General features: G+C 34.5%; 1 pseudogene; it reads right to left on the bottom strand.

Moving 5' to 3' along the window:
• Positions 1–23,660: 23,660 nt before the first annotated feature.
• LOC119874261 lies at positions 23,661–30,419 on the bottom strand (annotated as a pseudogene).
• Between the last annotated feature and the right edge of the window lie 41,670 nt (positions 30,420–72,089).

The raw sequence follows: 72,089 nt of genomic DNA, 5'->3' as shown, positions 1-72,089 counted from the left end.
GTTAAATTTAATTCATACTACTCTTGTCCTAAAAGTTTATATTGTGCATTTTAGGTATCTTGTTTACATGTAAAATTCACTTAATTTAAGGGGAGAAGATAGTATGTTATATAAAACACATGGACTAGTCACTAATATCTACAAATACCCATGTTCAGTTCTAACAAACCGTTTGTCTTCAGTTTTTTCTTCTAAAGATGTTCTTTGTTGAGATATTATATCCAAAAGCAACATAACAAACATTTCTTAACAAATGTTACAGTCCATGGTTGTCCCTAAAAATGATTCTACTGAAATGAAGACGTAGCCATCTTATAAGTGGCCATCAATAAAGAATCTTCAGAATGACATTATTTACTATATATTTCCGAGTTGTCCTCAGATCTCATTTTAACTTATCTCTGTGTTCATTGAAAGAGGGACCAAAAAAACAAAAACAAAACAAAACAGACAAAAAAAAGGCTCTCTGTGTAAATCCACAAATAACCCAAAAACCCTTCACTATTCTCAAAGTCAAACCCCTTGGTGATTTTCTCTGAAGGCTGGATTCACACCACATGATATGCAAGTGCATTCATATTTCTAGTCATATTTCTTGACACATTCAGTAGTTATAGTAAATGTTTCTTTTGTTTATCCCAGAAAAAAAGAACCTTTTATATTTCAACCATTTTTTAAACTTTTGAATTTGAATCTTCACACTTCTTGCACTTGCTATTTTATTGTTTTAATGCACATTTTTCTAAATAGCCTGTTAAAATTGAATAGGTCAAATTGTTCAAGCATACTCTTATCACAGTTTTTTTTTTCTCCTTTGCATTTCCAGTATTTTTACATTCATGGGTGCAAACAATATTTGAATTTATTTTATTACAGAATTCAACTCAATTTAACTTTTTTGTAAGGATGGATGAACCCAGCCATCTCTTTGATTTGTCTGTCAAATGACTTGCACAATTTTTCAAAGAGTTTTGGTTCACTATAATACCATTTTCTTTTTCCCTGAACAAGTTGTACATAAGAAAATCCACATAGGAATAACTCTTCTTATTTTCATTCATTATTAACAAAAAATAGCATTTTCTTCATTATGGCAATACATAAATTTTTGGGTAAAACTATAAATGGATCATAACTGTAAATGGATACCATGTAAGTATTTGTGTATTAATTAAAACCTATAGTGAAACATATTTTGAGGGATCCCTGGGTGGCGCAGAGGTTTGGCACCTGCCTTTGGCCCAGGACACAATCCTGGAGACCCGGGATCGAGTCCTACGTCGGGCTCCCGGCACATGGAGCCTGCTTCTCCCTCTGCCTGTGTCTTTGCCTCTCTCTCTCTCTCTCTCTCTCTCTCTCTCTCTTTGTGACTATCATAAATAAATAAAATAAATAAAATAAAATAAAGAAATATATTTTGAAGCAAGAAAGTTTTTGTTGGTATCAAAAAAGCCTAAAAAAAACAAAACCAAAAAATAGCAAAAAGAGAGAGTATACGAAATTGAATTTATATTTGAACACGTTAGACCATTCTTTCTAATATGTCCTTAGAACATTGAGGTCAATAAATGTAGAACTCAAGTAGGCAAAAGTAAAAAATGTATGTATTCTTTGAAGTGGGAAACGAAAGCGGAAGAAAAATTATTAAATATCCTTACTATTCACAGCCCACTGACAAGTCCGTAAAACAAGCAGAGTGAAATTCCTCTAGGGACTCAGCTGCCTCGAAATTAACAATTTGCTAAGGGGAAAGGGCAATCCTAGCCCGACCTCCTTCACCCCTCCAGGATCCTGTAAGTCTGCTTTAATATATAAAAATTCCTTTAGAAATTTCCTTTATCTCTAAACACCCAAGATACTGTTGGCAATCATCCCCCAAGCATATGAACAACCGATATACATCTGAAGGGTCTCATGACTCAGGTTTTATTAGACAGTAATAAATGACCTTTTCTCAACAATAGCTAGCCCCCTCAAGGTCCTGGAAACCTTGCTTCCAAAATACTTTAGCGACCTACACTGTCCCTAACCCCCTCCCAACTTGAAAGTACATATTGGGCCACTCCTCATGACCCCAGTGCAGCTCTTTCTGCCTACAGGTTCTGTCCCTGTGCTTTAATAAAACAACCTTTTCCACCAAAGACATCTAGAGAATTCTTTCTAGGCCATTGGCTAATACCTTTCCTATACATTCTTTAATACTCCCTTTATAAACTTAGTTCCATATACTCAGAAATGAAAATATATATGGTACTTCTGGAAATATTTAGAATTGTTTTTTCAAACTTTAGGCAAGAATGTTTGAATTCAGAGAATAATATCCAAAATAACCAAATAGCACAAGCAGAGCTAAGAATTAAATACCCTACCATGAGATTAAACTGACATTAGAATCTATTAATATTTGCTCCACAAATCAACATACTGTTAGCACAAAGTTGTGAAAATAATTCACCACATCCAGTGAGCTTTGGATCATTCAGAAGGAATACCCATAAAGTTGGCACATATATATTCTGATATGGATGAGCATAGGTGTCAGTTGGTAAATGACTGCTCCAACACTTACCACATCAAGAAAATTACTTTAGGGGTGCCTGAGTGGCTCCGTCAGTTAAGCATCTGCCTTCACCTCAGGTCATGATCCTAGGATCATGCATCCCTGGGATCCAGCCTGGCATCAAGCTCACTGCTCAGTGGGGAATCTATTTCTCCTTCCCCCTCTGCCCCTCCCACTCTCTGTCTCTATCTCTCTCTCAAATAAATTAAATCTTAAAAAAAAAGAAAATTGCTTTAAAACTTGCTCTGACTTCCCATACAACAATAAAAATAAAGCAATAGTTATGATGGCACAATTATGCATGCTTCCCTTTAGTCTTCAAAATGGTATCTAATATGGTTTCGTCATCTAAGTTGATAATAATAAGGAATAATTGGGATGTTTGGTAATGAAGGAAGGAAGTCAGTGTTCAGTTACTTACTCACCTGAATTAGAGATATAAGAGATTGCACATCAGAGCTCCAAATCAGATCAGCTCTCCAACCACGAAGCAAAAAGTGAGCTAGACTCCTTCACATTCATTTACACCTCCTTCCAACCTCCAAACTTCCCCTATTCTACTTCCTCTTTTATCCTTCCAAAAATAAAAGAGCATATACTAACATTTTGAACAGGAATAACAACAGTACTGGCCAACATTTTCCTACATATATAATACTTCAGCTCCTCTCTAAGAGCATTACATGAAAAACTCTCTCTCAATCTCTGTCTAATAAATAAATACAATTTTTAAAAAAGAAAGAAAAAACCTCCTCTAGTCTTCACACTAAACCTAAGGGGCTGGTACTATATTCTTTTCTCCATTTTCAGATAAGGAAAACAGAGCAAAAAAATATAAGTAGCTTGCCTATGTTACCCATCTAGTTGGTGGAAAGGCCATTTGAACTCAGCTGATGTGGTTCCACAGTGCAAGCTTTAAGTCAGGATCCTGGTACTCCACAAATGCATCACCCTGGAACTTGTTGAAATGCAGACACTAATTGAATGGGTCAGGGTTGGAGGTAGAGATCATGCATTTTTTTAATCTTTTATTTTTTTAAGGCTTTATTATTTATTCATGAGAGACTGACAGAGAGAGGTAGAGACAGAGGCAGAGGAAGAAGCAGGCTCCTTGCAAGGAGCCCTACGCGGGACTCGATTCCAGATCCCAGGATCACACCCTGAGCCAAAGGCAGACGCTGAACTGCTGAGCCACCCAGGAGTCCTGAGATTGTGCATTTTTAATGAGATCCCAGGTGATGCTGCTGCTGCTGCTATGCAAACCAGATGTTGAATTGCAGAGCATTATATTGCGGCCTGTCCTGTGATAGGCAAGGATACAACAAACATGTAGTAGAATGTATCGCTTTTTATTATGCACTCTTTCTATCCCCTCAAGCTTTCCCCATGTAAATTGAGCAGAAAATCTGAGATATCTGGACCCTCTAAAACTTTAGGCAAGATATATCTGTACTCCCTGTACCTGCTGTGTCAGCTTCTTGTCCTATAATTAGTTCATATTAATTTTTGCGGTCAAAAAGTTCTCTTAAAATGAGCTAAGAGCATGATCCATGTTCATGTAAATTTGCTGTAGGACTAAACCTTTGGAAGGAGAAGTTGATGTTACTATCAACATAACCTTCAAAGCCAGCTGTGAGATTATAACAGATGTCTTGTGTCTTGTCTCTTTTGGGACCTGTTTTAAATAATTCAAGACTTTTCTAAAATGAACTTTTTATATTCTCCCTATAAATATGGAATTTTATTAAGGTCATTTGAAAATAGTAGAAATATCTTTTTCTGTAATTATTGGGAAAAATATAAATGATTGAGATCAAATTATTATACAATGCCTTTTAGTATGCATGAAACCATCGGAAAAGGACCTGGCTAAAATATTTATATCCCTTCCTTAAATATTGCTACAGTATAGAGTCAGTGATTGTTAGCCTTGTTTTACTCTAGACTTTAGGTTTCTGATAGTTTTTTTTACTGATTCCTTGGATCTTTTGACATTCTTTACAATCCTACTGAAGCTTTTCTCTTAGAGATTTACTATTTTGACATGTAATAAACAATTCTTGAATTTACCATATTTAAATTTCATGACCTTGGTTAGCACTGACATGTGTTTTTCTCCTTGACACATTAATATTTTTATCTTTGGGTTGTTTTTATATAATGCATATGCATAATCATGCCAGCAGCTTGTTCTGACTTCTAAGTAACAGGTACAGAAATAAAATATACTATTAAAAGAGTCTTTGGGAAAAGTAGTAAATTATTTGAAGCAAGTTTAAAAGGCAAATTTATTAAAAATTTAAATATTTCACTGAGTTTTTTCAGCTTTATTGAGATATAACTGACAATAAAATTGTAAGATATTTGAAGTACACATTATGGTGATTTGATATACATAAACATTGTGAAAGTATTCCACCCATGTAGTTAATGAACACATTCCTTACTTCACATATTTCTCTTTTTTTCTCTTGGTAAAAACATTGACGTTCTATTAGCAAATTTCTATTATACAATACAGCATTATCAGCTATAGTCATGATGTTTTACAATGAATATTTCCTTATTATGATCAATACCTAACTTAAGATTAATCGAGTATCTGTAAATATGTCACAGTTCATCTACATTTTCTTTTCCATGAGAAAAAGCTGTTCATTTCTTTGAGGATCTATTGCTTATAAGATGCACCTATACTCATTAATTTTAATGTGCGTGTTTAAGTTGTCAATTTGTTTTTCTTTTGATTGATTTGAAATTATTTCTAAGTTAACTATTCAAATCATTCAAAACAGGTGAATTAACTCCATTCAGAATATATTATTGTTTGCAAATTATTTTAAAAAAATATAAGAATACAATATGATACTCAAGTCTACATATATAAGCAACTGGTACCGTTAAGAAAAGTTACGTTCAGTTAAGAGGACTAGAATTGAGCTTTCTTGAGAAAGGCAACTCCTGTTGAGGTAGCAGCTGATTCCAAGGTTCACAAGAGTGGAGCTCCACAGCACAGAGAGGAAAGGACAGCCTGTAGGAGTTAGACAAAACAGCCTGACCAGAGAGAGAGAGGCAGGTCTCCCCAGTGAGGAAGCAGGACCACTCAGTACTGTGAGAGCTAAAATTGGGATTTTTAAATTGAAAAAATATAATATAAAATCAAAGGTGGTAATTTAGAGGTAAAATTTGTGATAAAAGTTATGACAGGAAAGAGCAGAAAGGCTGTAGCCTGGAAAAGAAAGGTAGTGACATTGTTTAAGAGAAACAAAATCATTACTAGTTTAATGAAACACCAACAAGTTTACAAGGACGTGATTTTAAAACACAGCCTACTCAACTATTGGTTATTACCAGGACATGGTAGATTCTAAAGTAACTTTAAGAATTTCTCTGGTTTGGGTTAGGAATTACTTTGTCAGTAAAGAAATTTGTAAAAGGTATTTACAGTATGAATAACTTGACATTTATAAAAATGCTTATATCACAAACAGGCAGAAGTATCAGAGCTTCCATTGTGAAGTTTGTGCATCTGAAATTTATCATATTCAACAGAAAGTGTCTGCAAGTATACTTTTTCAAATAAATGTCCTGAAATATCGGTCTTGTTATTTCTCAGAAAGGTGTGTAAACTCCAGTAAAACCTGTTTACCAGTTTAATACCTTTTTTATGATAGCATAACTATATGCAACTTTGATTTATGAAAAGGAAATCTCAAGTTCTTAACTTCTGAAATGAGTTTTCTTCACCAGCAAAAGTGCCTAAAGTGAAAGAAGTAAAAATATGGATTAATATGATATGAAAATTAGAATTTGAAATGAATATTTTAGGAGTAAAAGCTTCTCATTTTCTTATTTTTTATGTCACATGGAATGATTGCATATTTTTCTGTGAAAAGAGACTGGTTATTTCTCCCTATCCCCACCCTATATCATGCCCCTCCAACTTTGGTTATGTTGTTTTTGTTTTGTTTTGTTTTGCTTTGCTTTGTCAATGTACTGAACTCGTTTTTACAGCTATACTGATCTTGCTAATGACATTCAAAAACTAATAACACACATAGTGATGCTGGAAGCTCTAGGATGTCCAAATGACGAATATCTTAATTTTCTTATTTATAATCACGGCAACTTTTGGGGTCAGAAAATCAACACACCATTTTCCTATACATTGAGACTTGGAGTACAGATAATTGTTAGTTATTTGTTTAAACTGAATGATAGATACAGATTTCTAATTTATATTCTGGAATGTCTCATTTTTAGTAATACTAATTTTAATATATGAAAACAAAGAGGGGTAAAATATTTATTTCTACAGTCCATCTTGAACTTTGGTAAAATGGAATCTCCCTAGATACCAGGGACCCATGTAAATGCTGAAATAGGAACTTTCCTGGGGTCTTTCCAAAGCAATAACAAAAAGGTATTCCAGGATCAAGAGGGAAAACTGGGAAACATATTCCTTTCACATAGGCACATTGCAGAGTCCTATTCCCTTCTATATCCTCAACACATTCTTTACACCAGGCATACTTCATAAAGGCATATGTAGGCACCATTCAGTACTTATCTTTTATTCAAGTATTAACAAAAATTGGTTGTTATGCACCATTCAGTACTTATCTTTTATTCAAGTATTAACAAAAATTGGTTGTATCACATACACGTGTTCCAACCTGCTTCTGTTATGTGGAGAGGGGAAATGGGAAATAGAGTTTTATTTTGCTCTAATTTAAAGCAGATCAGAAAATATTATAGCATTCAAGCCTTCATTTTCAAATATCATCACTAATATTCAAAGTAACTAAAATGCCAAGTTAAAAAAATGTTTCACATACACCCATGCCATTTTCAATTATTGAATAAAATGCCCTTTGACTGTCATTTTAATAGGATGCCTTATGCAAATCCACAAAACTTATGAAACTATAGGAGAAAAATATATATGAGAACATTCCTGTAACCTTCCTGATGTAGAAAGTTTTGTTTTCAAAGGGTATCATTCCTATATTTTTACATAGCTCAGTTATAATTTGCAAATTTTTAAATCATATTGCTATAATAGCTAAGCTGCATTTAGTGCTTCTTCTATGCCAGGCACTATGCTGGCATTTTCATGGTTTCACTTATATAATGCTTATACAAGCTAGCCAAATTATTATCATCTATTACAGATGAAGAAACCGGGATGGGAAATTAAATAACCCGTCAAGGTTATATAGCTTATAAGTGATATCATCAGGAATAAAATCCAGGTCTGGCTGACTCAAATTCCAAGTTCTTAATCATTTTGCTCTTATAATGCAGTTCATAAGATATTTTATAAGTACTTCTTGAGTATCCTTTTGTAGTGTCAATTCAAACTAACATTCTTCCCACTTTGTAAAACTCAATGCTAAATTAACAATTTAGGGGCAAGTACAGATATGTGAGAGACAAAACATTAGTATCTATCCAACATATATTTATCTTTTCTTATTTATTGATATAACATGATTTCATTGAGGATGGCAATGTGCCTATGTGAAAGGAATACATTTCCCAGTTTTCCTTATGATTAGTTGTGGTTAATTTAGAAACAATTTTAAATCAAGAGATGTAAGTAGAAGTACTTAAATAGGATTCTAGAGTGGCTTTTTAAAGGGGATTATCTCATCTCACACACACTGTTTTAATCCTTGTCTCTTCTCCTTCATCTATCTTGAAACAAAGAAATGATTTTCAGATACCTGGCAGCCTTTTTGAGATAATGAGAATGAAAGTCAGACCATAAGTATGTAAGAGCTTAAAGAACTTGACTGTTTGTGGGTTTCTTTGTTTATAAGAAATAATAAACTTTTATTTTAACACACTTGAAGTTTCAGGTGTCTCTTAACAGTAACTGAATGGAATTCTTACCTGTATAGTATAAAAATTAGCTCTACAGAAAAATTGTTTTGCCTTATGTAAATCTGTTTCATCTTATTTTAATCCTTAGGCTCTTAGAAGGAAATTGTGTGGCCACAGATGTTACATTGTAAGTTAAGTGTTGTACTTATGCTGTATATGCCTAAAGACTCATTTGATCTCAAAGCAAAATAATGAAAAAAAATGGCTTTAAAAAGAGTATTTTGGGGCACCTGGGTGACTCAGTGCTTAAACATCTGCTTTTGGCTCAGGTTATGAGATCCAGTCCTGCATCAGGCTCCCTGCAGGGAGCCTACTCCTCCCTCTGCCTATGTCTCTGTCTTCCTCTTTGTGTCTCTCATGAATGAATAAATAAAATTTTAAAAAAGAAAAAAAGTGTATTTTGAAAATCAAACTGTTCTAATCTCATCAATGTTTCAATTATATAGTCATTTGAACTGATTCCAATATAATTTTTAAAATTTTACATTTCATAGCTCTAAAATAAAGGATGTATTTTTTGAATAAAATATTAAGCAACTCCAGGGTCCCTGGGTAGCTTAGTCAGTTGAATGTCCAACCCTTGGTTTGGGCTCATGTCACAATCTTGAGGTCCTGGGGTTGAGCCCTCCATGGGGCTCTGTGCCCAGTGTGGAGTCCACTTCAAATTCTTTCAACTTCTCCCTCTCCCTCCACCTCTGCCTCTCCTCACTCACACACACTCTCTGTCTATCTCTCTCTCTCAAATAAATAAATAAATAAAATCTTTAAAAGAAATCAAGCAACCCCAAAATCATATCCAAGTGATCAAATAAAAACATGGTAAAAGTTAATATTATGTATGAAAATGTTGAAGGAAGAAAGGAAGTGAAGAACAAAACCAAAAAAGAATACACAATTCACTGTACAAAAAATGAACTTTATTTCTTTCAATGGCAAAGATAAAACCAGCACCATGATATACTCAGTTTTAGTTCTATTAGTATATTTTATAATATTTGGAGAAATAAAATGAGATTGTCCTATTTCAATTTTTACTATTTTATTAAAAATATTCTATTTCTTGCACAAAACAGAGGCAAGGTGAGCTTTTGTACATTGAAATTAATTCTGAAAAGGGGTCACACAGTTTTGTATTTGTTCTTTTTTCATGATTTTCATAAAAACCTTTAAAAATCAAAGCTTTAAAAACAGGAAATGACTTTCACAAATATAAAAGAAAAATCTAATTGAAATATATATTCTAGAGAGCAAAACTTTTAAATCTATTTCCTTTTTCTCTTTTAAGTCTATTTTCTTTTTTTTTTTAATTTTATTTATTTATTCATGAGAGAGAGAGAGAGAGAGAGGCAGAGACACAGGCAGAGGGAGAAGCAGGCTCCATGCAGGGAACCTGACGTGGGACTCGATCCAGGATCTCCAGGATCAGGCCCTGGGCTGAAGGCGGCACTAAACCGCTCAGCCACCGGGGCTGCCCTAAATCTATTTTCTTATAAAAGAGAGTAAATATGTTGATGATTCTGTAAGATACATGTGTGTGAGCCTAAGGAGATATGGGGAGGGAGAAGAATATTTTAAAAATCTTGAAATGAGAGGAGTGAATATCAACCATTCTTATATAATACACTTACCAGTAGAAGAGTTTATCATCTACTCAGAGGTTCTCAGTTCTCATTTTCCCTGTGGTCTGATTGTCTTTTTTCTTTATCACCATCAAAGAATTAGATGCTTATCAACAATGAAGTTTCAGAAGGTGGCCCCCCATGGACATCCAATTACTTTCTTCTTCTGTAGTCAGCTCCTGGGAGATGGAAAATGATTGACAGATGACTCTAGGGTATAATCCTCTAGGCCCAGTGGTGTGCATCCAGATTGAATCTCAATGTTGAGACTTCTCCAAGACTCTTCCAAGGACACCCTGGGGGACCCTAATTGAACTCCAGGGGACTGAACTTAATTCATTTTCAATCCTTAATCACTCACAGCCTAGTGAAACCTCTTTGTGCCCAGAAACAGCTTGAAGTTGTAGAAAGAATGAACAGGAGCCAAGCTAGAAGATCTAGGCTCCTAGTGTATCTAACCATATCTGTTTTTCTAGGCACATAAGAGCTTCATGCTTTTGACATGAAGTGGATGGTGCCACTGCCTCTGCCTGGAGTGTTCTTCCTTTCCTAATTTTATTTCTCTATAAAATTCTGCATTCCTTTGAAATCTAATTCTAAAGTCTCCTTTCTTAAAAAAAAAAAAAAAAATCTTTCCTAGTCTCTCACATCATCCTCTGAATTCTGCACCACTTGGTTGGCCTCTCCCATTGGCAATTATATTAGTTTTTTATAGTAGGTGTTTGTATATTTATTGTGGCTACTTAATGACAAGGAAAGCCTATATTTTTATTCTCTTATGTATCCTTTCTTTTATATTTAAGAATTGCACAGCATTTGTTATATGATTGAAAGTATCTTAGCCCAAGTCGCAAAACTCCTTTATGTCTACTTCCTTCTATACAAAATGTGAATAACAAATTATGCTCTAGGGAAAATTGTTATTGGGATAATCAAACACAAATGTGTTTTAGAAAGCACATAGTTTGAAGCTCTATATAAATATCAATTGTTAAAAAGTAATGTGTTTGGGAATCACACATAGTATATTCTACAACACTTCTGTGGGTTTTGTAAAATGAGCTGCATGAAGTCAGAGAAAAGGGGCCCCGGAGATTAGCAATCAGCCTTGATTATTTGTAACTTATAAAATGGGATTTACTATTTACTGGGAGTTGTAGAAATTCCTCCTGAGTCTGATTCACTCTGTCTTCAAATGTCTAGAAAACACAGATATACCAGGCTTACAGGAGCACAGCACAAGTATTTCCCATTCCAGCTACATTTTAGCTTCTGGAAATGGCTCTGAGAGTGAAATTAGCATACGGCCAATTTGCTGGATGCCCAGAGGTTCCTGGATCATGCTGATACATCTTTATCTACTCATTAAGATTATGGCCTAAAATTCGCTTTTTTTTACTTTATGCCTGTTACTCTTGAAGCATTATAGATAAACAGTACGTTCATATTATGCTTCACTTTCTCCTCTATGAAATGGATTAATTAACACTAAACTAAAAAATATATTGAGTAAACATGTCAACTTACACCCAATTATATGTAATGTGTTCTCAATGGTCAGGAAGTAGGAAATGATCTTCTCATTACATATACCTATAAAGCTTTCTAAAAGATTTTTGTTATTACTAGGGCAACATTTAAACCAGCATATAGATGATTGATACACAGTTTATTTGCTTTTATTGTATTTACATATTAATAAGGTCTCTTTCAGAAAAATGTAATATGCATATACTCCTTAATGTATATATATATATATATTCTGACATCAACTTGTTGAACAAACTCTTCTTGATGTGATCTGATTGAAATAAAATTTTGTCTTTCATTTCCCACTTAAAAAATCTATTTAATGAGGACCATCTTCCTTGCTTGCAGATAAAACTTTGGCAGGTCTCAGGGATTCTCTACTTATTTTGTTACCCTCAAGAGACTGGTATGTTACAGGAACATTCTCAATCAAAGATTAAAATGTTCAGTCTTGTGCAATAATTAGAACTCTGAACCTGATTTACCATCATTTATCCTCCTCCACCTTCCAGTTCTACATGACACTTAATGGTGCATCCAGTATTGTAGCCATTTGGTTAGGGAGATGATCCACTGCTCTTCTTTTTTGTTGTGCTGGTGTTTTCTTAGAAACTTCAGAAGCTTCCCTTGTGGATAAAAGATTGGTGATACCTCTCCTTTGACTTATAACTCTTGCTCCTGCTCTTCATATCCCACTCCATACTCTCAGTTTCATCCTCTCTTTGAGTTAATTCCTTTGAATCTTTGGAATTATGATAATATTTTTCATAATTTTTAAAAAAATAAAGAGGAAAGGGGAACACACAAGTATGAGGAAGGAATAGGAGAAGGAAATGGAAGTTTACTACTGAGGTGAAGAAATAATAAGTTGAGTTTATTCAGATATCGTCATTGTGAAGATTGCTCAATGAGGACTTAGGGAAAGAAGTCTCTAGAGTCTGGAATGGTAATTACCATTCAAGAAGGAGAGACACAATTTAGGGAAGTATCACTTGACTGGGATGTGTTGGGAATCTGAGAGCACAGGCTTAGAAACATCAGCAAGACTAGCAACTACTTTCAATCTTTTAAGGCAGATGACAAGACTTAGTCAATTGTGGGTACACAGGACAAGTCTCCACTGAGGTAGGATGTGAAGGCCTAAGGAACACGAGATCCTGGAAAATAAATATCAGCATGGGGATAAAAAGGACAATCTGGGACACTGCTGGAGACAAAGAAATGCTGAGAAATAGCCTGTAATTCAAAGTAGGGTAAATATAGAGACAAAGTTTGCATGGAGAGTTTACTGTTATTTGTAAAATTCAGAGAGTCCTAAGGTAAAGCTTTACTGTTCAGTTTACTCTGGGGTGGGAATATGAGGTATGAGGTAGAGATTTAAAAGGGAAATTTTAAAAATACAATATATATGATACAATGTTGACATAAATCTTATGTACATATTTTTTTAATATTTCTACCATATGTATACATTATATATAATATATAATATATAAATATATATTATATAAATATAATAATATATAATAATAAAATATATGATATATAATATATAATATAATATATAAATATAATGATATATAATAAAATATATGATATATAATATTATACTATTATATAACTATATATTATGTATTATATACATATATATAATATATATATAATATACTTGTGAGCATGGGGACCAGGAAAGAGAAACATAATGAAAGTAGACTTAGTTAATATACTCAAAACTCTGCAACTGTGCAATTGTATTTCAGACTGCAAACTCATGGAAAGAAGGTGGCTTGGTAGTAGATTTCCTTATCCTTGGATTTTGAGTATAAGCTGCTTAAAAGAAACTAAGTCTAAGATAAGTATGAGTTCAAATATGCTGGACAATGGACAACAATAGCAAACCTTAAACAAGTAAACTTTTCTTTTCCCTTTTTAAAACTTCTATCATAATTCATAAATAACATTATATTAGTTGTTTAGACTAATTACAGTGAGGGAAAAAGAGTTAAAATGACTAGCCTATGATCTTTCCTTTCTTGGCTCCCAAAGACTTTTCCTCAGAAAAAGAACAGAAGGTGGTGACAAAGCCTAATCTCTTTTTAAACGTGGTAACTGGACCTCTGGGTAAGTAAGTGGATTAATGATATTTGTGGGGAGTAGAATTATTCCTATGAAATGTTCTTAATATTTTGCTTCTGGGTTAGAATTGCAATTGGTAAACAGAACCTGTAAATTTATGAGGCATAGCTCTTTGGAGAATTTTGCATTAACCATATACTCTTTGAAGTATAATGTTACAATATTTTATAAATTAAAAACTCCCTGATGTATGAGAAGAGCAATAAAATATATTAGAGAGCTCACCCATTACTCTGGGCCATAGGACACATGTTCAATGTGGGAAGGAAGGATTTAGGGTGCCACACATAAAATCTTAGGCCTTTGCCAGTTTTGTCCGTGCCTTTGGAATAAAGCTGGATACTGGGAAAGATTTCTGATGTCTGATAATCTGATTGGACAGTATGATATATTTATGTTTGCTCACATTGGTGCTATGATCAGGATTGTCTTTCAGTCCAATGAATTGAAATGTTTTAGTAGGAAAAATGACAGGGTGGAAAAATAGAGTGATAATAAGACACTTAATGGTTGTTATTCAAAATGAATTAGTAAAAGATTTAAAACAAGTTATTTGGGGGTAAATCTTACCAATAAAATTTGGAGCAAATAGAAATCTAAGTTAAACAGTCTAAGTAGATTAAGAGTAAATACAAGGCCAAAAAAAGGGTAGCAAAAATTGTATTCATTTGCTATTATTAGAAGCTCCAGTAAAAATGTAGATCATTGTCCAACAGAAATATAATGTAAGCCACAAATGCAAATAATACCTGTCATTTAAAATGTAGTGATTACATTTTTCAGGGCACCTGGGTGGCTCAGTTGCTAAAGCATCTGCCTTCAGTTTAAGTCCTAGATTGAGCCCCACATCAAGTTCCCTGCTGAGCAGGGAGACCGCTTCTCTCCCTGCCCCTCACCCAGCTCTTGCTCTCTTTCTTTTGCTTTCTCTCAAATGAGTAAATAAAATCTTTAATAAAAAATAAAATGTTGTATTAATAACATTTTAAAAGTAAAAAGAAACAGGTGAAATTAATTTTAGGGGATCCCTGGGTGGCTCAGCAGTTTAGCGCCTGCTTTTGGCCCAGGGCACGATCCTGGAGTCCTGGGATCGAGTCCCACGTCAGGCTCCCTGCATGGAGCCTGCTTCTCCCTCTGCCAGTGTCTCTGCCTCTCTCTCTCTCTCTGTGTCTATCATGAATAAATAAATAAATATATCTTTAAAAAATAATTTTAATGATATATTCAACTCAATATATTCAAATGATTATCACTTCACTACATAATATAAAAATCATTATATTTTTATATTAATTGTCTATACTAACACTTTGCAATATGGATTGCATTTTATACTTACAGTGTATCTCTATCTGGAGTAGCCCCATTTCCAGTGCTCAAAAGCCAGCCATGGCTAGTGGTAAGTATATAGGATAGAGCAAGCCTAAACATTTGAAGAAGAAAAGAGAAAGAGAGATAAAAGTAAAACTAAAGACTAGTTTTTTCTATCATTGAAAAATCATGGTATGCTTCTTTTGCTTTCTGAGAGGTTTATATTCACCTGCAAATTAAAGCAAATAAGGCTATCGATGACCCAAAGGACTGTACAGGTAGCTGAGACCAAATTCAGGTGATTATTAAATGTTGAATGCATTCTGTTAAACAACACATACGCTTTTAGAAAAAAAAAAAATGCCAACAGATGCCTGTTGAACCACTAATGGCATGAATTCATAGGTTTAATGATCAGGGGGGTCATTTGCTAAATTTAGATGCAACTGAGTAAAAAGAATTACTTGGGTTGAGGATAAATTCTTAAGTAGCAGCAAACTTCTATGAGTAAATGCTTCCAGATGGCAAATCAGCTGATCAAATGCAATAGGTTAGCTGGTACTGGACAGACTTACCTTAGAAGGGTAGCATTCTATTGTTCCATCTCACACCCAAACTGTATATTCCTTCTTAAGGTGCTGGAATGCTATTTGTATAGATAGCTACTTTTTAAAAAAAATTAATTTCAGTATAGTTAACATACAGTGTCATATTAATTTAAGCTGTGCAATATAGTGATTCCACAATTCCATTCACCCACTAGTGCTCATGATGACAAGAATACTCTTAATCCTCATCACTTATTTTACTCATCCACCCACCCACCTCCCCTCTGGTAGCCATCAGTTTGTTCTCTATAGTTAAGATTGTGTTCCATGGTTTCTTTCTCTTCTTTTTCATCGCTCATTTGTTTGATTTTTTAAATTTCATGATTGAGTGAAATCACAGTATTTGTCTTTCTCTGAGTTATTTCGCTTAGCATTATACTCTCTAGCTACATCCATGTTGTTGCAAATAACAAGATTTTATTCTGTTTTATGGCTGAATAATATTTCATTATATATATAAGTAGAAATAATATTTCATTATACATATAAGCTATATATATATATATATATATATATATATATATATATAAGCTTCTTTTTTATCCATTCATCTATCAGAGAATGCTTGAACTGCTTCCATAGTTTGGTTATTGTAAATAATGCTGCTATAAACATAGAGGGGCATATAGCCCTTTTAATTAATGTGTTTTTGTATTTTGGGAGTAAATATCCAGTAGCGGGATCACTGTCTTCCACAGTGGCTGCACCAGTTTGCATTCCCACCAACAGTGTACAAGGGTTCCTTTTTCTCTACATCCTCACCAACACTGATTTTTTCTTGTTTTTGCTTTTAACCATCTAACAGGGATGATGTAATATTTCCTTTTAGTTTTAATTTGCATTTCCCGGATGATGAGTACTGTTGAACATCTCTTCATGTGTCTGTTTGCCATTTGGATGTCTTTGGAGAAATGTCTGTTCATGCCTCTGCCCATTTTTAAATGAATTATTTGTTTTTGGAGTGTTGAGTTGTAAAAGTTCATTATATCTTTTGGATACTAATCCCTTATCAGACATGTCATCTGCAAATATCTTTCCCCATTTCATAGGTTACCTTTTAGTATTGTTGATGGTTTCCTTTGTATACAGAAGCTTTATATTTGATGTAGTCTCAATATTTTACTTTTGTTTTTGTTTTCCTTGCCTCAGGATACCTATCTAGGAAAAAAGTTGCTATAGCAGATATCAGAGACACTACTTACTGCCTGAGCTTTCTTCTACAATTTTTATGGTTTCAGGTCTCACATTTAGGTCCATAATCGTTTTCGAGTTTGTAAGAAAGTGGTCCAGCTTCATTCTTTTGCATGTAGCTGACCAGTTTTCCCACTCCATTTGTTGAAGAGACTTTTTTCCTGTTTTATATTCATTCCTCATTTGTTGAAGATTAATTGGTCATATAATTGTGGGTTTATTTCTGAGTTTTCTATTCTGTACCATTGATCTATGTGCCTATTTTTATGTCAGGACCATACTGTTTTAATTACTATAGCTTTATAATGTAACTTGAAATCTAGAATTGTGATATCTCCAATTTTGTTCTTTTTCAAGGTTGCTTTGGCTATTTGGGGTTTCTTGTGGTTCTATACAAATTTCAGAATTATTTGTTCTATTCTGTGGAAAATGCTATGGTATTTTGATAGGGATTGCATTAAATGTGCTTTGGATAGTATGAACATTTTAACAATATTTGTTCTTCCAATCTGTGAGCATAGAATATCTTTCCATTTCTTTGAGTTATCTTCAGTTTCTTTCATCAGTATTTTATAACTTTCAGAGTATAAGTCTTTCATCTCTTCGGTTAGGTTATTCCTAGGTATCTTATTATTTTTGGTGCAAATATAAATGGAATTATTTCCTTAATTTCTCCTTCTGTTGCTTCATTATTTGTGTATACAAATGCAACATTTTTATGCACATTGATATTGTATCTTGTGATTTTGTTTAATTCATTTATTGGTTCAGTAGTTTTTTGGTGAAGTCTTTAGGGTTTTCTATATTGTGTCATGGGCAAATAGTGAAAGTTTTATTTCTTCCTTACCAATTTGGATGACTTTTATTTCTTTTTGTTGTCTGATTGCTGTGGCTAGAACTTCCAGTAATATGTTGAATAATTAATGACATTATTCAATGAGAGTTGACATCCTTGTCTTGTTCCTGATCTTTTGTGGAAAAGATCTCAATATTTTCACATTGAATATGATGTTTGCCATGGGTTTTACTATGTTGATGTATGTTCCCTCTAAACCCATTTTGTTGAAGGCTTTTTATCATGAATTGATGGTGCACCTTGTCAAGTGCTTTTTCTCTGTCTATTGAAATGATCATATGTTTTTTTATCCTTTCTCTTATTGATGTGTTGTATCACATTGATTAATTTGAAAATATTAAATCACCCTTGCATCCAGGGACTAAATCCCGCTTGATCCTGGTATATGATTTTTTAATATATTGTTGGATTCAGTTTGCTAATATTTTGTTGAGGATTTTTCCATCCATATTAACAGTATTGGTCTATATATCTCTTATTTTGATGCCTTTATTTGGTTTAGGTATCAGGGTGATACTGGCTTCATACAATGAATTTTGAAGTTTTACTTCTATTTTTTTGGAATAATTTGAGAAGAATAGGCATTAACTCTTCTTTAAATGCTTGGTAAAATTCACCTGTGAAGCCATCTGGTCATGGACTTTTGTTTTTTGGGAGTTTTTTGATTACTGATTCAATCTCATTGCTGGTAATTAGTCTATTTAGATTTTCTATTTCTTCCTGCTTCGGTTTTGGTAGGTTATTTATTTCTATGAATTTATTCATTTCTTCTAGTTTGTCCCATTTGTTGGCATATAGTTATTCATAATATGGTCTTATAGTTGTTTTTATTTCTGTAGTGTTGGTTGTTATTTCTCCTTTATCATTTGTAATTTTGTTTATTTGAGTCATGTCTCTCTCTCTTCTTCCTTCCTTTCTCTCTCTTTCTTTCCTTCCTTCTTTCTCCCCCCCACCCCATCTCTCTCTCTCTCTCTCTCTCTCTCTCTGATGAGTCTGGCTAGAAGTTTCTTGGTCTTTTCAAAGAACTAGGTCCTGTTTTCATTGATCTGTTCCTTTGTTGTTGTTGTTTTTAGTTTCTAGAGCATTTATTTCTGCTCTAATTCTTATTATTTCCTTCCTTCTGCTGGCTTTAGGTTTGTTTAGTGTTCTTTTTTTAGCTCCTTGAGGTTAGGTTGTTTATTTGAGATTATTCTTGCTTCTTGAAGTAGGCCTGTATTGCTATAAACTTCCCTCTTAGAAAAGTTTTTGTTGCATCCTAAGTGTTTTCGGACCATTGTGTTTTCATTTTCAATTGTTTCCATGTACTTTTTGATTTCTTCTTTGATTTCTTAGTTGACACAAACATTTAGTAGCACGTTTTTGTGTGGTCTTTCTGCATTTTTCTTGTGGTTGATTTCATTTTCATAGTGTTCAGAAATGGTGCATGGTATGACTTTGATCTTTCTGAATTTGTTGAAGCTTGCTTTGTGGCCTACTCTGTGATCTGGTCTGGAAAATGTTCCATGTGCCCTTGAAAAGAAGGTGTATTTTGCTATTTTAGGATGGAATATCCTGAATATATCTGTTAAATCCATCTGGTCCAGTGTGCCATTCAAGGCCACTGTCTCCTTGTTGAATTATTTGTCCATTGATATAAATGTGGTTTTATAGTCCCTCCACTTCCAGTCTCTTTCTATGGACTCTGTTTTAAGGTCTGTTTTGTCTAATGTATGTATTGCTATATTGGCTTTCTTTTGACAAAATTTATATGGTAAATGTTTCTCCATCACCTCACTTTCAATCTGTGGGTGACTTTAGGTCTGAAATGAATCTCTTGTAGGCAGCAGATAGATGGGTCTTGGTGTTTTTTGTTTGTTTGTTTGTTTTGTTTTGTTTTGTTTATATGTATTATTTTATTGGAGTTCTATTTGCCAACATATTGCATGACACCCAGTGCTCATCCCGACAAGTGCCCCCTTAAGTGCCCATCACCCAGTCACCCCAACCCCCCACCCACCTCCCTTTCCACTACCCCTTGTTCATTTCCCAAAGTTAGGTGTCTCTCATGTTTTGTCACCCTCACTGATATTTTCACTCATTTTCTCTCCTTTCCCTTTATTCGCTTTCTTTAATTTTTATATTGTCCAAATGAATGAGACCATATAATGTTTGTCCTTCTCCGATTGACTTATTTCACTCAGCATAATACCCTCCAGTTTCATCCATGTCGAAGCAAATGGTGGGTATTTGTCGTTTCTAATGGCTGAATAATATTCCATTGTATACATATACAACATCTTCTTTATCCTTCCATCTTTCGATGGACACCAAGGCTTCTTCCACAGTTTGGCTATTGTGGACATTGCTGCTATAAACATTGGGATGCAGGTGTTCTGGCGTTTCACTGCATCTGTATCTTTGGGGTAAATCCCCAGAAGTGCAATTGCTGGGTCATAGGGCAGATCTATTTTTAACTCTTTGAGGAACCTCCACACAGTTTTCCAGAGTGGCTGTACCAGTTCACATTCCCACCAACAGTGCAAGAGGGTTCCCCCTTCTCCACATCCTCTCCAACATTTGTTGTTTCTTGTCTTGTTAATTTTCACCAAGTTTGGAAGGATTTCAAACACGTGGAGGTTAAAGACCATTCTGCTAAAAGATGAAAGGGTTAACCAGGAAATTAGAGAAGAATTAAAAAGATTCATGGAAACTAAAGAGAATGAAGATACAACCGTTCAAAATCTTTGGGATACAGCAAAAACAGTCCTGAGGGGGAAATACATCACAATACAAGCATGCATCCAAAAACTGGAAGGACTAAAATATAAAAGCTAACCTTGCACCTAAAGGAGCTGGAGAAGGAACAGCAAATAAAACCTTCACCCAGCAAAAGAAGACAGTTAATAAAGATTCAAGCAGAACTCAATGAAATAGAGAGCAGAAGAAATGTGGAACAGATCAACAAAACCAGGAGTTTGTTCTTTGAAAGAATTAATAAGATAGATAAACTATTAGCCAGCCTTATTAAAAAGAAGAGAGAAAAGACTCAAATTAATAAAATCATGAATGGAAAACAAAGATCACCACCAATACCAAGGAAATACAAACGATTTAAAAAACTTATTATGAGCAGGTATGTGCCAATAAATTAGGCAATCTAGAAGAAATGGATGCATTTCTGGAAAGCCACAAACTACCAAAACTGGAACAGAAGAAATAGAAAACCTGAACAGGCTGATAACCAGAGGGGAAATTGAAACAGTCATCAAAAACCTCCCAAGACACAGAAGTCCAGGGCCAGATGGCTTCCCAGGGGAATTCTATCAAACTAAACCTGTTCAGAAAGATAGAAAGAGATGGAGTACTTCCAAACTCATTCTATGAGGCCAGCATCACCTTAATTCCAAAACCAGACAAAGACCCCACCAAAAAGGAGAATTACAGACCAATATCCCTGATGAACAGAGATGGAAAATTCTCAACAAGATACTAGCCAATATGATCCAACAGTACATTACGAAGATTATTCACCATGACAAAGTGGGATTTATCCCTAGGATGCAACGCTGGTTCAACACTCGTAATCAATGTGATAGATCAAATCAACGAGAGAAAACAAGAACCATAGGATCCTCTGAATAGATGCAGAGAAAGCATTTGACAAAATACAACATCCATTCCTGATCAAAACTCTTCAGAGTGCAGGGATAGAGGGAACATTCCTCAGCATCTTAAAAGCCATGTACGAAAAGCCCACAGCAAATATCATTCTCAATGGGGAAACACTGGGAGCCTTTCCCCTAAGATCAGGAACACGATAGGGATATCCACTCTCACCACTGCTCTTCAACATAGTATTAGAAGTCCTAGCCTCAGCAAGCAGACAACAAAAAGAAATAAAAGACATTCAAATTGGCAAAGAAAAAGTCAAACTCTCCCTCTTTGGAGATGACATAATACAGTACATAGAAAACCCAAAGGCTCCACCCTAAGATTACTAGAACTCATACAGGAATTTGGCAATGTGGCAGGATACAAAAATCAATGCCCAGAAATCAGTGGCATTTCTATACACTAACCATGAGACTGAAGAAAGATAAATTAAGGAGTCAATCCCATTTTTTAATCCATTCTGTCACGTATGTCTTTTGATTGGAGCATTTAGTCCATTTATAATCAAAGCGATTATCAATAGATATGTATTTATTGCCATTTTGTTATTTGTTTTATAGTTGTATTTGTAGTTTTTCTCTGATCCTTTTTTCTCTTTCCCTCTTTCATAGTTTGCTGGTTTTCTTTCATGATATAATTGGATTCCTTTGTTTTTTATAAATCTATAACTGTTTTTTGATTTGTCATTACCACTGGTTTATATATAACATCTTTTGCACATAGCAATATATATTAAACTGAAGGTCTTTTAATTTTGAACTCATTCTTTAAGCTTCTCCCCACCACATTTCAGATATTTGGCAGATACTTTCCTTTTTGATGATTAGAGAGATACACTAATTTAATGCTATTATTATGTTAACACATTGACACATATATAAGCTATACAGGGAATGGTTAGATTGCCCAGTCTTTAAATGTATTGTACAGAACCTTATCGTTAGAAACCCAGTGTCTATAAAAATTTGTACTATGGTATGTGATATATGTTTATGTTTATGTCCACAAACCAGTTGAAATCCAAAATTAACTAAAGAATAACTTTTAGTCTCCTTTCTTGATAACAGAAATGTATGGTGCTTGGAGAATGTGACTGTTAAGCAGGAACAGCATTGCAATTTTAACTGAAATGTGGTATGTTCAACATTACTTTAATCTCTCTCATTTACATAGTGTATCAAAAGATTTGCATGTACTCTGGTAGAATTAAATAAAAAGCTGACTATCTCAATGATGATCCAAGTGATAAGGAAATATTTTTGGAAACTTCGTAGCAGTTTATATGAAGTTCTGATTTTATACCTATGTAGAAATACGTATAGAAATGGATCAGGTAAGAAATGTGAACTTGGCTGTAGAAAATTAGAGATGAAAATAAGTGTCTCCACCAACACCTATAAATAGATTCAAATAACTGTGAATGCTGGAAGAAAAAAGAGTAAAAAAGGGCTGGTCAAAGAATGTCAAAAGATCTATGGTGTGATATGGTTATAAATACCATTCTTATATTTTTTAAATTTTTTTCTTTCAAGTTTTTATGTAAATTAGTTAAAATACAGTGCAATATTAGTTTCAGGCATAAGATTTAGCGATTCATCACTTACATACAACACCTAGTACATAACACAAGTGCCTCCTTAATGCCTATCACCATTTAACTCATCTTCTTGCTTACTTCACCTCCAGTTACCTTCAGTTTGTTCTCTATAGCTAAGAGTCTGTTTTCTGGTTTGCCTCTCTCTTTTTCCCCCTTCCCATGTGTTCAACTGTTTTGTTTCTTAATTTCCACATATAAGTGAAATCATATGGTATTTGTCTTTCTCTGACTTATTTCACTTAGTATAATATACTCTAGCTCCACCCACACTATTGCAAATAGCAAGATTTCATTCTTTTTTATGGCTGAGTTATATATATATATATAACACATCTTTATATCCATTCATCAGCCAATGGATGTTTGGGATCTTTCCAAAAACGGGTATTGTTGATACTGCTGCTATAAACATCAGGGTGCATGTATCCCTTCAAATCAGTATTTATGCATCCTTTGAGTAAATACCTAGGAGTACAACTAAATATCATACTTAAAAAAAATATCATACTTAATAATGAATTCTTATTCCCACTGGATGGTTCAGAGCCTGATGATCTTCTTGAATTTAGTGAACATATTATTTAAGATAAATTATTTCCCAAAATGTTGTTGAATATCTTAAGGAGATATTGACCAGGGTTATATGGTAGACTAGGCAGGAAAAAGTTATAACAGCCAGAATGTGATCAATTTATTTCTTCTTTTTTTCTATTAATCACAAGGCGCCAATGGACCTTTGTTTTTCCCTTTTAACATCCTGTTCTGCAGCTTCCTTGGCCCTTTTTATCCAGATGCAAAGAGCCAGACATTAATATGGGTACAAAGACTGGCCAGGCCTTGAAGTTCTTCTCCTCCTCTGCAATGACTCTAGCTTCCTCCCTCTTACAGACAGTTGGCATGTGCATGCCTCTCTCAGCTCTGTGGCCAGTTTGAGTTCTTCAGCAAAGGTGTCTCCTTTGCTGGGGCTGCGGGCTTTCTAGGGAAGAGGATGGGCTTGGAGTGGTACTCCTTCAGCCATTGCACATTGGCCTTCAGGGACTTTGTGGACTTTTTTCATCTTCTTGGATCCACTGAGAGCCCAGTGGTCCATACCACATTCTTGTGATGCCAGCCACCTGTCACTCTTCCTAGCTGAATCCCTGCCAGCTCACACTTTGATGTGATACCTAATAGTGGGACACCTCATGATCGGCCAGATAGGTCTTGGTTGAAAGAGTGCAGGGCAATGGGGTTTGTCTGGACTTGCCAGGCCTTGTATCTGCTTATCTTCTTTGTGGGCTGGTTGAACCATGTGGCCATGCATAGCTGCTGGTTCTTGTGGAAGTGGGGCTTCAGGATCATGCCATTATGGCTGGATGCTAAGGCTGCTGCCTATAGACACGGGGGCAGCAGAGAGGGGAGTGGGTCAGGGCCCAGCCTCCAGCTAGATGTGGTGGCCTGCCCAACCCCAAAGCCCAGGCCCAGCCTTCTCCATGTGATTGATTCCTTCTATAATTAATGGATGAGGGGACATTTTTGAGGAAAAGAAAAATAAAAGCAGGTGACCTGGTATAATTTCCTTGTAAATATGATAACTGAATATCTGGGGAAATAGATTAATGATACTAGTCATTAGCCCTGCAGTACTCTTAATGCCCCTGGATTAGGATTGCGTAAGGAAAACAAATACAATTTATAGAGAATGTCACATAAATTATACTAAGTCTCTGGGAAATAAGACATATATATTTCATAACATCTTGCTGTATGGGGTAACCTGTGAGGTTTTATAGAAACCTCTCCTAATAGTCTATGTATAATGTGGAAAGGAAGGACCCATAGAGCCACATGGAATGATCTCTCCCTACCCTGTCTGGCCTCCTGATTACTCTATCTTTAAAATTATTAGTAAGGGGATCCCTGGGTGGCGCAGCGGTTTAGCGCCTGCCTTTGGCCCAGGGCGCGATCCTGGAGACCTGGGATCGAATCCCACGTCGGGCTCCCGGTGCATGGAGCCTGCTTCTCCCTCTGCCTATGTCTCTGCCTCTCTCTCTTTCTCGCTCTGTGACTATCATAAATAAATAAAAAAAAATTTAAAAAAAAAAAAAAAAAAAAAAAAATTATTAGTAAGGCTTGATACAGTGTAAATTCTCTTTTATGACTCTAGATTGGATTGTTTTGGATTCTAGAAACATTAATTTGCTGAAAAATAATATTTTAAGAAAAAATTGATGTGAGGATTCTAAGCAACTATTGTGTATGGTTTTTAAAATTGTTTCATTGTTCTTTTTTTTTTTGTTTCCAAGAGTGCTGGTATTATATTCTTATGTTTCTCTTTGTCCCCAAGAGAAAATTGGAGTTCAGGTAATTCAGTGGTAGAAAAGTCAGAGAGAACAAGCTCTCAAGGAGATGATAGGGCTGCTAATTGAGAGAAGAAAACTCCAAATATTGCCAGAGCGAAACCTCTCTGGCTTGCACTGAGCAGAATAAGAAAAGTGAGTGGGTCAAATGCTTTTATATATATTGTGGAACATTAATTTCACTGTGGAATCAATAGATCCAGTTGAAAATGTAAGAGGTTCCCATTGTCAAAGTTTATGAGGTAGGGACAAATTTGAAGCACTCCTTATTGGCATCATGCTATTATATATTATCCACTGTGCAACCCTTATAGAGTGAGCTTGGATAGACAAATATATTGGCATAAATCAAGATGGAATCTAGAAGATTAAAATTTTATTCTGTAACAAACGTGTGTTCTTAAAGTAAACTTAATTGTCCTCATATGTTTCATTTCGGAGGTCTCTGTGGCTAAAATGTATATGCTATTCTTCTGAGTGAATATGCATATTAGATCAATGAGAATAAAGTAAAACAGGAAAGTTTGAGTAAGATTATTCTGATACTCTACTCCGTGGACCTTCTTCCTTCACAGATATAACATTTCTGGCTGAAAACAGTATGACTTCTAAGCCCAGTGAGTTAAAAATAAAGAACAAAAAGTAGGAAAATTTTTGGCTTCTAGAGAGAGTAAGATTTCCCCTCCGTCCTTTGTTGGAAATACATGTCAGTTCAAGTGAATAGTAAATATTGGGCCACTGATAATATGGATATCTATCATTCTCTTCTCTCTCTTTGTAATATACCTGTACCTTCCAGTTTTACAATATGACACGATCTCAGGCTGTCTTTTATTGTTTAGTAAGAAACCTCATCCCAGTGGAGATCTGAGGTATAGATGTGACTGGTTCTGCTGTGTATATCATTGCTTTCCTCCACCTTGATGTCTCACCTTGAGATTACTTTTCTTCTCTTCCATGTGTCAGTCTAGGGAGTCCCGATTCTGGGCACCCTGAGACCATTGAACCCATTTCTTTCAACTATACCCAGTGGCTACTCAGCATTGCTGACAAATTTAAAGTATCATGTCTCATTTTTTTAAAATAGGAAGACTTTTGTACACTTTTTCTGCATATATCTTTTGCAAATCTGTGACTGAAGTCGGCAAATGGTCAGGGATTTTGGTTTTCAGTATTTTAGTTTCCATCCAAGTATTATTTCATCCTGACTAACATCCATGTTGTGCTTTATTGCCACCTATGACTCCATCCATTTGGGTTTGCTAGGCAGTGCAGGGTGAAAAGGTGAAGCAGTATCTACATTTTTGCAAACATTACATCATATTATGAATATTTGGAAAAGTCAGGGTGTAGGCCCCTGATGTCATATTCCCTTTTCTTGGTGGCACAAAAGGATTAATCAATGTAGGTACACCTGTTAGTTGGGAATGAAGCCAGTATCATTGATTTAAGAGTTCAGCATGTGCAGATGCTGCTAGGGGTCTCTCTTGCATCAATTATTATGGAAGTCATGTCTTTAAAAAAAAAAAAGAAAAAAAGGAAGAAGAACAAGACAGCGTGTCTCTTAAATCACTTTGGTTGGTGGTGATAACATAGTTGTAAAACTTATCCTTTGAGTAAATAGACGGTAAGAGATTGAATTCTGATTTTTATAAGAACATGTCAGTTTTCTACAGTAACTGTTTAAATCCCTAGATTCATCAGATGTGTACAGTTAGCATTTGAAACTTACACTTAACAGTGGACACTTCAACTGTAGTATTGTATGTGGGAGAGGAAACAAATAACACTAATTATCTGATTGATTTCAAAAAGAATTTAGAGTGTTATGTTTTGTAAACTTGCTTTTCCTAATAATCCTGAGTTAACTGGGATGAGAATAAAAGCAATTTAGAACTGAGTAATTGTATGTGATACCAAGATATCTATTGTCAATAGAGAAAAGATACAAATACAAACAATTCATATTTAATTTCCACTAATTAGTACCAAAAAGAGTCTTTGAACACTTTAAACAAAGCATTTGGGTTGTATAGTGTCTCTAGTACTCTTTACAATATTTTCTTTCTATTCCTTTATTATTTTAGGAATAAACAAGACATAATTTCCTTCCCTTTTCTCAGTCTTATCTTTCTTTTCAGATAGGAGTCCTAAAAAGACAGATTTTTGTTACTTCAAATTTAGTATTGGAAGAATTAACTTTTTAAATTTTTAAAAATATTTAATTTATTTATTTATGAGAGACACAGAAAGAGAGAGAGAAGCAGAGACATAGGCAGAGGGAGAAGCAGGTTCCATGCAGGGAGCTTGATGTGGGACTCAATCCCGGGACTCCAGGATCATGCCCTGAGTCAAAAAAAGTCAGATGCTCAACTGCTGAGCCACACAGGTGTCCCTAGAATAATTAACCTAATCACATCTAATTCATAGATAAGGTAAAATATAGATAACTCAAAACTGATTTTATTTAAATTACTTTAAATAGTGTATGTATTTGTTTTAGGTCTAACTCTTAAATTCTTAATTCTGATGAGCTGTGTGCTAAATATTTCAGAAATCATGTAGTCCTTTCTAAACCATGGGGAGACTGATTTTTACTCTGGTGGTGATGAGAAAATATTGCAGGGTTTGAGTAGGGGAGGAAGATAATCAAATGATTCATCACTTACATACCACACACAGTACTCATCACAGTGCCCTTCTTTATCCCCAGCACCCATTTAATCCCTTCCTTCACTGACTTCCTCTCTAGTAATCCTCAGTTTGTTCTCTGTAGTGAAGGGTCTGTTTTCTGATTTACCTCTCTCTCTCATCCCCCTTTCCTCTATGTTCATCTGTTTTGTTTCTTAAATTCTACATATGAGTGAAGTCATATGGTATTTGTCTTTCTCTGACTAACTTATTTTGCTTAGCATACCACACTTTAGTTCTATCCCCACCATTGCAAATGGCAAGATTTCATTCTTGTTGATGGCTGAGTAATATTCCATTGTGTGTGTGTGTGTGTGTGTGTGTGTGTACCACCGTTTCTTTATCTATTCATCAGTCAGTGTACTTTTGGCATCTTTCAATGTTTCAGCCATTTAAAAAATAGACCTGAAGCAGCTCTTTCAGAGGAACTGCCTTGTATGTCCTGTTTCCTAAACCTTTGAATGAGGCTGTGTTCCAACATTCGTAGAAGTCAGGAAGAGTGAGAAAATCCCATTTGAAAAGACTGATAATGAACTTTTGCTTAGTGACCATTTTGCCTGCTTAGTGATGTACATGATGTACAATCTAGTTCTGCTTGTCAGAACAATGAACTCTTCTTAAAAAACAACTTACCTAATCTTTTTTTTTTTTTTATGCCCATAAAAATCCTGAGTCCACCTCCTATAAGGAGGACATTGTTCAGGCTTCTATCTCAATCTGTGTACCCCAAATTGCAATTATTTGATTTCAAATAAGTGCCAACCTCTCAAATTGGTTTCTTATTTTAAGTTTCTTCAAGAGTTTCCTCCCTCAGAGACTCCAGCTGGTTTTACATTTAAGAGCTATGATCCTTCTTGTTGTAAATATTTATCCCAGTGTACTCAAAATTCCAAAGATAATTTGCAACTACAGTGGTCATTTTGGGGCTCTTTTGAACTCACAGAACTTGACTTGAGAATCATGGATTTAAACCCAGACAAATCACATGAGATGCTTAATTAGTATTTGGAAACTTTAAAATGAACTCAAGACTGATTGCTTCTTTTCAGAGTACTCTTGCCAAATTAATAGAGAAAGATTCTCAATTAGAAAAAAATCATAAGGTCTTACAAAATTCTTCTCTTCAGTCTCCTGCTGCTGCCTTAGGTTGCTCTCCCTCTTCCTCTTCTACTCTTCGTCCCTCTATGGCCAAATTTTCTCTCTACTCCCAAGATCCCAAGTCCTTTCTAGAGCTTCCTTTTTCATCCTCTTCATACCGTCCTGTTCCAATGCACGTTTTCAAGGTTAGACCTAGAAGTTACAGTCCTGAATATTTTTATGCTCCCTAGACAAAGGCTAAATTGAGAGCTATTGTTAAGGGATTTTCAATGGTTTCTGAAGACCCTCATCAGTTTGCTGATAAACTTAATATTGTCATCCAAACCTACCACTCTGGTTTCTCCAATCTTTATCAGTTGGTCAATCTACTTGTTGGAAAGGGTCAAGTTCAACATTGGATTCCAAAGGCGGAATGCCATTAGATGATTTCCAATGGTCTTACCATAGGACAGGGTACTCGTTGGGTGGATTACTAAAGCGCCACCCATTACTAAAGCCTCATTCTCCATGTCCTTCCTAAAGCCATCGCTCATAATAAAATCCAGACATATACTCAAAAGCTTGATAAACCAATTAATGACTGCTATAATAGGTTTCAAATGTTTTTTAAGGAAAATTCAGGTCTTCCTTTAGATGTTGATTCCACCCAGATGACCTTCAATTCCATGGTTGCAAATGGCTTCTGTCATGAATTATTTCTACTGGTAAAAAGAACTGGGATGAAGTGGGAGGCTATTTCTACCCTGATCTAGAATCAATTAGCCAGAACCCTTGAGGACGCTACCTAAAGAAAGTCAAATAAAACCTAAATTTACAACTCCAACAGATGTCTGTATCCTCTCATAGACCATGGCAATCAAAAACTATATGAATAGCAACAGCTTCTCCTAAAAATATCTGCCATGTTTGTAAAAAAATCCAGACACTGGAAAAAAAGACTGCCTTAAGCAGAAACACCAAAGGTAATTCTCTAACACCAAGCCCTCAACCCCTCTAATGGACATGGGTTGCTCCCAGGAAACATAAAAGGTCTTTCTGATTTTAACCCTTAATCATCTGGGTGAAACTTCCTTAATTATTGGAAGTTAGGTTCTTACCATTTTAACTGACATTGGTACAAGTCCCACATTCATCCTCAAATAGTCCCTTACTAGGACTACAGAAAAAAATTCCATCAGTGGGAATTTCTAATAAATCCTTAACAGCTTATAAAGCTTTTTCCTTACTTTTTCAGTTAGGGCCTCTTCAAGATAGGCATTCCTTTCTACTAGGCCACTCAGCTCCTGTCCATCTACTTGGAAGAGACTTCTTAGAAAAATACCACACTGCCATCCCTTTTTCCACATTCTTAAAATCAATTCAACTTCTCCTTCAACTGGCAGTAACAGTCTTTCCCCTTAAATCAGCTAATAAGGACAGTGAGAGCTTAACTCTCTTAGAACAAGTCCCTAAAGGATTTAGGGCAAAATCCACAACAGATATCAAGCAGATCCATTCAGCTTCTCCAGTAAAGATTCAAGCTGATCCAAGCAAACTCCTTCCTAATATCAGGCAATACCCTTTAAACCTTGAAGCTATTGCAGGAATAAAATCAATTATAGAGAATGCTAGGCTCAAAACCTTATAGTCTCTTGTATCAGTCCTTATAATACACTCATCCTTTTTGTAAAGAAACCTCATGGACAACGGTGGAGGTTAGCCCAAGACCCCAAAGACATAAATAACACTGCTACTTCCAGACACACAGTTATCCCTAACCTTCATACTCTCCAACCTCTATTCTCGCAAACAGTAAGTTTTTCACTGTTTCTGTAGTGCCTTCTTTAGTATCCCTATGGATCCCCAAAAGCCAATTTTTACTTGCAATCATTTGGAAGGATAATATGTTTGCAGTATGATGCCTGTCAGTATACACTATAGTAGAAAGTCCTTCTTATTTGTCACATCTCCATGCAGATTTGGCAGATGATACTCCCCCCCCCACACACACACACAAATCAACCCTTATACAGTATGTGGATCTTCTCCTTTGCTCCCTTTGCTATGAAGCATGTAAGAAGGATAGTACCTACCTCCTTAAACTGTTAGCAACTAAAAGCCGCAAAGTCTCAAAGAAAAACTTCAACCATCCAGACTTAAGCTGAATATTTGGCACAATTAGTCTCTGACTAAAGTCTCCTATTAAACTCCAACAGACTCTAGGGCATTCTAAGTTTCCCACAGCCACAGACCAAAAGACACTTTTGCGAATTTTTAGGCCTTGAATGATATTATAGGGACTGGATTTGTTTCTAATAGTACAACTCTTTTATATCTTACTAAAATCCGACAAACTGGATACTATATAAAGGGAAGAAAATAATTACATGGTGTTGGGCCAATTAAAGGGATTCTTTAGGCCTCCTGTGTTGCAGCACCCTAATTATCAGCTTTGCCTTTTCCTTTTTATACGTGAGAAAGAAGGAAATGCCTTGGGTGTTCATACTCAAAAATACGGAGGTCAACATAGACCTCTAGGCTATTACAGCCAGCATTAGACCCAATAGTCTAAGGACTTTCTCCTTGCATGAGGGATATTTCAACCACAGCAGCTTTTACCAAATAAACACAAGGAACAGTGATGGGCTCTCCTGTAACCATTTGCTTCTTGAGCAGAAGCTCTGTTAAATTTCCATCACACTTGACATCTTTCTGCAAGCTGACTCACCTCTTTTTTTTTTTAAGATTTTATTTATTTATTCATGATAGTCACACAGAGAGAGACAGAGAGGCAGAGACACAGGCAGAGGGAGAAGCAGGCTCCATGCAGGGAGTCCGAGGTGGGATTCGATCCCGGGTCTCCAGGATCGTGCCCCGGGCCAAAGGCAGGTGCCAAACCGCTGCGCCACCCAGGGATCCCCTGACTCACCTCTTTTAATTTTAAGTTCTTCCTACATTGGATTTAGCTGTTATCTATCTATCTATCTATCTATCTATCTATCTATCTATCTATAGAAATTACAGCTGTCACTTCCTCTGCAGGATCCGTTGCCTGCTGAATGCAAGGGGCTGGCTTTGGGGCCACTCTGGGGTCCACATGAGGTGTGGTTCATTTCTCGCTTTCCCTCCTATTCATCCTACTCACACTTTTCATCTCAGGCCTTGGGGCTGACAAGGCCCACAGGGAAATAGAGGGCATTGTACCTGCCAGGTGGGTCCCAGGTGGCTGCCTAAGAAAAGAGGGAAATCCTGTGACACCGTCTGGCTCCTCCCTGCCTGGCACACTAAGGGGGGTGGGAAAGGATGGAGCCACCAACGTGGTCCCTCTGACTCCTCTGCAGAAGCAGTGCCTGGGCCTGCTCCCACCAGTAAGTCTCCCTGAAATTCTTCTCCCTTTATCTATTGTCTAGGCACACCACGACCATCTAACCTTGACTGACCAACTGCTAATATCTAGAGCTAACTTGCAGAAAACTCCTATTATTAATGTGAACTCTCTTGGTTTACTAATGGTTCCTATATAATGAATAATGCAAGGATATACTATGCAGGGTGCACTGTTACCACTCCCTTTGAGAAAATGGAAGCAGCTTCTTTACCAACATCTACTTTGGCACAACAGATGGGATTTTATGCTCAACTAGACAGAACTTTTACATTCAGCAAAAGGTAAAGCAGACAGTCACTATGCCTTTGTAGTTCATGATTTTGGTTTGTCGTAGAAACAGGATTTTTAATGTCTGGAGGGTATTGAATTAAAATATAGTTTTTGTTAATGAATTATTAGATTCAATTGAACTCCCTGCCCTGCTCTTTTCCCCACTCCCATTATCAGGTACTCTGGGTATTCAAAATTAGAATCAGATGAGGCTATGGGAAATAATTTAGATGATCAAGCAGCAAAAACAGCCTGCCTTAAATTCCACTGAAGCTAACAACTCATAGTAAATATTTTCCAAAAGAAAATTTGAATCTTATTGTAAAGAATGCCTGATCCAATGAACCACACAGAGAAAAACTTTATTGGACTGACAATTGTATTTTCAGTTCATTAGCAAATTCATGGTACACCCAACTAACAAACCAGTACTACCAGAATGTCTTAAAAAAATTTACTTGAAATAGCCCATCAAATGACTCACTGGGCAACTGACAAACTATAGGCTTTATGAAGCAATACTGGTGGGAAATGTTTCTAAGGCTGCTGAGGAAGCACTGTAACCTGCACTATTTGCCCAAAATTTCACCCAGGGAAAATGATTCAGGCAACTCCCATACATTTTGATTTACCTAGTGGGCTTTTTGAGATCCAGGAAATGGATTTTATCCAACTGCCACCTTCTCATGGTTGCAACTAAGTCCTTGTCATGAACTATATGCTTTCTCATTGGATTGAGGAATTGCCTTGCTGGTGTGCTACTGCCTCGGCTGTTGCAAAAGTATTGTTAGAAAAGATAATAGCTGCTTGGTACATACACCTGGAATTACATGGTGACAAAGGAACACACTTTACTGGCCATGCCATGAAGCAAATATACTCTCTTTGGCTTATATTACATTTCCACTGTACCTAAGATCTTCAGTCCTATGAACTGATGGAAAGAGCAAATGGCATCTTAAAACACAATTGGCTAAATTTATGGAAATATTAAAATTGACTTGGCCTAAAATACTTCCTATGGTCCTATGGAATTTAAGAGCTGCTCCCTTCCAAAAACATAAGCTCTTTCCCTGAGACCTTGTAACTGGGAAACCTATGAACCTGGCCCTGGCTGCATTTGATGTCCAATTAATTAAAACAGATAGTCTCCACTTCTGCAAGGGACTAATTAAGGTCATGGACAAAAATTATGCTCTGGAGAACAGTCTTTTCACAGCACACTCCTGGTAGACAAAGAAATAAAAGACAACCTAAGACCAGTTCCTTTGTTTATTGGAAGGGACATCTTCAAAAGGATTCCTTACAGTTTAGATGGAAGGGACCATATCAGGTACACTTAACTAACCCTTGTGCTACAAAACTAAAAGGTATTGATTCTTGGTTTCATGTTTCTCATTTAAAGAAAGTTCCTACTCCTTGCTGGACTGCTGAATCAAGGGAGAAATAAAATTAAAGCTCACCAGTAATTGAAGCAGATGACATCTGATGCTGACAGCATTCTGGCCAGACAAGTATACCTAAAGTTCTTGCTCATACTATTAGTATTGTCTTACTTTTAAGTTTTATACTAGACTCCCTAAACAGTCTCCAACAAAATTAGTTAGTGATGCTGGGACTTGGAGTCAGACTATTTCAATGAAAATTCCTTCATTCTTTGGGATATTACTCCTTCTTATTGCTCTTTTTTTGTTAATTGCCTCCTAAAACAGGTCCACCTTATTAATCTTTGGATTTGGAGCACACTGTAAGGATCCTGACTTTACAAGAAAAAAATTATAACTGCAGTGTTAGCTATTGAATTTCTTTTGTCTGTGTTTTTGACCAGTCCCTTTCTATCTTGTAAATGAAGGAGATTTTTGTCTTAATATAAGAGGCCAAATGCCTACTCTAGTGGTTATCTTTCCTTTTTCTTCTTAGTCTCTGCTTGGAAGGATAATTTCCTTGTTACATATCCAATTTCCTTACATATGAAGGAAATTTGACAAATTATTGGGTTTGTCATCAGAAGTCTCTATACGTGAGCCTAGAGATCTTCTAGTACATTTAATTAACCAATCTCTCTGTTATTCCTCCCCTAATTTCTTATGACAATTATGTAAAACATTATGTAAAACTTACCTGGACCCATTCTGAACTTCTTGCCTACCTGATCAAACCTCTAGAGATTTAAGAGATAATATTTGTACAAACGGAACATTAAGCTTGCCAGGTATCCCGAATTGCAAGCTTTCCCTCTGCAACCTTTACTTTTTTTTTTTTTTTCTTGCTTCTGAGATTTTTTTTAAAGATTTTTTTTTTATTGGTGTTTAATTTACCAACATTCAGAATAACCCCCAGTGCCCGTCACCCAATCACTCCCACCCCCCGCCCTCCTCCCCTTCTACCACCCCTAGTTCGTTTCCCAGAGTTAGCAGTCTTTACGTTCTGTCTCCCTTTCTGATATTTCCCACACATTTCTTCTCCCTTCCCTTATATTCCCTTTCACTATTATTTATATTCCCCACATGAATGAGAACATATGTTTGTCCTTCTCCGACTGACTTACTTCACTCAGCATAAAACCTTTACTTTTTTATGCTAATATAATTTTATTCTCCCTGCGTATAACTATCTTAATTGCTTACACCATTCAGGTCCTTGGTTCAATCAATCTTGTTATGATAATTCCATGATCTATGACCATTTAGAACTTATTTTTACTTATATATGTCAGAAAAATTTATGGGGTACATATTGCTTAAATTATTATCAACTTGGAAGTTATGCACAGTTGAATAATTGGATATGTCTATTTCATTGCATCATCAATCAGAGACTCAGCTTTGGACATCACCTTTAAGTCTATCTACATCACAGATTAAAGTGAGAATTGTCAGGTGCTGTCTCTGAAATTAAGGAGTAAGACTTTTGAGAATCTTTTTTCCATGGTGGCTTTCTGGTATAAATGAATACATGATCAACAATGTATCTAAAAGTTTAAGAGATACTGCTGAATCTACTGCTAAGGCAATAGCTGCCCAAAAACAATCTTCAAATTCACTTACTCCAGTTGCTTTGCAGAGTAAGATTGCTCTTGACTAGAGCAAGGTGGCATTTGCACCATTGCTAATAATACCACCTGCTGTACATGGATAAATTCTTCAGGATTGGTCAAAACACAATTATATAAAATCAGAGAACAAACCCACTGGTTACAATAGGAATCTCTGGAAAGCTCTTGGTCTTTTGACTTTTGTAGTTGAATACCCTCAGGTAGAATCTCATAGTTTATAACTATTCTACTGGCAGCCCAGTGGCTCAGTGGTTTAGCGCCACCTTCAGCCCAGGGCATGATCCTGGAGACCAGGGATTGAGTCCCACGTTGGGCTCCCTGCATGGAGCCTGCTTCTCCCTCTGCCTATGTCTCTGCCTCTCTCTCTCTCTCTCTCTCTCTCTCTCTCTCATAAATAAATAAATAAATAAATAAATAAATAAATAAATAAATAAAATCTTAAAAAAAAAACTATTCTACAAATTGGAAATAGCATCTTGCTTGTGATTCTAGAGGTTTTTATCATCATAAAACTGCTTGATTGTTTTCACAGTACTGTAAAAAAAAATTCCATGCAAATAATGGTAACCCAATGTTTCAGATTGATCTGTAATACTTATTTGGTCAATTAAAGGAACTTTAGCAACCTTTGTTTATTTCATAGGCCATGGCAACAAGCTTTCCTCCATTTTGTTGCTCTTATTGATCAGATCTGGCATAAAGGCTCCCAAATATACCATTTTAGCTCGAAAGTTGGGTGAGGCACACCAGCAATGAGCCTTCCTGACATAGAGAAATTAAGAAATATCCCTGACAACTGTGGATTGAAAACCAAAAATGAGAAAACCCAATTCAAATGGCCGACCATGGAAGCTTTCAGGAAAAGATCTTGATCAAAATGGGAACCTATGAAAAATGACATAAATAAAGCAATTTTAAAAATAGAACCGAATCAGCCATGTCGGAGGAACTACCAAACCTCCAGCATTCCAAGAAGTCAGCAAGACTAAGTAAATCCTGTTTGAAAAGACTGACAAAAGTTAACTCTACTTTGTTAGGCTAGTGATTTTTTTTTTTTTCTGACCAATCAGTGACATACCACTCTATTTCAGTGTGTCAGCACCAATAAACTCTTCTTAAGGGATGCCTGGGTGGTTCACTGGTTGAGCATCTATCTGCCTTTTGCTCAGGTCCTAGGATTGAGCTCTACATTGGGCTCCCTGCAGGGAGCCTGCTTCTCCCTCTGCCTATCTCTTTGCCTCTCTCTGTGTGTCTCTCATGAATAAATAAATAAATAATCCTAAAAAAAAAAAAAAACAAACTCTTCTTAAAAACAATTTACCCAATCTTCTTTTTTGCCCATAAAAACTTTGAGTACATCTTTTGAAGTCAAACCCAATTTGGGCTTCTACCTAAATCTGTGTACCTTAAATTACAATTAATTGATCCCTAATAAATGCTTTGCCTCTTAACAGGTTTCTTGTTTTCAGACTGACATCCCTATTGAACACCTTGTAAGCAAAGCACTTCAACTTACTCTAATTTTGAGGTCTAAAACAGGAGTAAATTTAAATAACATGTATTTTAAGCTATAATGAAATAAAATTTAATTAGCCTGCAACATAAGATTCTTCACCATCAGTTCCAAGTTTCTTTTTGTCCAACTTTATTCCATAACTTTTTGCTAAGGATTACATATTCTGTAATATAAAGAACAAAAGTTCTTTTCCTAACACTTGAAACATGCTCAGATCTCAGGTTTCCATACATTTACTCAAATTGTCTGTTTTCCTAGGATTCCTTATTTTCCTGGGAAAATCTTACTCATATTTAATCTGATTTATCATCAGTTTTCCTTCAAGCAGAACTAATCATTCACTCATTCATTCATTCTGATGAGACTTGAAAATGAGATTTATTTTCTAATTCATTTATTTAAATTACTTATCTGATGCCTTATATAAATACCCACAACAGTGTTGGTAATAGAATGGTTAAAAAATAGGCACAGGCTCTGCCCAAAAGTTCTTTGAATTCATTTTACACACTTTGTGTACTGTGTTATGATATGTTGTGTTATCTGTGCCTCTCCCTGGAGGTGTTGAAGGAACCTGAAGGGTTAGGGGCTAGAATCTTTTGCTCATCTTTGTATCTCCAGCACTGAGCATGGTACCTGTCAAGTAATAGTTACCTAATACATTTTTAAAAATTTTATTTTTTTTTTAAAGATTTTATTTATTTATTTATGAGAGACACAGAGAGAGAGGCAGAGACACAGGCAGAGGAGAAGCAGGCTCCATGCAGGGAGCCCGACGTGGGACTCGATCCCGGGACTCCAGGATCACGACCTGAGCCAAAGGCAGACGCTCAACCGCTGAGCCACCCAGGCGTCCCATTTTTAAAAATTTTAAATGAGTATTTAGTGGCTTTCCCAGTGACGTATATCTCAAAAATAACAGTGTAAGGAGCAAAACTTAGATTTTTAAAGATCTGTACTATTTCCCTTGTACTTTATAGGCTCCAGAAGAAATTCATTAGAGATAACAATCATTCCATCCATCTACTTTCATTTACAATATATTTTTAAAGATTTTATTTATTTATTCATGAGATCAGAGAGAGAGGCAGAGACATAGTCAGAGGGAGAAGCAGTCTCCCTGAGGGCAGCCTGATGCAGAACTCCATCCCAGGACCCCAGGATCATGACCTCAGCTAACGGCAGACACTCAATCACTGAGTCATTCAGGTGTCCCTACAATATTTTTTTTAGTTCACTGGATGAAAATTATCAAGGACTTTCAAATAACTAATTTAGCACTTAGCGTAAAAATAGGCACATAACCAAAGAGCTGCCACTCCCTTTCATTGCTAATGAGCTTTCAAATTGGATATAAATTCTCTGGTGGTCTACTGCTTTCATCTGTCCCCTGGTCCCAGAGGGAGGTTAGACACTCCTCTCTTGAGAAAAAGAAAAGGAAATGTAATCCTACAAATGGTCGCTTCCAGTATGTTGTGAGTAAGTATAGGGGATTATGAAATGGGAGAGAAAAAGTAGGAGGTGAGAGAATAAAAGTAAATCAGTACAAGGAAATCAAATAAGGGTAGGAATGTATCGTAAAAATCACTCATATTATGAGTACCTAGCATAGAACTGGATCTTGGATTTATACAAAATTTTGTGAAATTGAATTTCTTGGAAGGCTGACATTAGTGTTTTTCCCAAAGCTATTTCGTATATTCTGTGATTTATTTATTTTTTTTATATTTTTGGTGTCAAGTCTATGTTTAAATGTCCAAAGCTGGCACTTAACAGTTTTATGATCTCAGGCAATTTACTTAATGTCCCAATAAAATGTGAATAATGATGAATTACTTCATAAGGCTTTCGTTAATAAAAATGGAATAACATATAAATTTCTAAGCAAAGTACTTAGAAGCATTTAATATTGGTTAATTTATTATTTCAAAAAATATTATCATAAATGTTCTTAATATTATTGCATTACTTTTATTATGACACATTTTTAAGAAAATTTTCTTGACCGTCCCACATAAGTAATATTGTTTTTAGTTTCATTTGTCTTACTATAGGTATATTCTCTCTAGCATTTTTTACTATTTTGTTACCAAGTTACTCTGTTTAATTTTAAGAGTAATCCCCTCCATCATATTCATTTTGCCATTAGTCTGTCTTATATTTTTCTTAATGGTAGAACAGAATCTTAATAAATCTCAACCAAAAGATGTGACTATTAAAATTATTAATCAATGTTTAGGCAGAACTTACTACATAACAACCCTCATTCAAAAATATTTTACATTTATCTCTCTCTCTCTTTTAACTTAAAACTGTTCTATCTTATTTCAACCTTTTTTTATTTGTGAAAACTTAGACATGCGGTGGTTTAAAAAATTTACCATTGCACCACCACTGTTTAATAATTAGGAGGGCTGGTTTCCTGAGCTCATGATTCTTTAAGAATTTTGCCATACACCCTCCCACAATGTCTTTATGCAAGTATCTTAATTATAATAACCAAAGTTATTTTCAAATGTTCATGTCATAAGCAAAAGCAAAGGAACAATCACACAAATAAACTAAGAAACATTTCACTTATGTATGTGCTTTCCTAGTGTTTTTCAGAATTCATTCCCTCCAATATTCTGCCCAAGAACTAACTGAACAAGAAGCAAGAGTTCAAAACCAGTATTTGTCAAGTTTGGTAGATGTTAATGACACAGTAAAGAAAAAGAAACAAAATTGAAAATTAATGATTGGCATTAAAACACAGTAAAATAAAAGTACTCATGGGTTTAATTTTGTGTTATTTTGGTTGAGTAATATTTGGAATCAATGAAATAACCTTTAGAAATCGAGACTTAGATTCTAAACCTAAGTATATTGACAGATTCTCATCTGTAGCTTTTGTTTGGTTATTTAATAATTGTCAGAAAGTCCTCATGAGAGTGGACTGATTTCTTTCATTTCTATGTCTGGATTTTTGTAGAATTACTAACTGGGATATGATGAAATTATTAGAAAAATCAATCATCTTTTGAAATTTAAAGCAATTTCTATTTGAACTACTTCCTCAAATGTCCTTGAAACAACAAGGTGTCACATAAAAATTGCATTTAAATGATAGAAGAGCTTTCTACCTTATACTAACACTCTTACTAACTTCTCCTTAACAGTAAATATGGAGAAATATTCAAAACTAAAAAGAGAAATGTAAATTAGAAAAAGAGTGAAGAAAAAAACTTGTATCACTTAATATTGTTTATTTTCTCCTCAAAGTTTCTTAATGTTTTAAAAATTAGAATCCAGCTATTAAGGAAGTCCTTAAGTTTTCAGATTTTATATTCTGATATGCCTGAGTCAACTACAGGAATACTTGTATATATGCCTGTATGTACATATCTATCTGTACCATAGTTATTTAAAGAAAAGCAAAACTTTTGTCTTTTACCACGTTAATCCACCTTAGATTCTATCATTACCTACTAAGTAGGCAAGATCTTAAAAACTGAGGAAAAAAATTGAAATTGGCAGCTTTTCAAGAAAAAATATATTAAATTATTAGAAAAAATAGGTTAATTTATTAATTTTCTTTTTCATGATTGTTTATATTTTATGATTGTTATGTTTTGAAATTTGGGTAGAAAATATATATATTATGGAAATGTTGAGAGAAATATGTTTATATAAAATATATATAGAAGTATATAAATAGAGACAACACATACATAGAGATGCTATCTATAGAGATCTGTCTGTATATCTCTATCTCTATCTATCATCTCTCTTCTATCGCTACCTCTATTGAGAAAATATTAACTAGATTATCCTCTAGTCTCTGGCATACATCCTTAATGAATGAATACTTAGACACCTGCAGTTTAATACAGGTTTCTAGCTATACAAAAACAAGCAAAAACATCAGCAGTAAAGAAAAAACAAAAGAGAAGAAAAGGAACTTGTTCCCTGAAGGACATCAAAATATGAATTTTAATTAAAGTGGAAATTATAACTTAGGGAATATCATGACATGTTGCCTAATTTATATTTATATTTATATAATAAATAATTTATACTCCGTTTGTTGTGAAAAATCAAGGAATGAATAATTTGAAATAATTTGATAAAAGCCTTAAAAGAAACCTTAGAAAAACAAGTTAGGACTGATTTCTGTGCCACAGACTTGTTTTTGCTTATAACTATTGTAACTATCAGACTTTGTTTTGAACAAAGAATTATGGAATATTGTCTTTAATGATAGATTTTTCTAGTGGATTTAAAGTGTATCATATCTTCCTATGTCAACTTATATTAAGGTCTTTGTTTCATTAGAATTAGCTGGGAAAATGAATAGAGTGACAATGGGCTAAACATCCTAAACTCACATCTCATTGCTGCCTCTGCTGAGTGGAGTTGACTCATCTAAAGTGAGTGTCTATACTGGGACTTGTTCTATTTTATTTTAATCTCTTTCTTACCAAGTAGTTATATACATTTTATACCTAAATGCTGAAGGGCTTGCATACTTAGGGACAGCTATTTGTTTTCAATATACTGGTGGTTGAACACCTAGAAGCCACAACAGCTGTCCTGCAGAATAAAGCATCTCAAGGTAGAGAAACTGCTTATATGGCTACAGGGCTTTATATTACACAAAATATGCCTTTCTAGGAGTAGTTTCCAAAGCTAATGAAAAGCAGAATTAAAAAAAAATCCATTCACAACAATCTTCTGTGTGACATTCAACTGTAAAAAACAAAACAAAAACAAAAACTAAAAACGTATAAATGGAAAAGTAACTTTTGTGTCCTAGATAAGAATTAGTTCAATAGCTTACTAAGTTCAGTCTTATCTTGAGAATATGCATTATACTAACACAGGTACTGTTTGCCTCATAAATGTTTATGGTGTATCTTATTCATACATGATTGGGTATAAAGTTATTTAATATTAATGTTTTTTTTTTAATTTTTCAAACAGTAAAAATTATTTTTTATTTAGAATTCCTGTAGAAGCCTGAGTCTTGAAAGCACTCTCCATAGTTTACATCTGGTAAAGATAACATAATCCTAAAATCTTTGCAAAGAGACCATAGCAGAAATGTTTTCAAATAAGAGAGACAAAGCTGTGCCATGGCCAAGCTTTTCCTGGGATCTATGACTAAATACTTCACAACAACATACTCAATGATGAGGCACCAGAGATATAAAGAAATACTAATGACCCCTAAAAGAACACAAACAAAAATCAATCATCACACAATGAAGAAAAGAACTATCTCAGAAGCCATTGTTCTACGTATACTGGATGATTAACCATTTACAGAGGTTAAATTTCTTATTAAAAAGGAATTTTTATTGTTGATATTTTCTAATAGTTAAACTTACATCTTTTCTCTTTTTCTCTTTTTTACTTTCCAAGAAGATCTCATCTATTCTCATGATTTCAATACTATCCCGTTTTTTTTTTTTTTTTTTAAGATTTTATTTATTTATTCCTGAGAGACACAGAGAGAGAGAGAGAAGCAGAGACACAGGCAGAGGGAGAAGCAGGCTCCATGCAGGGAGCCTGATGTGAGACTCGATCCTGGGTCTCCAGGATCACACCCGGGGCTGAAGGTGGCGCTAAACCGTTGGGTCACCGGGGCTGCCCAATACCATCAAGTTTTAATAATTGCTAAATTTTCACAGGCCACATATCATACCATAGAATGAATGTTATTGAAGAACATGGAGATCAAATGCCATTTTCATCACATCTTGCAAGGGCACATACTATCAACCTATTTTATCAGACGTGACTTATCACTATTGATGGAGATTTTGAGCATCGAGGCTAGTCAATATTTATCAAGTTACTCACTGTAAAGTTACTTTTTATGACACACTTTGTATTTCTATAAGTATCTCTATCCATATTAAGTTCAACATGAGTTTATACTGATATCCAATTCTAATTTATCATTGTATATATCATTCTAGCTTCTTGCTCTTGCTTATTGTGAACTCTCGCTTTATCAGTGAGAAACGTAAGTCTTTCCCATTTACACAATGATTCGATCCTTATACACACATTTAGTTTTCCTGTAAATATTTTTAACTCCATTTCTCTCCTCTTAGGTGAAATAGAGGGCTAAAGGTGTCTGGATTCAGGGAAAAGCCCTTTCCTAGGTGGGATAAGGCTTGCAAATTGTTGTTTTTTTCTAGAGAGTGTGCCTTTTTTTTTATGTAGAACATTCTGGGATTATTCGCAATATTTACACACCCCAGTTCTACCAGGGAGATTAGGAAGTCTATCTTGTCTCTTCAGGGTTAAATGTGGGATTCCTGTAGGTTAAAACCATGAGATTATGGTAGCCCCTGTAAGACTGGAGATTCTCCTTTTCAATGCAGTCCACATTAAGCCCTCCTTCACAAAACCCTTTACATTCAAATGATCATAAATGTTCCTACCAGTTTATGGTTCCAGCCGCTTCTGCTCCAGGTAAGCAGATTTCAGCTGTGACTCTTTGTCTCATTTAGATTTATTTTCTGGGTAGTCACTTACCCCGTGACTTCATTTCTTTGATAGGTCTGAGAAAATTTGTCATAGAATTTATTGTGAATTTGACTAATGTAAATTGGGTCAGAATTCCTACAATACAGACTGTTTTGAAGGAGAGGATAAACATCAGTCATGCCTGGAGAAGTAATAAGTCAAGATCATGACAGTCATCAGCTATTCCTTCTTATCCTCTTTTTAAATGTATTATTTTGCTTCCTTCATTATCTTTTTGCCACCTGAATGATGGAAACAGTAATGGAAAGATTTCTGGTTTTGAGGACAAAAGGTCCGTGTTTTTTTTTTTTTTTTTCCCCACTCTGACTTAATTACCATGCAATCTGCTACACTATCAGTTATGTTGGGGAAAAATAATTATAGAAGCTAGTTTAACAAATTCAGTTAAACTATTGGGGCTAAAGGAAATTATTTATTATTATAAGTTAGGACTGTAGCATATACTTCCTAAAATAAGTAATTAAATTTATTTATCACTGATATATTTTAAATAATTTTTATAAAAAAAAGCTTATAGACTAAAATTAGATCTGAAATTAACATTATGATAACTAAATTTTAATTTCAAATAGCATCCTTATTGGATTTAAATATAATTGCAGAAGATATTAGCATTTTATTTAAAAATTGCTCTGAATTCTCCATTATTTTTATACCAATTACATATTTTTAAACAACAAATTGAGGCTTTTAAAATGGTGTAAACCATTTTATATAATTTCTATAATTTAGAAATAAACAGTAAGTTTCATCAATCCTTTTCAAAGTTTTATTTGGATAGCTTTTGGAAATACTTCAGACATGTTTATCAATTTGCCTTTTAATTTTGTTGCTTCAAATCAATGTTAATCTATAATTACAAGCTATACAAAAGCAGTAAGATGTTGCAACTGATTGTGGAATAAATTGCAGCTGTTCAGCATCAACATTGTCCATTTGGTTTCAAATATTTTCCCAGTAACTAATATATTTTGTTATTTGTATCAACTTTAATAGTACCTCCTGTATAGGGAAGAATATCTAGCCTTTAAAGGTGTTATGTGTCTAATAATCTTGTTTTCAGACTTCCTTGGCTGAGTAAACATATCATTAATGAACAGAAGATAAAAAAAAAAAAACAGGCCATTTTTTAAATGAATATGCCAAGTGTTCCCTGCCACCAGGTGCTATTTGTGGTTGTCAGTGAGCCAGTCAGCAAATAAAGTGAATTATGCTATAGTAGTTGTGATCCAGCTTTTGTGATTCAATGTTTATCAGCATAGTTTTGAGGGCTGTTTAAAAAAGCCGATGAAGAGAATCAGCAAGGCTTGATAAAATTCCATTACAGCCCTAAAGGGCTTACTATAGGCTACTGTGACTGTGTGATCATGTTCAATAATTGTATTAAGCAACTGGTTCCCAGCACTAGGCTACTGTGACTGTGTGATCATGTTCAATAATTGTATTAAGCAACTGGTTCCCAGCACTAGGCTATGAATTATGTACACCCAGGGTAAAGATCATGTGTAGGGTGTCAAACTATCTTTCTTAATCATTATTAGGAGTTTAAATCTTTCTACAGTGTTTATAATGGAAAGTCTATAATTCTGAAGTAATAGCTTTAGTCAAAATTTCTTCCTATTTTATGTTTCTTAATATTTTTACTTGGAAAAATAGAAAAATTGGCACTTAAAAAAGTTACTGAATACAAAAATTTTGTAAGAAATAAGAGACAATCAATGCACTGTTTTACTGGAAGTCAGTACAGTTATGGAAAAATAATCTGAGCTGCTATGACTTTCTCTGAACTATCTATTGAATAATCTAATATAAAAAACTATAAGCGATAATATTTAGTATCCTTCAAAATAACTTTTTTGTATGATTTTTTTGATTCAAGTATGTGAGGTGGAAATTCTAATTAAATAAGAGCTATTGCACACACATTTGTCTCTTCTTTTTCCTAAGATGCAATTAAATGACTTTATAGAAATGCACAGATTTCTGTGCATTTAGATTTATAAGAGTGAAAATCATTAGGCAGGAAAAAAAATTAGAAAAAATCTCAACAGATTGAAGGAATATTAAATGAAAATAGGGGAGTGGTAACTGATACAGTAAATTGGCAGGGCTGCACTTACAATACTTACAGTTCTTTTCAGAGAAGTCAGTGATCCTGCCCAAAGTAATCTTGGAAAGATTTATATTTGGAAATACTAGGAATATCAGAGGTTTGCCTTGAGGCTGAAAGCCAAGGAAGTTAATTGAAGTTACACAAAGTAGTTATACTATTAATTCCACTCCCCTTACTTCATAATGAGAATGCCAAAGACGTGTGAATCAGCACTCTTTCTTAAAGACATTGAATGAACCCACAGCAGAAACTACTTTCTGTCTGGCCAAGTAGCTAACTCTGAGACTAGGCACAGAAAGTGAAAAATGGTATTAGATAGAGCCTGCCCATGCATATAGTGTTCCTCCAAATCTAGGCATCATTATTAAATATGAATGGACTGTTCTGGATCCAAGGAAGTTAAAGAAAATGCACAAAATGAAAAAATGATTAAAAATGACTTAAGAAATAAAACTGTAACTGAAAAAAAATAGAAACAATTCCAGGAGAAGAATATAATTTTTAGAATTAATGCTACTCAAAGAGTACACAAGGAGGCATTAAAATCATAAATGAGAAGGACTGTTATAGAAAAGTAACAGTAAAAATGCAAGAAAAATTATTTAAATTAAGAGATAAACTTCCAGTTTCAGTTTTAATATGTAAAAAGCTTGGAATGATCCAAACACAATAATAAGAAAAAAGCTGAATGAACTAAAACTTAACAATTTTTATTAGACTATCTGAAAACTAAGTTCTTATGATTAAACCTCATGCAGAGGGCAGCCCTGGTGGCTCAGTGGTTTAGTGCTGCCTTCAGCCCGGGGTGTGATCCAGGAGACCTGGGATTGAGTCCCACATCGGCTCCCTGCGTGGAACCTGCTTCTCCCTTTGCCTGTGTCTCTGCCTCTCTCTCTCTCTCTCTCTCTCTCTCTCATGAATAGATAAATAAAATCTTTAAAAAAAAAAAAACAACAAAACCTCATGCAGATATCTGAAGAGACAGATGAATTGAGAGACCAAAAGTGAGTTATTTAAATATTTTTAAACATTTTAACAAAATGGTAAAATGAGTGAACCTCTGTCCAGACCAACCAAGGCGGGAGAAAGAAAGGAGACAAGACAGAGTTTATCAAAATCAGACATGAAATAGGGGACATCCTTACTAACCTATTACCAAGGATAGTATGGAAATTCTATTACCAAATGATCCAACAATCATATCTTACAACCCTTACACAGTTAAGCTTAAAATATTTATGTCTACACTAAAATTACAGGTGAATGTTTTTTGCAACTTTATTCATAATTGTCAAAAACCAGAAACAATGGGTTAATAGAAGTCTTCACTAGGTCAATAGATAAACTGTGGCACATTCATACAATGGAATATTATTCTTCAATAAAAGGAAATGATCTACCAAGTCACAAAAATGACACCGAAGAACATTAAATATAAATGTATACTTGTAGGTGAAAAATAAAACAATCTGACAAGGCTACCTTTTATATGATTTAATTTATATGACATTCTAGAAAAGACAAAACTATACTAACAATAAAAAGAGCAATTGATTGCCAGAGGTTAAGAACAGGTAAAACACAGAGGATATTTAGGGCAGTATAATATTTTTATAATATTATAATCAAGGGGCAGCCGGGGTGGCTGAGAAGTTTAGTGCCACGGTCAGCCTGGGGCATGATCCTGGAGACCCGGGATCCAGTCCCACATCGGGCTCCCTGCGTGGAGCCTGCTTCTCCCTCTGCCTGTGTCTCTGCCTCTCTCTCTTGTGTCTCTCATGAAGAAATAAATAAAATCTTAAAAATATATATATATTATAATCAAGAATACTTGACATAGCACATTGGTCAAGAACTATAGAACTGTATAACACAAAAAGAATACTTTAGTAAAAGCAAATTTTAAAAAATCAGGAGGCTATGGAAAAATGCAGACTAAGACAAGAGGATTTGACTGTATCATAAATACATGAAATAGCTTTACTGAAGATGGTGGGTGAAAGGTGCAGACTTACATGTTTTTGAAAATGAGGGCACCTGGTGGCTCAGTAGTTGACCATCCACCTTTGGCTCAGGGCATGATCCCAGGGCCCGGGGATGGAGTCCCACAACGGGCTCCCTGGAGGAGAACCGCTTCTCCCTCTGCCTATGTCTCTACCTCTCTCATAAATAAATAAATAAAATCTTAAAAAAAAAAGAAAATGAATATAGTCTGTAAGACTGAAGGCAAAATTAACTTCTCATAAGGATTACAGTTAATAAAGCTGTTTTCCATAGAAGTATGGGTTAATATTCTTGATGCTACTATATATGTGTAATGGAATTGAACAATTAAGTAAAAAGGATGAATGATATTAAGAGCCAGTTTCTCATTGTTGGAGGAGAAATTTATAGGTAAACAAGGAGAGGAGGATAGAATGATCAATTTGATAATAGATCAGAGTTTGATACATTATTAGGAACTCATTTAACATAGAAAAATGGTTTTATCTAAAAGTGTCTATAGAATGTATATATACACATTCGTGTACACAAACACACAGACTTTTTTTTTTTTTTTTTGCTTGTAATTTTATAGAATTTAAAAAAGAAACACCCAGGAGCAACAAGCATATCTACTACCACATCTTAGTTTATAATATTAATTCTCCAAAAAATGTAACCAGGGCTCCATGGAGACAAGGCTGATTCTAAGAGAGATAGGAAATACACATGATGGTTCTGCAGTACCTTTTGCCAGAAAGTAAGGAAGTGCTCTTAAAAGAAATCATTGATAATTTATGTCAAAGGGAAACAGAAGCCAATGTAAAGGGTTGTGAATGCCCAAAACCGAAACAATTTCAGCAACAAAATAAAGGAATATTGGACTATAATCCAACATATAAAATCAATACCCATGAATCGTACTGATATAAAAAATAATTGAGTAAATTAATAGAGAGTAAAAAGAGACAAATATCCTATGCAGAAGAATACCACATAATTTACTTAGATTCATCCTAAGAGAAGGGAAGTATAACTCTTCACTCTTTAAATGTGGGCTGCATATTGTGGAAAGAATTAAGAGTGTGTAAGTTTTGTAGTAGAGAAAACTGATAACACCACTTTGGCTGGGTGATCAATGTTAGCATCAACGGCCATAAATCATGGATAGTGCATATCCCTGAATCATCTGACAAAAGTCACACTTTACCTATATGGACTTTCTGTCAAAAACCCATGCCTCCATGTAATAATGAGAAAAATATCAGAAAAATTCTGATAAAAAAGGCAACTATAAATTATTGGGCTAGTATTTGCCAAAATTGTTAAGGTCATCAGAACCAAGACAAGTCTGAGAAGCCCTTCTAGCCAAGAGAATCATAATGATATGTAACACTGAAATATAAGGTAGTATTCTGGATGAGATTCTGCGGCAGAAAAAAAAGGGGGGGGGGAGTGTTGGGTAAAAGCTAAAGAAATATAAATATACTATGGTCTTTAGTTAATTAAAAAATTATGATTTCAATAATATGGAATTCTGGAAAAGGCAAAATTATAGAGACATTGAAAAATTATTGGTTCCCAGAAGCTCATGGGAGAGAGTAAAGATCGTCTTGGTAAAGCACAGGGGGGTTTAGAATATAAAAACTATTCTGTATGATAATGTGAAGTTGGATATATCACATTATGCATTTACCAAAACCCATAGAACTTTACAGTACAAGGATTGAAACTTGATCTGTGCAAATTGATAATTGTTTAGGAGATTAAAGGATTCACAGTAAGGAACTACAGACTAAGACAAGAGAAATTAATTGTATTATAACTATGAAACAACCACAGTGTAGGAATGAGGGGGGAAAAGTGCTGACTTAAGTAACTATTGAATGTAGTCCATAAGAATAAAAGAAAACTAACTCCATATAAATAAGGTTCTTGTTACACAAATATAACCCCTGTTGATAGTATATTCCCTCAGTATGATGTTAGGAATTTGACCAAGTTGTTTCCTATGGGAGTAAAGACAATTCTGATAATGTGATATATTTTTTTTTCAAAAAATATCCTGTTAGTCTAGGAAAGACCACCAAAAATTTTTTTTAATGTTTAAATGAGATATTCAGAGGAGATTAAATAGAATCATAAGTGATGCTCAATTAAAACTAGGGAAGGCAGAAAAATAGATTAGAAAGAACAAAAGCCAAAAGCAATGAACAACAAAAACAACAGCAAAAATAGCAAGATGGCTATATATATATACATATATACATATATATATATAGTTATATAACTATATAAAGGCATCAGAATGGCATATATGTGTGTATATATATAGACATATCTTATATATAAATATGTAATTATATATAAATAAAGATATAGAAGTATATAAAATATAGATACTATTTTATATGTATATATGCATGAAACTGTATTTCATAGTATTGATACATAGTTTGAACAATAACATAAATGGATGGAAAGTGGTGGGAGCTAGGTTTCTCACTGTTTGAGCATTTACAGATATACAGGGGGAAACTAGAATAATCTCTGTGGTAATGGATTTCAGTTTGAGACTCAGCCTAAACTCATGTTTAATGTAATGTAAATATGTTGCTTTTTCGGTTAGCTAAGGTTGCCTAAAAGCACTGGCACTCTAGTGACAAGGAGTATACTTAGTCCCGAGATCTTGATTTCTAATAGCATTTTCCAGAATAAGGACCTGAGGCATTTTGGAGAAATGGCTGATTCTAGGACTGTGACTGGGAATGTATAAAATAAGCCTGGACCATAATGTCAGAAAGAAGGAAAATCCATAAAAAGAAAGAAGAAAAGAAAGAAAGAAGAAAAGAAAGAAGAAAGAAAGAAAGAAAGAAAGAAAGAAAGAAAGAAAGAAAGAAAGAAAGAAAGAAAGAAAGAAAGAAACTGATGGAGGTATGTTAAAGAGGTGTAGGAAGCAGCTGAAAGAACCCCAGTGGCTAAAGCTGAAACTATTGATCAACAAAAGCAAAGTAGTCTTGGATTATAATTCAATGTATAAATTAAATATTAATGGTTCCATATGGATATAAACAAATAATTAAACAAATTAATAATGGAGGCATTCTATAATATACCTGTTCAATACTCCTTAAAACTGTCAAAAACAAGGAAAGTCTGAGAAAATGTCACAGACAAGAGAAGCCTAAGATGATATGATGACAATCATAGTGTGGTATTTTAGATGAGATACTGAATGAGGAAAAGACATTGTATAAAAACTAAGGAAAACTGAATAAACTGTATATAATTCAGTTAATAATAATATGTTGATATTGATATGTTAATTCTAACAAAGACATCATAAATTTCTCTAAACCTAAACTTTTCTGTAAATTGATAATTTAAAATATTAAGACTACTTTTAAAAAGGGAAGGAGAGAGACCTCCTTGGCAATAAAACTGAAGAATTTCATTGCCAGTAGAACTGCCCCACAAAATATGTTGAAGAAAGTTCTTGAAGTAGAAAAAGAATGATATAAATTAGAGACTTTTATACAAATAAGGAAAAGCATCAGTAAATGAATCTTTTAATTTCCTTAAACTTAACAGCCCTAAAAATAACTTAATCAAAGAAATAATTGTGATGATGTATTGGATGTATATAGCATAACAAAATTTAAATGAATGACAATATTATAAGGGATGAGAGAGATTAATTGTGATTATTTTGTTAAAAGATACCTGTGTTATATGAAAAGAAGCATAATATTTTTTGAAGATGGGTATACATTTTTCAAAAAATAATATTTTTATTGTATAAATGAGATATTCAGAGAGGAGATTAAATAGACTCATAAGTGATGCTCAATTAAAACTAAGGAAGGCAGAAAAATAGATTAAAAAGAAACAAAAGCCAAAAGCAATGAACAACAAAAACAACAGCAAAAAAACAGGATGGCAAATTTCAATTTAATTATATCAATATTCACTGCAAGTAACATACTAGATAAATGACTGATATTGTCATATTGAATTAAAAAAATAAAAATAGGAATCCCTGGGTGGCTCAGCAGTTTAGCACCTGCCTTCACCCCAGGGTGTGATCCTGGAATCCTGGAATCGAGTCCCACATCAGGCTCCCTGCATGGAGCCTGCTTCTCCTTCTGCTTTTGTCTCTGCCCCTCTCTCTCTCTCTCTCTCCCCCTCTCTCTCTGTCTTTCATGAATAAATAAATAAATAAAATATTTAAAAATTTTTTTAAAAATTAAAAAAATAAAAACAAGATCTAATTATATGCTGTCTACAAGATAATAACTTTAAATGCAGACATAAGTTAAAAGTGAGATAAAAATGGAGAAAGATACATCATGCTAAAGGTAATCAAAGAAAGCAGAATTAATATTAACTTCAGGTAAGTCTGGCTTCAAAACGAGGAAGATAATCAGAAAAAGGGAAATATTTCATAGTAATAAAGGAGACAATTCCCCAAGAAGATATAACAATCCTAAATGTGTACACATGTAACAACAGAATGTCAAAATACATGATGCAAAAAACTGTTAGAACTTAAAACAGGCAGACAAATTTACAATTATTCTTGGAAACCTCAATGGCCCTTGCTTATCAACTAAATACAGGCAGAAAATCAGTAAGGATAAGGATGATCTAAACTACACTCACCTTTTTTTTTAAAGATCTTATTTATCTTTATTTATTAGTGAGAAACATAGAAAGAGGCAGAGACACAGACAGAGGGAGAAGCAGACTCCCTCCAGGAGGGAGAAGCAGACTTTCCTCGAGAAGCCCATTGCAGGACTCCATCCCAGCACCCCAACATCACAACCGAGCCAAAGGCAGACCCTCAACCACTGAATCACCCAGGCGATTCACCCTACACTCAGCTTTATGTGACTAACAGAATTGTTGCTATGAACCACTATGAAATTCTGGTGAAATCCATGGATACCTACTTAGGATAGTTTTAAAGGCATAAAACATATATCAAATTACTGTGAATATCAATTATATTGAAATGCAGTTGACAAATTATTAAAAACATATTTAATATATGCTTCTTTACTAAAACGAATAATATTTAGTAATTGATCTGACAATTACCAAAATTTTAAGGTAGCAATGAATGTAAAAGATATTTTGAGATACCTATAACAATTTTGATGGAGGTGACAAAGCCTCACATCTCAGATACAGACAGTACTACTGTGTTTTACCACCTTCAATCAAAATTGAATGTAATGCAAAATATTAATTATAGGTTAGTGAAAATAAGAAAAAAAACTGTTTTAGATATTTCTCATTTGAGTTCACAATTCCTCTAGAATCTGTTCATGAACTCCAGATTAGAAACTCCTGGTCTAAAATCTCTTGAATACGCCTAATATCATCAGACTAAAATTGGACTAGGTTAAATCCCAAAGTGATTTTGACAGGTCAAGATGTAAAATTTTCTGGACACCTGTGTAGCTCAGCTAGTTAAGCATCTGCCTTCAGCTCAGGTCGTGATCTCAGGGTCCTGGGATGGAGTCATGCATGGGGGCTCTCTGCTCAGAGGGGAGCCTACTCCTCCCTCTCTCTCTCTCTGTCCCTCTCTCCTCTTGTGCTTTCTCTCTCAAATAAATAAACAATATCTTAAAAAATAAAATATAAAATTTTCTCTTTCATTTTCTGGATTCTAGAAAGTGCCTATTCTGTTAGTTGGAGTCTCTAAGAGAGATTTCATGAGACAAAGTAATTTATAGGTTTAACTGGTTTGTGGAGTGGCTAATATCATAATGGCTTTTTAATAGTATTATTATTTTAAAATATTATATTAATCTAAAAAGAATATGTAGAAATAAGAAAAATAATTTTTCAATGATCTATAAAAATTTGCAAATGCAATACATATGATAGTCTTACAGGCATTATCAATATATTTAAAGATTTCCATTATTTTTCTCTGTTCTTCTTCCCTTTTGTAGGCTCTCAGAAATCTGAGTTTCAAAGTATATTTGCAAGCATATACAACATGAAATTATCTTATAAAATATCATTAAATCTTAGCATAATAAAAAAAAAAAGTATCCTGTAGTAGGAACCTAAAATTTGTGTGTGTGTATGTGTGTGTGTGTTAATCGCAACTAGTTTGTGGAAGAATAAGAATGCAACTTTGAGAAATATTCTTAAGGAAAAAAATAAAAATGAATCATTAGCCTCCCGTGGATAAACAGCATTATACTAAAAATATTAAGTTTTGAGGGTTTTGAACCAAGAAAGAAAATATGTTTTTGTAGAGTTTTTGTTAAAATATTTAATCATAAGAACAATTGTTTTCTTTAGATTTAGCTCCAGTGGATATACTATATGAGTGTATTATAGTCTGTGGCTTTTGAAATTTGAAAGATGAAAGGTGCTTACAAGCACAAAATGCTATTATATAATTATGTCACTTTTTGTTAAAACTAAATATAAAGGATGCCCCTGGCCTGTTATTTTCCAGTTGTTGAAGAAAACCAATTCCATTTTATGTAAATAGCATTTACTTTAATGAGAGTAAATTCAAAAGAATTTTTAAGTGGTAGTTGTTCAAATAAGTGAATGAAAGTTTAGTTGAGAAAAAAGCAACATTTAAGCAATTATTAACCCTTTTCTAAGAAGGAAAATTGCATAGATGAAACCCATTATTTTAATTAATTTTATCACATTATGGAATAATTTATCATCCTGTTTATAATTGTAAGTTTACATGTTTACATAAATCAAATATATAATTTTGATTAACAATCTTGTGTATAAGACAATACCAAGTAGACTATTTTTAGACTAAGCAAACTATTTCTTCACTTTTAAAAAATATATATTATTTATTTTAGAGATAGCATAGTTGCAGGAGTTGAGGGGAAGAGCAGAGGGAGAGACTCTTCAAGCCAATTCTCCCCTCTCACCCACCCCCTCACCCTACTAACCTGCTGAGAGTGGAGCTTGAGATGGAGCTCAATCTCACACCTATGAGGTCATGGCCTGAGCAGAGGCCAAGAGTCCTAAATTCAACCTTTGATATAAATATGGATATAGATATCAATATAGATATATTCATGGAAGCAAGCTGAACTATACCTTTAGAAATTTGAAAATAATTTATAGAACACTTTTACAAATTCAGTATTTTACATTTTCCCTACTATTTTTAAAATAATTATGTAATTTAAAAATACAATGTATCAGTATCCTATACAATGCTATCACTTTCTGAGTGTGCCACAACTAAAAAAAACACAGATTGGGAGGCAATACTCTTAGCAGCCACTTTCTGCCCTCTAGTTATTTGACTGCCTGCCTTTAAGACAGCCTTAAGACCTGAGGCTGGTCCTGCATGCCACCAACCCTGTTCTATTCAAAACTGCCTCTAATAACATCTCCCCCCATCAAAATAAGGAATTCTCTAAGATGAGCCTCTCCACAGAATCTTTAAGTTAGTGGCTTGGAAACACCCAGAATTATTGGAAAAGAGGGACCAGGAACTAATCAATTTTTAAGGTAAGTTAAATATGTAGTATGAATTAAAACTGCCCCTGCCTAATAAAGAAGGTAGCTGTGGAAGAACTGCCTGTACAGGTACATGAACAAAATATTTGGGATAGAAAATTTCCATATGGATGAAGAAAGATCAAGTTCTACTACTTGAGCTTGCCTACTACAAAGGAATTTAAAATGGTTTTGTGCCAGGGCTTATGATAAGCTACTGCTACAAAATGATGGTTTTATATGATATATATTGATATATAATAATTGTCTTGTTTCCATACATTGACATTTAATTTTCACAACAATCCTATATTATACTTAGAGGTTCTCTGTTGCATGCTTGAAGATATTAAAACTTTGAGGAGCTAATTAAGTCTTTATTGATGTCAGGGTTTTTTTTTTGTTTTTTTGTTTTTTGTTTTTGGCAGACCCCACACCCCCTAATGAATTAAGAAAGATTGTCACCAAGGACTTCCAAATAGGTTTAGAAACTACTACTCAGTATTTCTACCACTAAAATTGTGGTCTGAACCACTATCTTTTATTGACTAGAGTCTAGACTATTTGAACATTTCCTAATTAGTTTCCTTGCCGATGGACCTTGCCTTCTTCTACCCTCACACAGTCTATCCTCTTTCTAGCAGCGCTACAGACCAAATGTCTGTGTTCCTCCAAAATTCATATGTTAGAACTTAATCCCCAATGTGATTATATTCAGAGGTGGGACCTTTGGGAAATAATTAGGTCTAGAGGAGGTCGTGAAGGTGTGACAGTCATGATAGGATTAATGTCCTTATGAAAATAGACCCGGTATCTCCTTTCCTCTGTCATTCTCTCTCTCTCTCCCTCTCTCTCTCTCTATTTCTCTCCAGAATATACAGTGAGAAGAAGCCATTTATAAACCAAGAGGGCTCTCACCAAGAACCTGATTATGCTGGCACTCTCATCTTAGACTTCCAGCCTTCAGAACTGTGAAAATAATAGTTTATTATTTAAGCCACTCTATGGTCATAGCGGCTGGAACTGACTAACACATGTATCTAGAGTTTTAAAACCATGATAAGCACTTTGGCCCATGAAACAAATTATGAATATTGGTTTTTCTTCAATCTCATCTCCTACACCTGTCCTTTTGCTCTTCTCATGACTTCTCTTTATTCCTCTTTACTGTAATTCACTTTCCTCCTTCAAAGCATTTACACAGATTGTCACTTCTGCCTACAAGAGTCTTTTCCCAAATATTTGTAAGTCCTACTCACTTTTTGCCTGTCTCTGCAAATATGTCTGAACAATCTATACTGCCTACCTTTTTCAATCTGTGTATTCTTCATCCTATTTTATTACCATTTAAAATGAACTGTTTTTGTTTTTATATTATATTATTCTTCCATCAAGTCAATGAGAGTAGGGACTTAATATTCTTAATTCGTTGCAGTGCTCTCAGCTCTTAGAATAGTGCATGATGTCTTGTTGAATAAGACAATGCCAAGTAGAATACTTGTTTCTTGTTGAATACTTGTTGAATGAATGTGTAAACATTTACTTGGCTCAGCTAGTATGTGTTAGAACTTGAATTTGTTCCTAGGTTTCTCTAATTTCTAACCTACATGATACTGAACTTATCTTTTTTGTCCTGTACTTCTAAATATTCAACAAAAATTTCTTTGGTACAACTAGCCTGCAAGGAAAGCAACAAAACAAAACAAAAACAAAGCAAACTTGAGCAACCTCATCAGATTTTTAAAAAATATTTTATTAATTATCAATGAGAGACACAGAGAGAGAGAGACAGAGAGGCAGGCAGAGGGAGAAGCAGGCTCCCTGCGGGGAGTCTGATGCAGGACTTGATCCCAGGATCTTGGGATCACGACCTGAGCTGAAGGAAGATGCTAAACCACTGAGCTACCCAGGTGCCCCCAGGTTTTATCATGATATTTAAGTTGCTCCAGAATAATTAATGGTTAAATTTAAGTATTCTCAATATGAATGAGATTTTGTGACTCAAAATATAAACAGAAGAAGTAATTGAAGGAACCAAAATAATATAAGTGGACTATACAGATCTAATAACAACCATTCTGGGCATCATTCTAACTACACCTATACAAATATGTATACTATATTTAATATTATCTATAATATCACCTATACAAATATGGAAATAGTAAGAATAAAACAGTTGGTATGGGAAAAATAGAAATCTCACTCATAAAGTGACCACATTTCATTATTTTCTCTAATATTCATTGGATTGGCCTTTTATCTGTATTGTAATATCCCTAGGGAAAGCTACCATGCTTTACTACTTATCAAGCCATTATGGAATTATCCTACCCAAGTTTCTAATTATATGGGGCAGGTGTCATAATCACTATTGTATTAATCTTAGTTTTATTTTTCATCTACCCCTGTATCTGTTTTTTCTTTCATCTAAACATACAATACATGACATAACTCAGTGAGATATGCCTTTTATATTTATGATGAAGAGCAAACTTTTATCTATTTTGTTTTGTAGACCTGTTCTTTTAATATTATTGTATTTATAGTGTCATAGACCTATTTTTAAAATTTATTATAAATCACGATCTTTTGTGGTAAGCTAGCTTGTTTTTAGTTTTTATTTTGCTCTTTGCATGCCTTGCCCAACTTCTCTTTTTTCCCTTTGACTGCCTCATCACAAGGACGTAGCTAGAATGCATGTACCAGTTCTTCAAGCCTGGGGCTTTCCAACATATTTTAATATATTCAACAGACTAAAGTATATTTTACACTATCTCCCTATATACAGACACACAAATTTGCGAAACTGATAAATATAAGTGAAACGATCTTTCATGAAAAGTTAATAGGCTCTACTCATATAATTCTCTCTGTTTTTGTTTCTATCTCTTTCTGCAAATAAAGTAGTGTTCAGAAACATATTCCCAAAAGCAAAAAGAGATTTCTTTGTCTCAAAGTCTCTTTTGTTCTTAAGAATCAATTCTTATCCTTTATTAAGTTGTAAATAAGAATTTGTGTTTAACTTCAATATGTAAAAATTTCACTTAACCATCTTTAAACTATATGTCTTTGCTTGATAATTTGTATTAATTGTTTAACTTAATGGGACTGATTGGTTTTTAATTCTGTTAATGAAGATTTACTCCAAAGAGCCATTTAATAAAACCTTAGTTTAGTGAATTCTCAAAAGTTATTGGAAAGCAAATTCTATGTAGACCTTTGGGCATCCATATTTTCCCCATCCCTACTATAAATCGAGTGGGATGATGCTGAGGACTCATTTGTGAGATCTTCTATGCTATTTTAAGATTAAAATTTGGGGGGACACCTGGGTGGCTCAGTGGTTGAGCATCTGCTTTGGCTCAGGGTGTGGTCTCGGAGTCCCGGGATTGAGTCCCACATCAGGTTCCTCTTGAGGAGCCTGCTACTCCCTCTGCCTATGTCTCTGCCTCTGTGTGTCTCTCATGAATAAAAAAAAAAATAATTAATTAATTAAAATTTGAGTTAATTAATAATGAGTATTCATCCCCAAATTAATACATTACTTCAATATGCCTTTTGATGTATACTTTAGATTTATATTTTAAGTTTTTTTTTAATTTAAATCCCAGTTAGCTAATATACAATGGAATAGTAGTTTCAGGTGTACAATATAGTAAATCAACACTTCTATACAACACCTAGTACTCATTGCAACAAGTGCACTCCTTAATCCCCATCACCTATTTCACCCAACCCTTCACCCACTTCCCCTCAGGTAACCATCAGTTTGTTCTCAGTTAAAAATCTGTTTTCTTGGTTGGCCTCTCTGTCTCTCTCTCTTTTTCCCCTTTGCTTGTTTATTTGGTTTCCTAAATTCCACATATGATTGAAATCTTATGGTATTTGTCTTTTACTGACTGACTTATTTTGCTTAGCGTAATAACCTCTAGCTCCATCCATGCCATTGCAAAGGGTAAGATTTCATTCTTTTGTTTGGCTGGGTAATATTTCATTTTATTTCATTTTATATATATATATATATATATAGCATTTTTAAATCCATTCATCAATTAAAGGACACAGTATGTTCCCATAATTTGGCTGTTTTAGATATTGTTGCTATAAACATCTGGGTGCCTGTATCCCTTTGAATTAGTATTTTTGTATTCTTTGGGTAAATACCTAGTGGTGAAATTATTGGATCATAGGGTAATTCTATTTTTAACTTTTTGAGGAAACTACATACTGTTTTCCACAGTGGATGCACCAGTTTGTATTCCCACCAATAATGCAGGAGGGTTCCCCTTTCTCCACATCCTCACTAACACCTGTTGCTTTTTTTAAAATTTATTTTATTTTATTTTATTATTTTATTTTATTTTATTTTATTTTATTTTATTTTATTTTATTTTATTTTTTTGTATTTTAGCCACTCTGAGACTTCCATAGGAAGGAAATAATCAAGACTAAAGGGCAACCTATGGAATGAGAGAAGATATTTGCAAATGACATATCTGATAAAGTGTTAGTATCCAAGATACATAAAGAACTTATAAAACTCAGTACCCAAAAGATGAATAATCCAATTTAAAAATGGGCAGAAGATATGAATAAACACTTTCCACAGAAGACATACAGAGGGCCACGGACACATGAAAACATGCTCAACATCACTTGTCATCAAGGAAATGCAAATCAAAACTACAATGGGGGGATCCCTGGGTGGCGCAGTGGTTTAGCGCCTGCCTTTGGCCCAGGGCGCGATCCTGAAGACCCAGGATCGAATCCCACGTCGGGCTCCCGGTGCATGGAGCCTGCTTCTCCCTCTGCCTGTGTCTCTGCCTCTCTCCCTCTCTCTCTCTGTGACTATCATAAATAAATAAAAATTAAAAAAAATTAAAAAAAAACTACAATGGGAGATCGCCTCCTACCTGTCAGAATGACTTTAGATTTAGATGTTTATTAAACTTCTTCATGAAAGAGGAATGTATTTAAGAATACACTCACTGTTAGCTGAATTCGAAAGGTCAAGAGAGCAATTGTCAGATGGTAAATAATTTCAAACCAAGTATTCTTAAAATACTCATATACATATTCAAATGTGTGTGATGAAAGTGAGTAAATAATTTTAAAAACTCTTCTGTCATTTCCTCTCTGAGTAGAGAAAATGGAAAAATGTTAGAAGATTGCCAACTTGCTGCAATAGAGAAAACAAATTATAGTCACGAGACTTGACTTTATGACATTAGTCTAGCTTACAATTTTTTTTTAATTCTGATGAAATTCAGTTTTTCATGCACTGACACGGATGGATGGTTGTTATTTTTAGACCCAGTGCTGTAACAACAAGTCACCAGTGTTAGAAGTGCCCTGGCTAACATGGTGGCCGTTACAGCTTTGATTGAGATTACTCCTGACATGGGTCAGGCAGAGCAGTAGATTGGGTCATGCCGTCCTGGCAGCTGGCTTCTTTCTTGCCCTTGCTCTTGTGCTCTAAAGAAATGTGAACCTAATTCAGACCATGCAACATTGTGGTGGTAATCATTTCTAATGGAGTGTTGTTACAAGATGTTGCAGAAATATATATATCATTCCACCCTGGTAATATATCTTTTTTTCCATAGAGCAAACAGTGCCCTATTTAACAGGAATGGCTACATTCATCTTGATCTGCCTTGGGTGGTAAACTTTGCATGGTTGCTGAACTGATTTCCTAAACAAAAAGCAGTAGAATGCTAAAACATTTTGGAATACAAACAAACAAAAGCTTTCTACTTATATGAATATTGAATGTCATAGCTCTTTCTTTAATTTCCAGATGAGTATCCAGCCATTCAAAGAATAAATACTTTTGCTATGTTTTATTTTACCTGGTTTTTAAAGTCACTTAAATATTAGTGATGCATATAATTATGGGGTAAAAGTGTAATAAAGTTACTTAAATACTTCCTTCAAAATTTAACTTACAGGTATTGCAATTACTTCCTCCTATTCAGACTGAAAAAGAGTCAACAAGACAGATGGTAAATGCAGTTTTATCCTGTGGCAGAGAAGGATGGCTACCTACTTAAAACTCATTCTCTTCATCATCCTTGTATACAGCACCAATTTTACATCATTTAGCAATGTGCCAGCTAAAAAGAAAAAAAAAATCCTATATTTTGTAGCTTTCATGGTCAGAAGGAATGAATGAAATATAAGTGGAAGGCATTGGTTAAAGCCCATGTGACCACCATTGAAAGATGCCCAGTTAGCTAGCAAGTCCCTTATTTCCCTTATCTTCCTCCTTATTCCTCCTGCTTTATTAACCCTAGAAATAATACACGGGTCTTCAGTAAGGACCTTGTAAAAGTGAAATGAACTCAAATAGGAAAGTCATGTACTAATAGATGAGCAGAAAGGCAGAAGAAACTGCCATAGGCCGACTTCCTCTTGATTCTTTTTATGAGAGAGAAAACTATAACCTGTGTAAGCCACTGTTATTAGCAGTTATATACTAGCAGACTTCTTTTTCGACAAGCTATGACTTGAGATTCTGAGAATGGGATGCATTTCTTCTATATCTACTTATAAGAAATTGTAGCATTGCTCTGTTGTCATTAAATTTTCTCAGAAAATTGTCCAGACTTACCATGATTACAAAGACCATGTTGTCAGGCAGAAGAATGGCCTCCAAGGCCTGGCTCTGGTAGTAATCACTGCCTACTTTCTCACTGTAGATAGTTCTATATTAATAATCTAAGTTTGTTCAGTTAATGCCTTACCTGTGATTAAGTTCTACTAAGGCCAATGTTGTAAGATAATTCACAATATTTTTTCTGCACATGAAAATTATGGATTGATTGGAAATTTTGTATGAGAAACAAAATATCTACTTTCTTTAGGTGGGGAAGAGGGGATCCCTGGGTGGCTCAGCAGTTTACTGCCTGCCTAGAGTGTGGTCCTGGAATCCCCACTTCAGGCTCCCTGCATGGAGCCTACTTCTCCCTTTGACTGTGTCTCTGCCTCTCTCTCTCTCTCTGTGTGTCTCTCATGAATAAATAAATAGAATCTTAAAAAAAAATAAAAATAAAGTGGGGAAGAATACATAGGCCAAATGTCACATAACAGGTGGGACAGCAGGACAAAGCCAATTAGAAGCTTTGGTTGCAACTTGATTATTTTATTTCTTGCAGATTCTGTTTGTATTGTATATCTTAATTAGTAAGCTCTTGAGTAAGCTCATTTTTTAAAATTTTATTTAAATTCAATTTGTCAACATATAGTATAACACCCAGTGCTCCAGTTGCATATAATACCCAGCATATATTTGAACACATTTTCATAATCTACAGAAAATAAATTCTGAATCAACCAGATATTTAAATCTAAAAAAAAACTAGAATATTCAGGTAATATAAGAAAAAATGGATAAATTTAGGTTGAGAGTAAGATAAATTTTTCCTATTGATGAACAAAATCCAGTTGCAACAATTGATAAATTTGACTTATAAGCAAACTTTTGGATAGCTAAAAACACCATACGTAAATTTTATGTGTTAGTTTTATTAGAGACCAAGGGTAAAATCCTTGATATGTAAAGAGCTTCTAAAAATTAAGAAAAAAAGCCAGAAAACTTGATGGAAACAGGTAAAAAATAACAACAGGATTCACAGAAAAGGGAATGTAAATTGCCTTAATGATATAAAAAAAGATTCAATTTCATTTGTAGTAATAGAAATGCAAATTAAAACTAGACTCAGGAAAGTATTTTCTATATTACAGATAAGTAAATACACTGTTTTATACATCACTTCAAGGAATACAAAATAATTCAACCAGAGGGGAATTTAACACTATGTAGTAAGATTATATATGCATTTATCTTTCAATTCAACAATCTTATTGATAAGAATCTATCCCAAAGACACACTAGAAAAATAAACAAGCAAACAAAAAGACAAATGTACAACTAATAAGAGCGGAAAAATAGAAAGAAAACTAAGAGGGAATTAATTGAATTTTTCATGAAAAAACATTCAATGTTCTATTATGCAGCTTAAGAAAGAAAAGGAATGGAGAGTGTCTCTAAATATTTCTATGGAAGAATTTCAGGTTATGTTTTTTCTAGTATAGAATTAGAGAAAAGTGTCAGATTAAGTTTCTACTTATCTAAGACAAAACTTAATATATAGTTATGTTCAAGTTTCATTTTGTCTTTGATATGCAGAAATTGCATTTTTAAAAGTTATAAAATTATGTAAATTATATATGCAAGTTTAAAGTCAAATCAACAAAATTAGATTAGAGAAGTGTATTTTCTATCTTTGACCTTGCCAGCCTTTTTTCCTCTCTTCCTTTAATGATAACTATTATGTGAAGTTCTGTGGCCCTCTATGAGTTTAAAATCAAACAACTATGTAAATTTAAATGTATGTGTGTATATCAGGGTGTGTGTGTGTGTGTGTGTGTATTGTATAAGTGTTTGACATGTATTACATTGGATGCATAATCACAGAAAAAACGATTCTTAATTTTTTTAGTTATAAAATGTGCTTATTTGTAAATGCATTTCATTTTCCCAATTATCTCACATTCAAGAACAGCTTATCTCAGCCATAGTATTAATAGTAATACTGTTTATTACTTATGTGGCAGTTTTCTAAGCCCTTGATACATGTTAGCTGATATAGTACATAGCCCTATATAATAAGTACTGTTTTCATTATCCTTGTATTTTACAGTAAAGGTACTGAGGTACAGGGAGGTTAAGCAATTGTCCTGATGTTACAATACATGGTAAATTGCAGAAGGAGGATCTATACATAAGCAACTCTGGGCCACATTCCTTGTCCCTAAATGGCAGGCACACTGTGCATATTGTAATAGGTACAATTGGTCATCTCCTCTGTTGGCTTTTTTAGAGAGGAAATTAAGAATATTTTTTTTAAGATTTTATTTATTTACTCATGACACACACACACAGAGAGAGAGAGAGACAGAGACAGAGACAGAGACAGAGACAGAGACAGAGACAGAGACACAGGCAGAGAAGAGGGAGAAGCAGGTTCCATGCAGGGAGCCCAATGTGGGTTTGATCCAGGGACTCCAGGACCACGCCCTGGGCTGAAGGCAGGCGCCAAACCCCTGAGCCACCCAGGGATCCCCAGAAATTAAGAATCTTAAGACAGGTCCCTATGGGCAGAAAGAAAAGTTCTCAAAACAATGACCTAGAACTAGAGCACTCTTCCCCAGTTTCCCAAGCAATGATATATTCACAGAGTTTTGGAGACCGGCAATTTGGAGTAATTTCAGAGGCCATGGAACAAAAAGAGAAGAATTTGACAATGGTGATATGCTTAATATGCAGGAGACTTCTTGCATAATTAGAAGTTACTTTAAGACACCAGTTTAAAAAAAACACTACTTGACTATCTCCATAATAGGAAATACCCTCCAAAAAAGAAAAAAGAAAAAAATATTTTCAGTGTCAAATTATTGCAATAATGTTGCTATTTTGCTCTGAGACATGCATAGAAGTCAGAGGATAAAGCAAAGTACTTTATTAGGTATCATTAGGAGCTGAGATTTCTGATATAAGAGAAAAGATAATACTATGTTTTTTTTTGTTTTTTTTTTGTTTTTTTTTTTTTTAGTTTTCTATGGCTTTTGTAACCACTTATCACATTTTTTGGTGATAACAGTTAAAATAACAGTTATTCTCTAAGAGTTCAGTAGGACAGAAGTCTGAAGCTTCATTGGACTAGAAAATCTTGGAAGAATTGGTTTCCTTGCCTTTTACTATTTCTAGAGATACATTCCTTGGCTTGTGATCCTTTTCTCTATCTTCAGAGCTAACAGTGCAGCATTTTGCCTCAATGGTCACACTGTTTTCAAGACCCTTAATTTAAGCACATCTGCTAGGTCCCTGTTACTATACCTGGGTATCGTTGGGGCCATCGTATAGTGTACAAGAGTCTGTCTTCTGCTGCAAAGATTCACATACAAACCATGTGCAAAATATCTTCACTTATCCTATCAACCTCAAAAACATAGAACCTATTATAGTACCAACATTAACATAAATATGATTATTTCAAAAGCCCCAAATCTCCTCTGGATAATAAATCAGGTATAAGTGAAACTTTAAGTATGACCCATCCTGGGGAATACTCCTTTCCATCTAGGACCCTATGAAACTGAGTAACAAGTTATGTGTTTCCAAAATAAAATGATAGAGCAGACATAGAACAATAATTATAGACATTTCCATTTATGAAAGGGTAAAGGGCAAGGAAGAAAAGAATTACTTACTATAGTAGTCTCTTTTTTCCAGAAAACTGAATCAAAATGTGTGCGTGGGGTGTGTGTGTGTGTGTGTGTGTGTGTGTGTGAGTGTGTGTATGTGTGTGTGTGTGAAAGAAAGAAAGAAAGAAAGAAAGAAAGAAAGAAAAAGAAAGAAAGAAAGAACGCAAAAGCCCGCAGAAAGAAAGAAAAGAACCGAACTCCCTCCCCCAAAAGCAAGCCGCCCACTCCCCCTCCCCAGCCCTCCCCCCTCCTCCCTCCTCCCGCACCCCCCCCCCCTCCCCAACCTCCGCCAAAACCAGCAATAGAAAAGAAAGAAAGAAAGAAAAATAGAGAAAGAAAGAGAGATTTTAAGGTTTTGGCTCTGGCAAATGTGGGAGCTGGCCAGTCCAAAATGTTCAGGGCCGGCCAGCAGGCTGGCTATTACAACTTGAGTCCAAACGCAGTAGGGAGACAGAATTTGTTCTTCTTCAAAGGCCCTCAGTCTTTTTTCTCTTAAGGCTTTCAACAGATTAAACAAGTCCCATTCACATTATGGATGGAAATCTAATTTACTCAAAGCCTACTTTTTAAAATGTAATCTCTTCTAAAAAAATATCTTTACTGTGACATCAAGGCTGGAGAATTTGTTTATGCCTTTTCAAGCTTATAGAGCTTGTTTTGTTTTGTTGTCTTATGGTCAAGATACATTCTAGCTGTGTAAATGTAAAAAGCTAAAGTAAAGACCAAGATAGCAATGACGACATCTAGCTGACTGATTATGGTTTCCAAACACCAATTTTTAGTAAAAGAAACTATGGTTCTTGAGAGAGGTGATTTACTTTAGAAGAGTGGTGAGAAATATACAAGATGAACATGGGCTATTTTGCCATATCAGAAGTCAAAAATGCTATAAAAGACAACTGAGGTCATATCAAAAGGACTCAGGGGCCAACTTAAACAGGCCTGACCTCACGAGGCACGATTGATCACCCATTAAAATAACTTCCATGTAGTGAAGCACATCAAATTCATCAGTTAATAATACTAAAAAAGTTAAAAGTCACAGCTAATTAATTATGTTTAGAGGCTGCTGAGGAACCAACTAATTATTTAGAGAATTGGTTAATAAGGGAAAAATCAAGAATTTTCTGTCTCTAAAAACAGTGAAGGAAAACAAATATTTAATGAAGAAAAGTTGCTATTTATAAAAATATTTCAGCTAATAAATAGTAGAATATAAAATTTTAACACTTTGTGCCATGTCACAAACCTTGATGAAAGAAAAAAAATACAGCAAAGATCACTAATGACCATTATCATCATGAAAGGAGAGACATTTTGCATTATGTTCATTTTTATAGAAGTTTACAATACCACCTATGTAGTAAATATAGTCTACATCTGATGAAGACACTGTCTCTAAGCACTGATTTATAAAAAGTTCAGGTGACAAAATAAGGTCAAATGATGCAAGAAGCCAAATTCAGACATCATGATAATTATCAGTATAATGATCCTATATTTTTTTAAAAAAATAAACCACCAAAAGAGGGAGCTATGATTTAGAAGAGATTTAAGAGAAATACCAACCAATTGCAAAGTTTGGGCATTACTATGATTCAAGTGCAAAAAAAAAAAAAAGTATTAAAAAGAATAATAATTGACAAGGCCATTGGGCAAATTTGAACCTATTTTGTGGTATTAATGAATTACTATAACTATTTTCTGAGGTGGAATAAATTCCCAGCCTTAAAGGTATTGTCAATTATTAATGAATAAAATAAAACAAAGTCTGGACTATGTTTAAATATATCCTGAGGAGAAGAGAATTGTAAAGGGCACAGATGGGGCACCTGGGTGGCTCAGTTGGTTAAGTGCCTGACTTTTCATTTGGCTCAGGCCACGATCTGATGGGTTGTGAGATCGAGACCTCTACACTCAGCCGGGAGTCCGCTTGGGATTCTCCCCTTTGTCCCTCCCTTCCACATGTGTGCATGCGTGTCCTCTAACTCTAAAATAAATAAATATTTTTTTGAAAAGGATGATTGAGGAATTTATATATAATGTTGAATTTGAGCAATGAGGTCCTAAAGTTTCATAATATTCTCCTGCCTGTTTTTGTGATATTTGAATTTTATAAGAAAAAGTTTTATAACTTAGAAAAAGTCTTAGAATTATAATTTTACTGCCGTCATTTCCTAGCTAAATGATAAAAGTGGTTTGAGGAGTACATATATCCAAGTCCAACATGCATAATTGATAAATTAAAAATTTACATCTTATTTTGCTGAAAGAAGAAACTATCAGGCCAGAAAAACCTCAGTATTCCTCCACTAAATGTACTAACCTGAATCTATTTGCTGCCAAATGCTCAGGCTCCTTTTTGTTAATTCTAGTGCTAATTAAACTCCCCCTCCTTCTATTCAAACTAGCCTTTCTATGTCTTCACTGTGTCTTATATACTCCTTTTTAATCAAAAAGTTTGCTTCTCACAGCATTCCTTTCTTCTAAACTTTTCCTTCTACTTTGAATCCAATACAGTGGCATGCAAACATGCTGAACTCAACAAACAAACCACAATCCATAAAACGACTCAGACGTCCTGATCATAACCCCCTCTGGCCTGTTCCTCCTCTTCCCATTGTAGCATTATTTTTTTTTTCATTTCTGACTTAGGCCATGATAAGTAACTGGTGCTCAACTTGTCCTTATGCCAGAAAGAAAGAGAGAGAGAAAGAGAAAAAGAGAGAGAGAGAGAGAAAGGGACGAAGATAGAAAACTGGAGAAATAAAAAGCAATGGTTTCCCCATACTGAAAAGCAGTATTGATTTCAAAAAGCTTTGATTTCTGAGAGAAAGGAAACAATGCACTGAACTTTATAACCATCTAGCTTCTTACACAGAGGCAGTTTCCCGACTGCAGAATAAAAAGGAAATGCCCAAGCAGAGGATGGCGGTTCTGTTGAGTTGAAGTAATGGAGACCAGAGTTCAGGAAGACTGAGATAATGGAAATTGGTGGAGTCTGGCACCAGAATGGAGAGGTTTTGAAGAGAGAGCTCCAGAAATCTATAGAGTGTTCCTGGGATCTTGGATTGAATAGCATTCTGCAAATGTGTGGGGTAAAACTCCACAATGCTAGAAAATAAATGAAATGAAGAGCCATGAACTGGATTTTTAAAAAATACTATCAAAGACCAAAACTTCCAAACTCATGTTTTGAGGCCAGTATTATCTTGATGCTAAAATAATAAAAACACATTAAAATAAGAAAAGCTACCTTAGAGTCCAATTTTTTTTTCATAAATATAAATTTAAAAATCCCTAAAGCATTAGCAAATCAAATACAAAAGTATATAAAAGGAGAATATCATAACTAAGTGCAAGGTTGGTTTATTATTCAAAAGTCAATGCAATTCACAATATTGACAAAATAAAGAACAATCATATCACTATATGCAGAAAAATCATTTAATAAAATTCCACATCCATTTTTAATATAACGTCTTGGCAACCTAAAGTTATAGAGAAACATCCTCAACCTGATAAAGGGCATATCCTACTTAATGTAAAAGACTAAATATTTTTTCTCTAAAATTGAAGAAAAGGGAAAGGATATTTGTTCTCACTACTTCTACTCAACATTGTACTAATGATTCTAAACAATGAAATATGTCAATAAAAGTGGGTACTTAAAACATTTTGGAAAATATAAAGTTAAACTGACTATTCACATATAGTCTAGTCCTTCACATGAAGAACTCCAAGGAATCTACAAAATAGTGACTATAATTAACAAATAAATTCAAACTACTCTAAGGATATTAAGTAATGGAAAAATCTATTACATGTGTATAATCTATCAACAAACCATTAGAAAATGAAATTTTAGTACCTTATTTACAATAATATCCCAAAGTTTGTAAGATATAGAAATATATTTACATAATATGTACGTGCTCCATAGAATGAAAATTCTGAAATATTGCTTAAATAAATTAAAGACCTAGAATCTTATGATTAAATTTCAATATTTTAGTGGGCCTATGTCCCTGGTCTATGACCTTCACTAGTGTTTCTGACCTTTTCTTTTCCCTCCCCTGCTTAGGTGAGACTAGATGGATCTGGAGTTGGGTATTTGCCTTTCTGCCTCCATGAATTGAGGTTCTGTTAAAGTCCTTTTCACTTGAGAGTAGGTTTTTGTTATGGAGGATAAACTATATTTCAAAATACATTTTCTATCCCCACTTTTCCTGTCACTCTTGTGCTTACTTTCTTGAAAATGATGGGAGGTACCTGGAAGTAAAGCCCACAATAATGTGAGCCAGTAAGAAGATCTGTGATTGCCAAAGATTAATTGGGAAGAAGGGATGAAAAGTTGGAGCATAGGTTATTTTTAGGGTGGTGAAACTACTCTATATTCTACTTTAATGGTACATATGTGTCATTATAAATGTTTCCAAATCCACAAAATTTACAACACCAAAAATGACCCACGTGTAAACAATGGACATCAGGTGATGATGAGGTCTCAATGTAGGTTCATTAACTGTAACACACACATATTACTCTAGAAGGGAGTGTTAATAGTGGGGGAGGCCTTTCATGTGTGAGGGCAGTAGGTATATGGAAAATATACCTCTCCTACTCAATGTTGCTGTGAACCTAAAATTGCTCCAAAAATGTATTTTAAAAAAAAATTCAAAGTTAACTTTTCTTACATAATACAAATTTGTATATATAATACAAATGCATAATGCATAATAAAGATAACTGAAAGGTAAAAGAATTTCTCTCACACGTGTTTTCTCTGCTTAACATACAGATATATTCATAAATTCATAACTATATAGAGAAAAATATTCCTCTATTAAGAGCACCCTTCTATTTAATAAATAAAACATGTAACTGATCAACTAGGTTGATAACATTTTGGTTTTGTTAAAGTCATTGTATTGATTGGGTTTTGACAAATTTATTTACTTCATAAGATTTTGGGTTATTCTAATCATTACATTAGAAAGATTGAAGTTTTGTATTCATAAATCTGACCACATTAATATTTTCTTCCCAGAAATGGTAGTAATATCAGGAAAGATATTTTTCCTTTGGTAGCATTAACTCTTCTATGTCATATAGTATTTCAGAATAAAAATACTATTGATTTAAGTACTCTACTTTTAAGAATAGATTGATGAAATCTCAAACTCTACTTCAAAATGTTTATTCAAAAGGAATCTGTCAGATTGCAGACCTACAATGTGCATGTTTGGATTGTCGTCAATCACTTACCACTCGGTTGTTTTAGCTGACCTTGCAATTGCCTTGCTTCTTCCGACGCTATGGTTATTTTTTTACTCCAGTGTTCCTGTGTGGCATGGGGCCTGTCTGGGAAAATATCCTTGAGAACAGATATACTCGAAGTGATTTCAATTAACGAGAAAAGACTTCCTTCTTTATAAAATGCCTAATGTACCACGTGGGCAAATAAATCAAACATGAAGTAGGAAAAAGCCAGAAAAAAAGAGTGAGGAGGCAGTGGGCCTTAGTAACAGCAAAACAATGTATTATTTTGAGTATACGTTCTGGGTAAAATCAATAGTAGCACACTGAGTCTACTCATAGATGCATAAGCTAAAAATAATGAAATTGTAATAGAAAATTGCATGGGCAAGGTTTTTGAAGAGAGACTATTCAATATTTTAAAGTGACACTTCCCTAAAAACTTTGTTAAGTAGCATTTGCTTATTTCTTATGAAATTCAATATTTTCTAGTTAATGTTAGGTTACCTTGTAATATTTGAACTTTGTCTAGAATGTATGGAGACACAAAAACAATGCAGGGCCAAAGGGAAAAAAGAGCTGAATGAGTTGATATTGAAACCATTACTAAAGGAAAGGTTATAGAGAATAAAGAATAAGAAGGAAAAAAAAGAAAACTCTATTGGACAAAGTTCAAGTTGTATAAGGACTTGTTTTTAGCTTCTACATGTGATATATAGCTCCACTATTTTTCATACCATCAAACTAGTCTTCCATACATTATCCTACCTAATAGAAGAGTTTTTTTTTTTAAGAGTGAAGAAATTGCCAACCTCCACTCTTCCTTATAAGTTAATTTTTTTAAATGAGAGAGAGAGAGAGTGTGTGTATGAGAGAGAGAGAGAGAGAGAGAGCACGCAAGAGCAGGGTGAGGGGCAGAGGGGGAAGCAGACTCCCTGCTGAGTGAGGAGTCCAACATGGTGCTCCATCTGGGACTCCAGGATCATGACCTGAGCCAAAGGCAGATGCTCAACCACCTGAGCTACCCAGGTGCCCTCCTATAAATTAATGTTCTAATCAAGCAGTAGTCAAATTATGTGGTCGACAGCATAAGTCTAGTCTGCCATTCATTTTTACGTTTCTTAATGGTTGGAAA

This window comes from Canis lupus, chromosome 12, assembly GCF_011100685.1.
Source record: "Canis lupus familiaris isolate Mischka breed German Shepherd chromosome 12, alternate assembly UU_Cfam_GSD_1.0, whole genome shotgun sequence".
In the NCBI taxonomy this organism is placed as follows: domain Eukaryota; kingdom Metazoa; phylum Chordata; class Mammalia; order Carnivora; family Canidae; genus Canis; species Canis lupus.
Note: the sequence above shows the minus strand (reverse complement) of the source record. Positions and strands in the feature narration are given on the sequence as shown.